This window comes from Hydractinia symbiolongicarpus, chromosome 6 (genome assembly GCF_029227915.1).
Source record: "Hydractinia symbiolongicarpus strain clone_291-10 chromosome 6, HSymV2.1, whole genome shotgun sequence".
In the NCBI taxonomy this organism is placed as follows: Eukaryota; Metazoa; Cnidaria; class Hydrozoa; order Anthoathecata; family Hydractiniidae; genus Hydractinia; species Hydractinia symbiolongicarpus.
The window spans coordinates 32,944,310-33,016,398 of record NC_079880.1 but is presented as its reverse complement, the minus strand read 5'-3'; the positions used below and the strand labels follow the sequence as shown (position 1 = coordinate 33,016,398).

The 72,089-nt window shown below is 37.5% G+C and overlaps 3 protein-coding genes across 3 annotated transcripts; 2 read left to right on the top strand and 1 right to left on the bottom strand.

Annotated features, from left to right (window-relative positions):
- Window positions 1–32,882: 32,882 nt before the first annotated feature.
- On the top strand, window positions 32,883–48,168 carry LOC130646923 (NEDD8-activating enzyme E1 regulatory subunit-like). The gene is made up of 2 exons (XM_057452589.1): window positions 32,883–32,898; window positions 46,362–48,168. The coding sequence occupies exon 2, from the start codon at window positions 46,376–46,378 to the stop codon at window positions 48,053–48,055; it is 1,680 nt and encodes a 559-aa protein (XP_057308572.1). The 5' UTR covers window positions 32,883–32,898; window positions 46,362–46,375; the 3' UTR covers window positions 48,056–48,168.
- Window positions 48,169–53,004: 4,836 nt separating this feature from the next.
- On the top strand, window positions 53,005–54,501 carry LOC130646921 (uncharacterized). Its single transcript, XM_057452588.1, has 2 exons — window positions 53,005–54,289; window positions 54,362–54,501. Exons 1-2 carry the CDS (start codon window positions 53,507–53,509, stop codon window positions 54,455–54,457), a joined length of 879 nt encoding a protein of 292 aa, XP_057308571.1. The 5' UTR covers window positions 53,005–53,506; the 3' UTR covers window positions 54,458–54,501.
- A 9,929-nt stretch (window positions 54,502–64,430) lies between these two features.
- On the bottom strand, window positions 64,431–68,426 carry LOC130646920 (metabotropic glutamate receptor 3-like). The gene is made up of 2 exons (XM_057452587.1): window positions 67,565–68,426; window positions 64,431–67,264 (listed from the first exon to the last, which is right to left on the bottom strand). The coding sequence occupies exons 1-2, from the start codon at window positions 67,674–67,676 to the stop codon at window positions 64,707–64,709; spliced, it is 2,670 nt and encodes an 889-aa protein (XP_057308570.1). The 5' UTR covers window positions 67,677–68,426; the 3' UTR covers window positions 64,431–64,706.
- Between the last annotated feature and the right edge of the window lie 3,663 nt (window positions 68,427–72,089).

The window sequence follows — 72,089 nt, the reverse complement described above, 5'->3', positions numbered from 1 at the left end:
ACGCCCTTCAAGCTCTTGGCAGGAGTGTCGATCTGGAGATTATAGCTGGTATCGGCTTTTTTCATCGTTATAACCTTGTTGCGGAGTACACGCTCATAGGGTAGGGTGAGACGGCTGTATTGAGACATCATAGCACTGCTAAACCCCTCGTTTTTCACTTCATCAAACTCGGCCGCAATATTGGTAATTATATAATCAGCATCAGCAGGCTTGGCTGCCGTGCTTCCAGAAACCGCCGTACCAGATCTTTGATGACTTGGTCGTGAGGTGCAAAATGTATGACAAACTGAAGCCTGTCATATAGCCCTGCTTGATAGAAGGGCAAGTCTCTAGTGAGTTCGAACATTTTACCGATAGAGATGGCAAAAGTATTTTCATATGCCGCCACGATCGCTTTTTCTTTATCATTTCCTACGTGATCGCTGGCTTTGACTTGTAGAGCTCTGATGGTACCATCATTGGGATTGATACTTTCTAGAATTAGGCTGTTCTCTTGGTCAAACTTTGGGATCCACAGATCCCGATACACCGCCAGGGTGTTGTAGTCCGGGATGTTTTGCACTTCGTGACCGTTCAAGCTTATGCGAAGGTTCTGCACCAGGGCCTTGCCGATGTTGCTTACGATGGTGCGTTTGGTGTTGGTACCAGTAAGCTCCCGGTCAAAGAGGAGTTTGAGAGAGCCTGAGAAAATTACATCATTCTGACCCATGTTTGGTACATCAACGTACAAGTCTTCGTTCTGGTTGATTGTTGAGGGGACACGCTGTTTCTTGCCTTTCATGGCAAGCATGATCTTAAGTTCCTTATGCGGATTTAGTTTGTTTCCGTAGATATTTATTAATAGGTTGAATAAATGCCGATTAATCCAATATACGAGGGAGATGACTTTACATCAGAGGAAAACATTCCAGACAAGCTAGAGTAGGGAGGTAATATAATCAGGTTTTGGGTTTTCGACGGTCAAACCCCTATTAAAAAACGCTGCTTTTAGACCCCTAAAAAATCTGTGACGTCACAGATTTCATCATGCCTCACACAAGTCACGTGACATCATGACGGCACTCGACAAAACGCTGACATCATCAAAAATGACGGCACTCGATAAAACTGCTGACAAACGCGCATGCGCAAATCTGTTTGAATAGGGAAATTCCCTACTCAAATTGCGACCGATGTTAGTTGGAATCTACTTATAATAAAGAGAAATGAATTACTTCAGAAATGCAATCAGTAAATTATATAGCGCTGTCTCAGCGCCAGTAGCAGCAACTCGCGACGCTCTTGCCGATCGCCTGAAGAGTGTACGAGACACTGTTACTTCTTATTATAACAGAGCAAGGGAACAAATTGCTGGAAGAACGACGCTGCACGATGAAGTCGAGATTGTTAAGCTGTGCAAAGAATCTGGCACGACAGATAATACAGCTAAAAATGACTTTGAGAAAGACATTTTTAAGCTAAGGAATAATAGCTTCTTTGGCAAGACCATAGAAAACGTTCGCAAGCACCGTGACATCAAACTGGTGACAACGGACTTTAATTTACCTCTACGAAATGCAGCTCTCAACGGTTACATAGATATTGTTAAAATGTGCAAAGAGTGGGGTGCGACAGACTTTAATTGGACCATGAAACTTGCAGCTCTCAACGGATACATAGATATTGTTAAGCTGTGCAAAGAGTGGGGTGCGACAGACTTTAATTGGGCGATGGTACGTGCAGCTGAAAAGGGTCACCTCGATATTGTTAAGCTGTGCAAAGAGTGGGGTGCGACAGAATTTGATTGGTCGATGGCACGTGCAGCTCTCAACAGTCACCTCGAGATTGTTAAGCTGTGCAAAGAGTGGGGTGCGACAGACTTTGAATGGGCTCTACGAAATGCAGCTCTCAACGGTTATATAGAGATTGTTAAAATGTGCAAAGAGTGGGGTGCGACAGAATTTGATTGGCCGATGGCACGTGCAGCTGAAAAGGGTCACCTCGATATTGTTAAGCTGTGCAAAGAGTGGGATGCGACAGACTTTAATAGGGCTCTACGAAATGCAGCTGAAGATGGTCACCTCGATATTGTTAAGCTGTGCAAAGAGTGGGGTGCGACAGAATTTGATTGGGCTCTAGAAATTGCAGCTGAAAATAGTCACCTCGATATTGTTGTATTGCTGCGTGGTTTTGATGTCATTCATGATGAATTGCTGCGACATCATCACAAGCGTAATTTTTATGCAAAAATATGGAATGAGGTAATGCCAGTGGCGTGGCATCCGGATCGATATTGGAATTGGTGTGTAGATGATGAAGAAAAGCGCAATATATCTAAATTATGGAAGTAATGTCCAGTATTTTGATCCTGGTTGGGGTTTAAAAAATCTATAATAAAGAGATGCCTTTCCTATCTGCAGAACAATTTGATGCCTTGAAATCAGAACACGAGAGTATTAAGAAGTGGCGTGATGTTCCCACTGGAATCATATTCAAAATTGAGTATGTTGAAGAGATCAAGACCCAAAAAGGTGATGCAACTGTCATCGCCCTGATCGATTGCGATGGTGAACGAATTCGAGCATGGGCAACGAGTGTACTGAGAGAAGCTTTGATAGGTCGAACAGGTCAGATGTTCATCAAATGACTGGGAAAGAAACAATCTACGAAGAATCCTGGTCAATTTTACTATGATTACGACCTTGTGGAAGTGGAAGACTAAAGAGACTAAAGAGACTAAAAAGTAATCTTTTGTGACTGGAGACAGTCACAAAAATAACGAAAAGCCTGGTTGTGCTCAGCTACATAAACAAATGGACAAACTGCGACAGGAAGCTAAGGCCTTAGGTCTCAAAGGGTACTCCACGTTGAAGCGAATAGACCTTGTTGAAGCCATATGCAACGTCAAGTATAAGGATGCGTCGACACAAACGAACGGACCGTACTGCGAGCCTTGTGTTAAAATTGCATGGGAGAAAAATCTTGAACAATATTTGAGGGATCTCGCCCAGCGACGTGTCGTACATGATGGCGACTTGCTCATAGATCAAGATACGGGAGAAGTAATCTAGTATGTTGACCAACATATTAGATCGCCTATCGGCTCAGCACTCTGTAGGCGGGTGGGGACTCTAAGTAGCGCTGGCATACTGCGCAGATTGCAGTTTTTTAAAAATTTCATCTTTAGCTTCTTGCCTGCCTTGTGCTAGCAACTCTGCGCGTTCATTATCGTTGATGGATTTCACAGCTTTTTTCGTTCGTTGTCGAATCTGCTCCTTGAGCACCATATAGCGCTGTTTTTCCTGCATGATCCATGTAAACTCATCGTCTGAAATTATACCATCTTGGATCGCTCTGGAAATCTTATTGCATACAGTATCTAGTTTTGATTCAACTAGGAGTTTGATGCACTCATGTTTGTGCACCTTGTGCACTAGTCGCTTCGAGGCATTCTTCAAACCTACTTGGCCTATACCCACTTCAAGAGCCGCGGCTTCAAGACCAATTGCTATAGGGGCTCCGAATCCGGTTGCAAGCGTGGCGATACCTGCTGCGGAGGTGATGATAGTAACAGCAATCATGCCATGATCAGCATAGCGAAGCCTCATCCCCCAAAGCTTGATCTTTTTGTAGAGTTTTTCTCTCTCTTTGATCTCAGACCGCAGGTACTGCTCGATTTCTTCGATCTTTTTTAGTCTGTAGACCTGACTTTCTTGCTCTTGCTGAGCCGCTAGGCGATCAGGCTCATGCTCAGGCGCACTTGGCGGTAAAGTTGGGTAAAGCTTCATTGTATCAGCCATTTATTCTATGAGTAAATGCATCGTAATTCCGACGAACGAAACATTTTTTTCATGATGATGCTCGTCCGTCAGCATGAACTCCAGTCTGTCTGTTAAGCCTTTCAAAGGAAGGTAGATTGGAGTGTCAAAGCTCCATGTAAGCATGTCTCCCCATGCGTTTAACTCTTTAATGGGAAGTAAAGCAAGAATTTTTGATTTCTTCCCATCCAGTAGGCAGTAATCCTCATCCAGCTGGGGGCAAACGAGTCTTAATCTTTGGTACACGTCAGTTTTGTAGTAGCTGTCATAGTGGCCTTTGGTAAAATACTTTTTTGCAGGGTCGTAGGGTAGCCCCATAAGCTCTTGCAGTTGTCGATGGATTACCACAGTATACCCGTCACTAACCCTAAGCCTGCAGAGTCCATTTTTCAGAACAAACAGCTTAATCTTGTCCTGTGCTTGACTGTTGACAGAATCGCACATTCCTGTGACCTTCTCGATGTTCACGAAATACCCGATAAAAGTCCCCACTAACCTGTTGAACGACCCAGTCAGTGTAAATTGGACCGGTCAAGCCCTTGGCTACTGGAATATACAAGTTAATTTCTCTTGTCATTGCGCTAGTACCGCCCTAGGTATATCCGCCAAACACTTGAATGGCTCCGTGCCTCTCATCAACAGTATCTTTAAATTCCACGTCTATTACCACATGCGGCGTATCCTAGCGAGAATGAAGGTACCCATGCCATACGATGACGGCTTTTCTCAATACGAGAACCCTTACTCTACATCTGGATATGCCCAGATTTGTCGTGAATATGGTGCCGACCCCAATGCCCAATACAAGTTTAAAGCTCTCATGTCCTCGCTGACAAATGGTAGATGGTGGCCGCAAGTAGATGGTAATTGGGCCAAGTTTATCATGCCTACGAGCCACGGCCTGACATCGGACTAGGAGATGGAAACCCTCACGAGGACACCAAGGCCACCTTGGTTACTGCGGGAGTAGGTCTCATCTTAGCATATCTATGGCTTAAAAAATAGGTGCTCATGCTGAGCTGCAAGGCGATCTAATATGTTTGTCAACATACTAGATCATCTACGATAGTTTGGAACTATGTTCCGCGCTGCCTCTCTTCCCAACATTTGCCACAACAAAAGCGACGGCAGCAGCGATCGCCATGTATAGATGCTTGGCTACATATTCGACAACTCTCGCAGCCACTCTGAAAAACAATGAGACAACCGTGCCAATAATCCCTGGTAGCGCCGCACCTGCCTTGCCTGCTAAGTATTTCAAAAATTTTCCAAGCCTTTCCAGCTGTTTTTGTATGAAACCCTTCCCTGCGGCACTTCCTCCTGCGCCTGTTGCGGAACCTCCACCTGTAACTGCGAGTACGATGGTGGAAACCAGTAGACCAACAGCCGCCACGATGCTAGCTATAGTAATCCCTTGCTCCCTGAATAAGATTCTAAGCTTTTCAGCCAGAGATTTATCACCTTCTGTGATTTTCATAAGCGTTTCCTTAATTGCTTTCAGTTGGCTCTGAGTGCCAGATGATAGTAAACCGTGTGCTTCTCGTACTGCTTCCTTTTGATCTTGGAGTCGTTCTAGATCTTCCCTGGCCTTTGCAGTGTCTTCGTTCCAGATAGCTAGCTGCTCCTCGGATGCCCCAGGCGTAGCTTTCTTCGTCTCAAGCCTTTTCACCTTGGCTTCTGCTTTAGCGATCTCGCTGTCATAGAAGATCATCTTGCTTTTCAAGTGCTTCAGGTTACCCCTTAGTGTTTGAAGCTCAAAGTTGAGCCCTCTTCTTTCACGCTCTGTGAAGGCTTTGCTGGTGCTAAAAGGAGTCTCTTAGATCAGGCTCTCCGTTTCATCAAGGACGTTCTCGAGCAGCGGCATCATTTCGATATCATCGGCCTTCTGTTGCTGGGCCGCTAGGCGATCAACATGAACAATCTCGTTAAGGATTTTCTGAGCCATTGCTTTACTGCCTTTGTTTGGTGTGGTATAGTCGGTAAACCCCATGGCTCGCAAGCGATTTAACCTCCTCTTTATCTCGGCAACGCTCCTTAATTCACCATGCCTTTTCGTGATCTCTATGCCATCGAAAAAAAGCTGGTTTCCCCGTGCCTCAAAATCGTTATAAAATCTTGCGATTGGCTGCCCTAGCTCCTCACCAAGGTGTTCGTAAAGATCGTCGACTTTTGATTTTAATAGCTCTTCCCTCTGTCTTGTGAGGTCGCCTCGTGCCGAGCCGGATTGTTCCTGATCTTGCAGAGTCGCCAGGCGATCGGGCGTTAAATTGGCATCAGGCCTACTGAAATCCTCGTCTAGTTCTGGCGTAAAGTCGTCTCCTTCGTATATTGGATTAATCGACATTTATTTGAAACGAAAATCAGCTAATAATAAAGCATGAGTAACATTTTGGAACTAAGCTCGATCCCTACGCGGAGATTAAAACAGTGCTGGCTATGCAAGGGAAGAAGCAGCATGTAAAAGTAAGTCATATCCCTAGTAAGATTAATCAGAACGAGGACTTGTATGTTGACATTCCCAACATGGGGCAGAACGATGTAATTTTTCCAGGCAGTATCAAACTACTTTTCGATCTGGAACTTACGGGAACAAACACAAGGCGCACTATCGTCAGCAATATAGGTAAATCCTTGGTGGAAAATCTTCGTATTAATTTGAAGGACAACGAGGTGCAAAATATTAGCGACTACAGGGTGCTCGCTACCTACAAGGATCTGCCGTTCTACCAGCCAGGGCTACGCGATAGGTTCCAGTTTGTGATCCATTTTGCATCATATGGTGATGTTATAAAGGATGCCGGTACCCTAGCTGTTGGAAGCACGGCAGCTAAACCACCGGATGCTGCCTACAAGATCACTAATATCGCGTTAGAGTTTGACAAGGTTAATAACGAGGCCTTCGCCCTCGCTATGATGTCAAGGTATAGGAGTTTAGCGCTACCCTATGAAAGGGTACTCCGTAGCAAAGTTGTCATGATAAAAAAGGCTGATACCAGCTACAATTTGCAAATTAATACTCCATCAAAAAGTTTAAAAGGCGTCTTATTATTGTTCGTAGACCCTGGAAAAGTGAAGGCTTACTCGGGTGCTAACGAGGTCTTCTACAACCCAAAGATCGAAAAAATCTCAATCACTGTCGAGGGTGAACCTAATGAGCTCTATACACACGCGATGTTGCCGAAAGATCACTTCGAGCAGATCGTAAACTTATTCGGTAGCCACGATTCAAAAGTGAAGATTGGGCAGTTCTTCACAGAGAGATACGCCCTGTTTGTTGATTTCCGAGCATCACCTGATCATAGCCTACACGGTTCCGGAAGGCCATTACAGAGCGTGTCAGAGGGTATAACCTTGCATATGACCAAGAAAGCAGACGGAACAACAGGGGATATTAAATGCTACGTTTTCCTACTTCAAGATGCTCAGCTGAACATCTTAGATGGGTGTTTTCACTCTCTCAAATATTAAACGAGAATCCTAAAATAAAGATGGCAAGCATATTAGTACTCGCGGGTGGGGCTATAATCAATGCCCTCGCGTTCTCGGGGAGCAACTATTTGTTCAGTAAGCTGTCAGGCCATGGTGAGGCCGAGCGTAAAAGGCACGACAAGGCGATTGAACAACTTCAGGCAGCTCAGCAACAGTGAGTAAGAGATCGGCAGGCAAAGATCGATTGGTATAACCATCAACGAGAGCTGAAAAGGCAAGCTGGAGAGAGCTTGAAGGAGCTCGATGAAGCTATAAGAGACTATTACATCGCAACGATCGAGAAGGCTCCTAAGTTATCCGACTTCTACACGCCCAGCAAGCAGCAACAAGACGGCGAACTGACGTTCATCGTAGGATCCTTAGCCCTCCTTGGTTTTGCAGTGTACAAGTTCGCCTAGACGGCGTAAAATGTTTTCGATATGTCGAATCCTAAAATAAACATGTCGAAACATATCATTACTCCAGAAGAAGCAAAAAAAAATGAGCAGTATTTACTATACCCCTGAATATCTCTAGACCGGTCGCAAGGCTGTTAAATTGCTCGCTTAGTACAGTGGACTACCTAAAAAGAAAGTCGTACACTGGCTGTCTCGTCAGTTGCTCTGGCTTAGACATATTCGAGGACCTAAAAGGATTGATTACCCGCATTTTACAATCACAAGACCTAATGAAATGCACCAATTTGATTTGCTCTACATGCCTCATGATCGCCTGTATGGCTCGAAATACAAATATATCCTCACAGGGATCGATGTAGCCTCGCGCTACAAGGTAGCTAGACCATTGAGGACGAAGAAAGCCAGCGAAGTCGCTGACATGATCAAGGACATTTACGCTGGAGGTAAAGCAGGACCTTTACGCTATCCGAAGATCTTCCAGTGCGACAACGGTAGTGAGTTCAAGTCAGATGTGACAAAACTGCTAGAGGGTAAAGGGGTCGAGATTAAGCGTGCAACTACCAAGTACCACCATACGTTCACAGCCTTTGTCGAGTCTTATAACAAGGTGCTCGCTGAGAGACTGTTCAAGTCCCAGGACGCGCAAGAGTTGGTCACTGATGAGACTAGTACCACATGGGTGAAACATCTGTACACTATCGTGAAAAGCATGAACAATACCAAAACTGCTATGATCGGCATGAAACCTTCAAAAGCGATCAAGATGGATGAGGTATCGCCTAGCGGCTCCGCAGGAGCACCACTTACGAAAGATCGCCCGGAGAAAGAAAAGCCGTTACCTGGGGACGGTCTTTACTTGTACCTGCTACAGCCTGGAGAAGAGCATGGTGATGCGAAAAGACGTACTACTGACGCCTGGTGGAGCAAAAGGACGTATAGACTTGATCGTATTGTGACTGGTACACGTCTTCTGTACCATTTGGCAGATGGGCCTGATCGAAGCTTTGTGGCAGAGGAGCTCATGCTAATCCCAGAGGATGTTGAAGTACCTTCAGAGTATGTTAAGGAGTGGTAAACTTTTCGAGTCAGATTTTCCTCTACAATTTAAGCAGGATTGCGGACCCCTTCAACAACCCAATGGTTTTGCCTTGGGTTTCTTACATTAAAGCAATAGAGACCGGTTTCTGTCAGTAACATCGTGTCTGGATGAAGGGGGTCGATATCGACCCCCTTGTCAACGAGTGGTAAATTTCTCGAGCCCGAACCATTTCACAGGTTCCCCTGCTACGGGGGAACCGCTCAGTTGATACCCATAAGCGTAGTTTTTGTAATCTATCAAGGTTACAAAAAAAATCCTAGATCTCGGCAAGCTCCATCAATCTCTGATGTTAAAAACGGGTTGGAAGGGATCTGAAAAGACGATTTATCTCAATATTTTTCATCTTGTAGTTTTGGAATAATTCGAAACAGGTTGCTTGGGACAGAACTCAAAAAATTGTCCAAGTCGTGGGGTGCTCCAGTCTTATGTACAAGCAAGCATGCTTGGACTTCTTGAGCTGAGCCTTGATGTTTTCCCAGTCGCTGATCATGTTTGTTTCCTCGTCGACGAGTTTCATGTCTGATCGTTCGTTGGAATACCACATGAACAACTGTTTCTTCTGTCGTCTGAGGTTCTTCGGTAAGGCGGTATACGACTGCGTTAGTAGCCAGAGACTGTGTTTGCGATGTCTACCACTGCTGGCAAGCTCAAGCAAGGGCTGTCGCTTTTTATCAAGGCTATCGTCGGCTATCATATCGTCAACGATAAACAACGTCTCTTCGCCCGCCAGCAATGACGATAGTTTTTGGATCCACTCGAACAGCTGCTCCTTAGGCTCCACCAGGAACACATAGTCATCCCTCCATAGCGAGGATCTCTCGAGATAGGTCTTGTTCCAGCGGATTGTAGGGCAGAGAATGACAATATTGTCAAAATGCTGCCTATACTCGTTCTCAAGCAAATCCAGGACACGCTGCGTCTTGCCACAGCTTGTCGGTCCAGTAAAGATTGTCGTATGCGGGTCTTTGATAATGTCTAGAGTCATATTTATTCTGAGTTAGACAGTTACTTCGGAGGCATCATGGAACGCTTATACCACCCTTGTTTTATCGCGTAATCGTCGAATAATATTGCTCCTGTCATATAGCCAGCGAGCTTCAAGCCGTCCTTCATGTCCATCTTGGCCCCCGGTCTAGAAACCCCCAGAGCCCTTTTCGCGCCTAGCGCCAAGACAATAGTATAGGATACTAGTCTGACAGATTCCCACAAAGAATCGACGACTTCTTTCTGATACTCTTTGCTGCTCATTTATTATAGGTTATCGCATATTGAAAATGTCAATATCAGGCTTTTGCTGCTGAGCCGCCAGGCGATCCGCTGACACGCGTACTCCTGCGGCGACGCTAGGCTTCTTACGTATATAATAGACTGCCACGCAAGCGGTAAGTACGGCAGCGAGACCTCCAGCGACATAACTGAACTTGTGAGGACTTGCGACAAGTTCCTGACCCTCTTGTGAAGTACTTTTGCCCAAGTTCTTCTGTAAGCCAGCCTTGTTCTTGCGATTCCATTCAGCAAGTCTCTTGCCAGCAGCAACACGACCCTCATTCTTCTTGGTTATGACTTGGATAGATTCGCTCATTTATTTAAACTTGCCCTTGGAAAAATAGTAGATGAAAAAGCCTTTATCTGAGGTTCTTCGATTGGGGTAGAGGTGACTGTCGATTCAACAAGGACCTACAACGAAGGAAAAGACATCGTTTTAAACGATCAAAGGCACGCCTGGGCTAAAAATTTTGTATAGAGTTATACAAAATTTCCTTGTGGTGACGAATCAGTGAATTTTCGACTTTTCTAGTAGGGCCAAGTTTTGCTCAAAATTATCCCATACCTTCACTAAAGACCTACAGACCATCGTGTAAAATAACGATGGTCTCTCTTCAAACCTTATAACAGCCTGAAGGTAATGGCGCCTGCCGCGTTTGTGGAACGAACTAAGTAAAACTGGAAAGAGGCTCAACCCACTCTCCACAAGTACGTGGGAAATAACGAGCCTACATAGTCTTCCGTTCCCATCTTTGAATGGATGGGTATTAATCAAGTCCATAAACAACCTCACCGCCTTCCATATCGGATCGTCAGTCTCTGTAGAGTAGTATCGATCCAGGGCGTCTATCACTAACCTTGGGATTGCAGAAACAGGGGCAAATTTGTGAAAAACAGCGAATGCCTTAGTCGTCCTGTATTTCCCTGTCAGCACGGGTTTGCCACCCTTGTGTTTTTCCCCGCACATCATGATTTCATGGATAGTTTGGATTTTGTCAGGCGTGAGACGTCCGCAGCACTGCATCCATTTTAGAGCGCGCGTAAAGTTTATCATCTGCCTTTTGAAACCTTTCGTCTTTTCGTCAAGGTGTGCGTCTTCAGGATCCTGCATCAGCTTCCACGCATCAGATGCTGAAAAGTTTGAGCCTACCTCCCCTTCGAATGTGTACGTTCCGTACGCGAACAGGGCTTCCCACCCTTTAGAAATTCCTCTACGTATGCGTGGTTTTTTCGCTTTCGCGAGAGTTCGGCTAGCCTTGCAGTTTTATTTAGAACATTTCGGTACTCGTCTTCGTCTACCATCCAATACTGCATTTTCAATTTTTTGTTAAATATCTGACTGCTCCCCATCTTCTTCTTGCTGTTCATCATCTCGCTTTTTATCGGTAATGGACACATGCTGGCAGGCATGGTTAAATGTATGAGCAGCAACCAATAGTGGCGCTAGAAATTTTCCAAAGGCAGAGTACACAAGGATCCCCAAATCTGCCATGGAGTCCTTGATAATCGGATCTTCCTCGATTTTATTTTTCAGACCCTCCGCACTGTCGATGTGAACAACATTACCTACGGCCTTGGCGTACATGCTAATCGCGTGTGAAGATAGTGCCTTGGCGGTCTTTTCTCCTTTCTTGTGAATTTCTCGTTGAACATAGTCGGCGTACGCTTTTTCGATCACCTCATCTGGTGCTTTGTCAGCAAAGCTTTCAGTACATTTTTTGGGCAAGAGATGCTGTTTGCCTTTGCGTATAGCTTCTTTCAAGGCTTGACGTTTGTCGATAGGTTTTTCTTTGGGTTGAAAGGCTTCCGTGTCTACAACATCAAATATAGCTGTAATCTCGCTCATCTTTATTAGAAGCCTTCTATAACGCAAAAAGCAGAGCACGATCAAGACGTACGGAAGAATTATTGCTACAGTGAGGCTTATGTCGTTCATCATTTTTATTTTTCAAAACAAAACCTTCACAAGGGAACCCTTAAACTCCCTTTTTTTGTTGCTTTTGTGAAGTGGTACTTCACAAAACTCTGGACGGGAAAACCTCACTATTCACAACATAAGAGGGGAGGTATGTACACCGTCAGCGTGCACCTTTCGTTTATCATATAAAGCCGAGAGGCCCAGCTTGTTTTGTTCGTACGTAACCATCTCCTGGTTGCGCACCCGGAAACCTACGTTTTTCGCAGTGTCAATATAGCCATTCAGCGCGTTCTTATACCTCTCCCATGTCATAGCGTTCTGCTTCTTCGACATGCCTTTACAAGACAATTTTGTGCCTTCCTCTTTCGACGAAATAGCACTTGGCTGTCGTGGCAATCATCCTAAACCCCATAAACTCAAGCTTAAACAGACCTCCTGTTCGACTCGAGTACTTATCAGTGACGAGCCAGTTTTTCACGTCTTTGTCGTACTCGTCAAACAGTTCAGGGCGAACAACATCACGTAACTCTTCTCCAGAGATGGCAAATAGGCACTGTCCGTATCCATGTAAATATATTCAAAGTCTCGACGATCCACGTACTTATCCAAAAAATCGTAGTAAAATTCCAACATACGAAGCTTGGCCAGCTGGTACACCGCAATACCGCACTGATACGCTCTGTCGATATGCACCTTTTTCTTTCCTTCTCGGATCTCGTAGGCATCACCTATCTCTTCAAGATCTTCAAGATACGGCGATCTCATCGCTGCATCGACCTTTTTTTCATCTCTGGTAAACGTAGTATTAGCGTGCCTCGCTTGGTCCTCGATCGTTTTCCCATGGAACGAGTTCCCTTTCTGTTTGGCTGTATCTCCCACAATACGCTTGTCTGGGTTCTTATCTGCTTGTCGTCGTGCATCGGCAATTTCTTCCGGAAACCATGCAAATGGCTTACCTCGTTCATACTCGATGAACTGGTAAAATGCTGTCACCTGCAGGCCGTGGTCGAGGTACCACTTTAGCACCGGAGTGTACAACAAGATCTTTTTAGCTTTCATCAACCCTAGAAGCTTACGCGTACCTCGAACACGCTTTCGCCCTGTTGCTTTTAGGTACTTGTGCATGTGCTCAGGGATTTGATCGTTGGGTATCTCTTTCACGACAAACAGTGGAGCCATCTCACTGAATTTGTCATACAGCTCCTTCGGCACTTCGATGTCGACCTGCGCAAAACTGAATAAGCTGTCGCTCTGCACCCCTTCTACCAACAGTCTGATCTCATGCTCAGCCGTGGGTGATTTGATCTTGATCAGCCTCTCCTTCCCACAAGGAAAGTAAAATATCAACGTACTTGGGTACAGCATGTTCGCGTCATATCCAAGAATGGTTTTGCACTTTTTAGCGTCCTCGTATACGTGAGATCTGATACCCGTCACGTCTCTCTCGTGATACCTACAGAACACGATGGCAGGCCCTCCCACCATGCTCGTTTGAAGCAGTTCATACGCCTCATTCTTCGTGCACTCAGTGCAAGCTTTTTGCACCTTTTTGCACGCCTTGCAAGACCGCTGGTAGCAGTCTACCTTACACTTGTGCTTGCATGGTTCTCCTGGTGCGTATAGCTCTAGCTTTGGATTCAATCGTAGAGACTTGTTCAAGACGTAGCGCATCGATACGCCTGGAATGCTTACCGCGTCTTTCAAAATGTCTATCTCGTCGTCGTAGTACTGCCGCCTTGTCTTGTCCACGGCTTCGATGAAAGGTTCCACGTCGGCTAAATTGTACTCACGCAACCAGTCCATCATGGTGACACAGCCTCGCTTGTAAAACTCTGCACGGAATGTTTCGTACTCATCAAGAGAGAGGGTGTTTTTACCAATAAGACTGCTATAAAAGTGTTCGTGCGCCACGGGTCCGACGTGGGTTAGCTTGTCATAGCTCGTCAGCCACTCGTATGGGAACACCAGCTTTTTGAGCTTGCAATCCAGAGACTTGCACCATCGGTCGTAGCTCAGACCAGGAGCTATAAAATTTTTGATATCGAGAAATTTGAACCTCGAGGTCGTGAGGAACATGTAGTCGTTGTCTTTCTTCGCCACGTTGATCTTTTCGCTATCGTCTCTGACAATTTGATCGAAAAAGTACCGCTTGATCATGTTCAGGTCATACTTGCCACTGTTGAAGCCGATCACGGCCACTTGGTTTACCCACTCGTTCCATGCCTTCTGAGTCTTGTCTGGAAGCATGTCAAAATCATCGGGTCTCGGGTACATTCTCTCCACATCTTTCACGATGATTGCGTGTCTCTTTTCGAACTGCTCCACAAATCGTTCAACCAAGATCTTGGGATCATCGTGCTCCAGGAACGTTGGATCCCAGTTCAGGCTATCGTGAAAGGTGACGCTGACCGGTACATGCTCCGAGATGTATGTCAGATCGGATGTTTGCCGCTGATTCAGAGGGAGCATGAGGGCCTCGAAATCAAACACGATGTAGTGAGGGTAGGGTCGAAATTTTTTCTTGAAGTACCTCTTGGCTTTGGGTGGGCTCTCACACTCCCACACTGTCACGAGATTGTAGCCAAGTTTTCGGATGCCTTCCTCCTTAGACTTGGATATCGATATTTATTCGTGTTTGTTCCTTGGCAGGGGCATCCGTGCCACTTGCAGCCGTGGTACTCATAGACTGTCCTGGTCTGAGGTTCATAGCCGTCTACAAGGTAGACCTCATTTTCTTTCTCCCCGTAGCGAATCACGCGTTCTCCTCCATGCCCACAGAGTGCGTGATGGATGTGTCTTCCAGTTTCCCTCGACATGTGATCGAGCCATTTACAGGCGTCATAGCTGAAGCCCTCACCGTAAAAGACCTTCTCTGACTTGCTAGGCATGCGCTTGACCTTCTCGCCCTTGCAGATGATAGTTGGCTTTTTTCCCTCGCACTCGTTTTTTTTGTGTCTTGTTAGGTTTTCAGCTCTGTTGAATCGCTGTTTGCAGGCTTCGCATTCCCAGTGTTGCGTTAAAACATCTATCTTTTTAATGTAGAAACAGTGCCCATCCAGCATGCCGAGGTTGATCGTGTCTAAATCTTTTTTGTTTTGATTCTGACCGTACACGAGTCTCCATGGCGCTTTCTCAGAGTTGGTCTTGGGTTCAAAGACCCTGATGTTAATCTTGAAACGTTTCGCTATCCCCTCAAAGTCAACGAGCTTCGTAGCACGTACTTCTTCCCTCTTTAGTTTGGGATTGTTGTAGTACTCGCGTGCTAGTGTGAGAGCCGGCCGAGTAATGTACTTTTCTTTTTGCTTCTTATCTTCACGTGAGTGTACGACCAGGCATCTCCAGATACACAAATTGTCGGTTCTTTCATCCTCCTTGTCAAAGCTGTAGATGCACCTTTTCCCCCGCAACCAGTCTGGTAAAGGTCCACAACCTAACAAGGGCTCCCTCGTAGAGATGATCTTGATCTACACATGCTGGAAGACTATTTTCCCTTCGTACGATCCCAGGGTCTCGATTGTTCTTTCTGGTGGTAAGTACGCCTTCCCCCAAAACTCATGATCTCCTAGATCTAATCGCTGCATTTCGCATTTTTCGATAAAGGCTTCGATGTCAGCTAGGCTCGTAAGCGATCCTTCGCTTCCCTTGCTCTTGTGATACGGAGCCGTGCCACCTCCTGCTTCGTAGATGGTGCGAGCAAAACTGTAGACTACCTTGACTCTCATGTCTATGTAGGGCGTAATTTTTCGCATGATGACCTCCGCCAGTGGCTGATTAAGGTTCTTGTTGAATCGCCATGTCTTGACGCGATTTCCGTCTTCCAACATCTGTGTGTCATTTTCATCAAAAATGTGCTGAATGTCTTCGACGCCTTCGGATCGGTTTTTCTCTTGTGGGAACATATGCTTGATGTCTTCGACTCCTCTGTATTCGTCTTGTATGTCTCCAGCATCGTAAAAGTCCTCTTGCGCTTCTCTCTCAACTTCATCGTGCAGCGTCGTTCTTCCAGCAATTTGTTCCCTTGCTCTGTTATAATAAGAAGTAACAGTGTCTCGTACACTCTTCAGGCGATCGGCAAGAGCGTCGCGAGTTGCTGCTACTGGCGCTGAGACAGCGCTATATAATTTACTGATTGCATTTCTGAAGTAATTCATTTCTCTTTATTATAAGTAGATTCCAACTAACATCGGTCGCAATTTGAGTAGGGAATTTCCCTATTCAAACAGATTTGCGCATGCGCGTTTGTCGGTAGTTTTATCGAGTGCCGTCATTTTTGATGATGTCAGCGTTTTGTCGAGTGCCGTCATGATGTCACGTGACTTGTTTGAGGCATGATGAAATCTGTGACGTCACAGATTTTTTAGGGGTCTAAAAGCAGCGTTTTTTAATAGGGGTTTGACCGTCGAAAACCCAAAACCTGATTATATTACCTCCCTACTCTAGCTAGACGAGCCTGAGGAGTTCAGTATCGAGAGTGAGATCCTTCAACCGGAGGATATTTCAAGGCCCAGCTCTGCGGGCATTGCTATCTCCACGTTAGAAGGCTCGGAACTAGACACTACGCTAACGTCAAGGGGGAACTACTGGGGTCGAAGGTTGATAGCCTTTACGAAGCTCTTAGTGGGGAGCTGGGAGAGCCGAGTGCAAAAATGTACGACAAATTTAAAGCACGAGGAAACCAGCTCCTTTTCGATGGTGTAGAGCTCACGAAAATGAATGGTGAATTGAGAGCAGTTGCTGAGATACAGAAGAGGTTGGGCGCGGGGCGATTGCGAGACATGGGCTTTACAGTTTATACCAAGCCAAAAAAGGGCTGGGTGAAGAGGCTCATTAACAGGTATGAGAAGGTTGAGAACGCTGAAAATATTTCGATGCAATCGTTGGGGAAGATCAGGAACGTCGTCGACGCCACGGAGAATCTTATGCATTAGTTTAATGGCTTCAGCGATCGCGAGAGAAGAGGGCTTGACTTTGAGCTTCAGACGATCCGGCGTAACCTGAAAATTTTGACAAGCAAGATGATTTCATACGAGAATGAGATCACGATAATAGAAGGGAATATCGAAGAGCTTGAGGAGAAGAAGGCTAACACACCTGGAGTATCCAACGAACAGCTAGCTATCTGGGACAGGGATATAGCTGAGGCTAAGAAAGAGCTAGAACAACTCCAAGGTCAAAAGGATGCCACAGTAGAAGCACATGGCATACTATCATCCAGCATCCACACTCAGCTCAGGAGCATCAAAGACACCCTGATCAAGATCGCAGGAGATGATAAAACTTTGGCTAAAAAACTCAGGATCCTGTTCAAAGAGCAGCATATTACTATAGCCAGTATCGTCTCCGCTGTTGGTCTCCTGATTTTAACCATCGTGCTCGCCGTTACGGGAGGTGGAGGTGCTGCCGGAGGAGCTGCAGCAGGAGAAAGTACAGGTGGGAAAGATTTTGTACGGAAATAGCTTAAAAGACTCGGACGATTTTTGAAGTACCTAGCAGGTAAGGCTGGCTCAGCCTTGCCGGGGATCATTGGCAGCGTGGTATCATTCTTTTTCAGAGTTGCGGCAAAGATTGTGGAATTTGCGGCAAAGCATTTGTATATGGCCTTGGTTGCTGCTGTTGGTATTGTTGTTGCGTATGTGGGTAAGAGAAGTGGCAAGAATCGATGAGGGTCTAGTTTGTTGATCAATACACTAGACATATTTCCTAAGCCATAGGTATGCGAGGATGAGCTCTACTCCCAGCGTAATCACAGTTAGGCAGTACTTGGTATTCTCATGGACATCCGCAGACCTGATCGAGGTGGGGGTGCCACCCGTTTCATGACTTGGTACTTGATGTTTCGTCGACTGCGAGATCCTGCCAAAGGGGTGTTTACTAACCACCCCCTTTCCAGCGTTAATGTGCGGGTTAACACCAATTGAGAAGTACTCCTTGCTGATGAGGATTTTGTTCGTAAAATTCACGACATTCCCTGTATGGAGGCTCATATCGGAAGGTATCATGTATACCCCATGAGCAACACTGAAATTGACCTTGAACCGCGCGTACTTGAGCACATTTTGGAATCGCCTTATTTCCTCACCCGTGCCACTGGGTCGGAGGATCAAATTCTCAGAATTCGTCAAGTAGAGGTGCTGCGCATTGATTGAACTACCTTGATTGCCGATAATTTTGGACCTCGCGTTAGCCTGGCTCTGAAGTATGAGATAAGCGTAAAATCTTACGCTTTGGGGAAGCTTCTCTATACCTATACGCGTGAGACCTTCGGATTTTTTTAGAGTCCATCGACTCCATGAATCTTCATCGAAAGAACTAGACCCGCTGCTGGGATAGTCTTTACGAATAGCTTACCAGATACTGAACAAGGTCTCGTTCCTCCACTCGCTCTCGCTGTCGCTTACCCCAAATTCAGAGGCTGAAAGTGTGGCTTTGCCAAGTATTCAACACCGCACCAGAGTGGAATTCGTAGTCAATGAAGATGTTGGGGAATCTTACCATGAATGAGGACCCCTTCGCGTCATTAACGATGTCCTGCGTTGAGAGATCTTCACCCCTGAGTCTCTCGAGATAGCGCCCATGTGTAGAGGCATACTTTGCCTTTGGGTTATACATGAGGCAATTGTATGTCACAGATATCGAAAGGTCTGTAATATTTGAGGACTACCTAGGGAAGGACACGAGGATCGCTCTGAAGTCGATCAGCATCCGCCCTACGTGGCTGAACCTCTTCCGTGACAACGAGTTTACCATCCGTAAGGTAGGGTCTGATCAAAGAGTTACTCGAATTGAGATCATGAACGGTTTATACAAGATAGAGGATTTAGCGAGTATTTTCAACAGTCAGGCAGAGGACAAGATTAAGTTGTTTGTCCTGAAAAATGGACTCTGCAGGCTCCGTGTCAATGACGGGTACACGGTGGTGATTCATCGACAACTGCAAGAGCTCTTGGGTCTACCCTACGATCCCAATAAAAAATACTATATGAAGGGTGACTACGATTCATTCTATAGGACTGACGTATACCATAGGTTACGACTTGTTTGCCCTCAATTAGACGAGGATGACTGACTGCTTAACGGAAAAAAATCCAAGATTCTTGCCATGCTTCCCACCAAAGAGCTAAGTGCCTGGGGAGACATGTTGCTTTGCAGTTTCGATAACCCTGTTTACCTTCCTTTGAAAGGTTCGACGGATCACCTTGAGTTCATGTTGACGGATGAACATCATCATGATAAGAACGTCTTATTCATGGGAATTACTATGCATTTGCTCATAGAATAAATGACAGATATTGCTAAGCTTTACCCGAGCCTACCTTCTGCACCTCCGGGGGGTACGGAGGACACTTCAGAAGCCTACAGGCTCGGCAAAATTGATGAAGTGGAACAATGCCTGCGCGCTGATATTAAAGACCGTGATAAGCTCGCTAAAAAGTTCAAAATGCATGGGACCTGGGTGCGCTTCTTCAACCACGGCTAGTTAAGCATCAGCATCATCACATCTGGTGTTGCAATTAGTGCATTGGCATCAGGGTTAGGAGCACCTCTTTGCATAGCTATGAGCGGTATTACTATCGCCGTAGGGTTAGGGCAAGCCGGTCTACGGAACGCTGGGAAGAGGCTGGATACTAAGAGTAAAAAGCATGGGGAGATAAAACTATTGGCAGAGACTAAGTTGAACTCTATCGTTGACTTGATCTCGAGAGCTGTGGAGAATGGAATCATCAGTGACTATGAATTTAGCTTGATTATGCAGGAGAAACAGAAGTATATGATGCTGAAGGAGCAGATCAGACAGCGTGTAAAGAAGATCGTGGACAGTATCAATGAGAAGGAACGTATGCAGCTGGTAGCACAGGGAAGACAGGAGGCCAGAGATGAGCTTTTGAAAAAACTACAATCTGTGCAACATGTAAGTGCTATGTAGAACAACCACCTGCCTACTCAGTGTAAGTTTTGTTGGAGGTAGCTTCTGCACAAGATTCCACAAAGCTCTACTAGGCTATGCCAACCACTTCACCTGTATCATCATCTATCGGCAAGTCACCATCGTGTATAATAGTTCGCTGCCTTTGAGCGAGATCTTTCAGAAGGTGCTCGAGATTTTTCTGCCAAGCGATCATAGCGCATGGTTCACATTATGGCCCATCAGTTTGTGTAGAAGCGTCCTTACCTTGCAGATGGCTTCGAGGAGTTCAGCTTTCTTCATAGTTAAGTAGTTACGGATCTTTAGTGCTTTTGCTTCCTTTTTCAGTGCCTTAACGTCGTTCATGTTTGTTTCTATGGCTGAATACCAACCATAGAAATCTTTGTATCCACTACAACTAAACCCGAAGGTTCGCCTGATTGACTGTCGTTTCTTACTCGAGGTCTACAAAGTCAGCGTTGTCAGCTTCATCTTCTGAACAATCTCCTTCATCCACATCGATCATCAGCGTCTGTTTTGGTATGTCGTGAGCCCCAGTGATGATCGCTTGCCAAATCTCGAGGCTCCTTTCTGGGATGAAGTTGGATGAAAGGTATACATCTCTATATGTTATAGCTGCCACCATGGAAAGCCTCTTCCCATCATAAATAGCTGGATCTACTTGCTGTCGGTGCCTGTTGAAGAATGGCGTGGTTATCTTCCTGACTGGCTTACCGTCTCCGTACTTTGTGCTCTGCTGGCAAAAGGTGGGAATTAATCTCTCCTTGATGGGTGAGTTATCCGAGATTTGCTTGATCATGGGGTGCCTGTAGTTCTTGGCGAGCTCACAGATCCGAGCGTCGATCTTTTGCATGCACTTGATATAATCGGTCTGCTTTGGGTTTTCAGGATCGATGATAAGCACACTTTCCACTTGGCGGTCTCGTTATATTTTTGAATACCATAGCTATTCTGATTGGAGGCCTGGATGCAGAGGGATGTGATCTTGTCATCCAACTCCTTGTATCCCACATAGATGCGCTTGAACTTGATCGTGTTGCTATGGACTGAAAAGTCGACCATCGATGAGATCACGACCTTGTTCACATCAACTTCGGAAGGTTACATGATTTTCGAGTCTACATTGAATAAGATGTTCGTGGTTGGTACTTCGATTCCAGAAAAGTTTAGTGTTTTGTTCATTTTGTCAGACATGTCTCTTTGTTTGTAGAAAAACAAAACCTCAACTAGCATCACATGGACAGCTACCACCATTATACGTGATGTACTCCTGCCAGCAGTGCCAGCAGAGCAGCTTAGCTTTTATGAAGAACCTTCGTCCACAGGAGCATCTGTCATAGGTGTCGAGTACTCGTTCACATTTATCGCATTGTTCCTTCATTGTTTATTTACTCCACAAGAGCTCGAGGTCCGCCTTTTCATCTTCCGAGAAGCACCAGCCTATAACTCTGTCGGGATGCCAGGCCAATGGAAGCAGCTCCCCCTTAATCCTTGCCTTCTCCGCTTTCCGCTGACGATAAGCATCGAGCAATCGAGGATCAGTGCTACTACACATGTCCCGGGTCACGAACCAGTCCGGAACATGTCTGAGCATCCCTGGATACTCCCCAACCGCCATAGTGCACATGCCCCGCATCTTGAACCTGTCGGGAATGTACTTGAATAGCGGGGGGTTCTTTTGAACAACCTTGTTGCACATTTCCTGGGTCTTGAATTGGTCCGGAACATACCTTACCACCAGGGGATTCTCTTCAACCAAATTTTTCCATCTTTCTTGTCTCCAACTCATCTTTTTTTATCCCGACCCCGGCAAGGGATCCTTGAGTAAGGGACTTTCCCCTACTCAATTGCGCAATCTCTATTTTTGTTGATGTCAGCATTATTCCCGTTAGTCGCTATTGCGCATGCGTTGGATTTTATCAGAATCGGAATTTATCGGATGACGTCGAATTTACCGGTTTTGGGAAGGTGGAGGTAGAGGTGGGGGTAGAGGTGGTGAAAGCGGGCAATGACTTCATTTAGCACCGGGCTAAGTGGTCCCGACACACGACGTACAACATAACTAGCACCCTTCATACTTTATCGATATTAAAAGTCCGACAGACGTTCAGTCATACTTCTCCAACCAAATGGACCCGACAAATGAAACCGCATTATCCGACATCCTCTCTATATAACAAATACATATTTTTTCTGTCGATGGTCATACCAACGTAATATCGCATAATACTGCATAATACCTTTATAATACTCTCTGTCGCTGCGTAACAAATACATATTTTTTCTGTTAATAATCCATAACCAACGTAATATCGCATAATACTGCATAATACTGCATAATACCTTCATAATCCATAAAAGATACATATCTCTTCTGTCGATGGCCATACCAACGTAATATCGCATAATACTGCATAATACTGCATAATACTTTCATAATTCATAAAAAGTACATAAATTTTTTGTCGATGGCCATACCAACGTAATATCGCATGACACTGCATAATGCCTTTATAATACTCTCTATCGTTCCATAAAAAATACATATTTTTTCTGTCAATAATCCATAACCAACGTAATATCGCATAATACTGCATAATACTGCATAAGACCTTCATAATTCATAAAAAGTACATAAATTTTCTGTCGATGGCCATACCAACGTAATATCGCATAATACTGCATAATACCTTCATAATACTCTGTCGCTTTATAAAAACTATATATTTTTTCTGTCGATGGCCATAACCAACGTAATATCGCATAATACTGCATAATACTGCATAATACCTTTATAATCCATAAAAGATACATAATTTTTCTGTTGATGGCCATGCCAACGTAATATCACATAATACAGCATAATACCTTCATAATACTCTCAATCGTTCCTTAACAAATTCATATTTTTCTGTCAATAATCCATAACCAACGTAATATCGCATAATATTGCATATTGCCCTTATAATACTCTCTATCGCTACATAACAAATGCATTTTTTTGTAGATAGGCTATAACTAACGTAATATGCCACATTATTCCGCAGTAGAAACAAGTATTCTCCCTGGAAATGACGTATCAAATTTTCTAAAGTAGACCAATTAATGCAAAGTGATCACATATTGAAAAAAACAACAATTGAGGTTGAGTATACATCCATTTACCAATAGAAATGATATTATGAGAAAATACTCTTCTGCGAAATGATACATCAAAAGTCCTACATTAAAAGTCCTCAAGCACGCCAATCAAGAGAAGACTTTATGCTTTAAACTAAACAAACACTGATGTTGGATACACGTCAGTACACAAAGAGACACTATATTTTGGACAAGTACCTTACCGCGATATAAAAAAATGAAAGTTCTAAAGTAGACTAATCAATGTGTAGACTTTACACTGTAATTGAACAAATATTGAGGTTGGATACACATCCATCCACCAATAGAAGTCATATTTGGGCTAAATACCCTCCAAGAAAATGACACATCAAAAGTCCCAAAGCAGACCAATTGAAGGAAAAACTATTCACTATAAACCAAACCAACACTGATGTTGGATAACAATCCATTCACAAATAGACACTATACTTTGGACGAATACCCTTCCGCAAAAAGATGAAGCACGCCAATCAAGAGAAGACTTTACGCCTTAAATTAAACATTCAGTGAGGTTGGGTGCACATCTATGCACCAATAGAAACAATATTCTGGACAAATACCCCCTCGCAAATGACACAGTAAAAGTCTTAAGCTGTTAGATTTGAGGAAAGATGTATAGTATGCACTAAAAAGGCGGTTTTGTTCTATACCTATGCGCATGCAATAGAGACGACAGTGATAGCTTGGATAAGACTATTTAAAAAATGACCTAATAGATCTATTCAAATAAAGCCTCCCTAAACCAGTAAGTAAATGGGATATTCCACAATACATGGTTAAAAAACAACCTGGATGAAAGTAAAGGTCGAAATCCTAGCAGAAAAATTAAAAGAAGTCTGTAAATGTGAGACACATCCATACGTCATTTGAGGTAACACTTTTAGAAGTTGAGGTATGTGCAAAATAAAATCTGAGATATTTAAAAGACCAATCAAAGAGAAAATTTTATACTTTACCCTGCACAAACACTTATACTGGAAATACATCCATACACAAATAGAAACAATTTTATGGAGAAATACCCTCCCTGGAAATGACGCATCAACAGTCCTAAAGCAGACCAATCAATGCGAAGGCTTTACAATATAAACCAATCTGAGGGAACACGTTGCACTATAGAGGTATTGAGGTAGGATACAAATCTATCCACTAATAGAACAGATATTTTGACAAAATACCAAAACTGCATTCTGGACAAATATCCTCTCGCGAAAAAACATATTAATCTGACGACAGACGTTATAGTATACACTGACAAGCAGTAGTGCTTTATACCCATTGATTCATCTATAGAAACAATCTCTTGCACAATTACACTTCTCTGAATAGCATGTTAGATGTCCTAAAGCAGTCCAATCAAAGAAAATGGTTGCAACCCCAACGGTTATTTTTATAGTATAAGACCACTGAGGTTGAATACATATCTATACACCAATAGAAAGATATGTTCCCGCAAAATAACATGCATTATGTTATTGTGGAGATTATAACACAGGTCAGTCTAAAAGCAGATGTTATAATGGATGCTAAACAGCAGTTAGTATTCTGTACCCATCGATACAACACCAAAAACAATATTATAGACAAATGCCATCTCGTGAAATGACATATTAAAAGTCTCAAAGCATGTCGATCTTAGGAAAGTCGTCAAACAATACATTGAACAGACAGCAGTGTGCTATACCCACTCATACTTCATTAGAAGCGATTCTATGTTCATTCGAACTGACATTATTAGATCTCCTAAAACATGACAATCTGAGGGAAGACGATATACTATACATTAAACAAGTGGTATTGTTCTATACTCATCCATACACCAAGAGATACGATGTTCTGGACAAATACCTTCTTGCGTAATGACACATCAAAGGTCCGAAACCAGACCAATCAAAGGCAAGGTTTTACACTACACAATATAGAATCTTAGATCCTTTAAAAGAGCAAATAAATTCAGAAGAAAACCATCTTCTGGGCAGTAATAAAGGAGCAATGCTGGACCCATTCATAAGTCAATGAAAAGGAAATTTTGCGAGAATTTTTAGCTCCATTGAAATATTAGATGCCCTAGCAGAACAAGACAAATAAAATATATGTACGATACAGTAGACAAGCAGAGGTGGAATATACCCTTGCATACAACACTAGAAAGATACTTTTAAGAAATATCGCGCGCAAAGAAGATAACGTTCTAGCAGACCATTTGAAGTAAATCTTTACTTTTGCAAAAAGGCAAATCGGATACCCATTCATAGCTACATCACTAAAGAGATATTCTGCGAAAGTAACCAAACGCGGAATAAAGTATTAAATGCTCAAGCACAATAATTTAGTGCCCTAACCTCATAACTTCCCTTGTGTTAGGTTACAAATTATAAAACTTGGTATGGATGATATCTGTCACATGACAATTTAAAATCATGATTCAAATGCTGACTTTGTCAGAATTTCTTTGCTGACGTCCTTCGTTGGTAAAAATCTGATTCTGCGGGGTTTTCCCAAAATTTTCTGATAAAAGCCGCGCACAACCATTTTGAATATACAGAATACGGCTATTATTAAAGAGAAGATGGACAACAGAAGTTTTGCTGTTTAGCTAGCTATTTTCTTGTCACTTGTAACGTTTATAATTATATATAATTTATTATTAGTATATAGATACAAGGCTTTAAAAAAGGGCGTGGATTAAGTTTTCTTTTTAAATTTTAAAATATTTAGATAAACCTTACACTAAATGTACATGATTCTGCATACATAACTTGTGTAATATTTATTATTATTGGTTTTTGTTATTGCGTTTTGATTTACAAAGCACCAACCTTAATAATTAAATATATGGTCTTGATTACTTTTGGATATCTCAACATAAGGAAATACTTTTGTGACGGTTTTTTCATGTGGTAGTTTAAATTAAAAAGATAAATGTTTACCATTCATTTATTTTTTATGTTAAAAAATACTTATTTGAGGAAACTTATTTTTTTTAGGAAATTCTTTGTAAAACATTCACATAACTATTTAAGTAATTTTGTTTAGATAAATGCTGTAATGCCAAAAGGAAAATACTGGGTTAGGCAGCCAATGGTAAGTTTTTATTAAATTTGATTTGAGATTTGAAATTTGATTTGAGGTTTGATTTGAAAAAAATATGAAAGTAATGTTGTGTAGTGGGTTGCACGTACTATTACTTTCAGTTAAAAAGTCCAAAAATTAACGTGACAGAAAATAATTAATTGGATATAACAATTTAATTGCTATGTTGTGCTTTTTTTATGGTTTATAAAGAACAGACAAAAGATATTGCCGACAGAAACGATGATGAAAGCATTAGAGAACAAAGAATCCTTACAACAAGTGAAGGTTAGTCCAAACATATTAACTGTTTTCATGTTAGAGAAATGCTCGAATGTTCGTTGTTATCAATCTCAAGAAACCCTTTCGTATTAACGAATAAGATTTGTTCCATTTTTATTTATTTTTTCTTTAGTGAAGAAACTCAAAGTCGCGATAACCTAGATTCACAGCAAGCATGACGAATTCACGGTGGTTCTGTTAAATTTAAAATATGAAATTATTGATAGATAGACAATTTGTCAACCAGACCTTAGCTTTTGCAATCTTAAAGTTAAAGTCCAATAGACAAGTAAAAATTAGGACCTAAAAAATATTTTTCCGTCGACTTCCTTTTGAATATTTTTCATTTTGTGTTGTAGTGTAAAACGTTTGTAATATTTTTTTGCATATTGGGAAAAGCTTCCAAGAGGAAACAAATCCATAGTTCAGCTTGTTTTGATTAACCACACAAAAAGCTTAGGGATGAATTTCCCGTATTTAAAAGCAATCCATACACATTGTTTCAGTAAATTTGGTCTTTGAAAAAAACACGTTTGGGGAGATAATTTACCCGCATTAAGAAGCAATCCATAGAAGCAATCCATGATATTCAGTTCTTTTAGTAAATTCGGTCTTTAGAAAAAACATTTAGGGAGATAATTTACCGGTATTAAGAAGCAATCCATACATATAAAATTCAGTTGTTTTAGTAAATTCGAATTTTGAAAACAGAATTGGGGACACAATTTACCCGTATTACGAAGCAATCTATACACATTAAAATCGGTTTTTTTAGGAAATTCGATCTTTGAAAAAAAACATTTAGGAGACAATTTACCCGTATTAGAAAGCAAACCATACATATAAGATTAGCCTGATATAACAACTTTGACCTTTTGCAAAGAAAACTTAAGAAAGAAATTAATCCATGCAGATGTGATTAGCTCAATTTTGAAAATTAAGCATTTACAAAACTAAGGAGAAAATTTCCAAATCAAGATCCATACACGCGACATTAGCCCGATTTTAGACAGAAGCAATCTATACACATGAAAGCAGCTTATATTTGTAAACTAGGCGATTGCAAAACAGAGAGAGAATTTCCAGATCAAGAAGCCATCCATGTACACCAGGTTAGCCCGCTTGAAATACGTTTTAGATCGATTTCTCTAATTGAACAAGTAATCTACGACACACCAGATTAGCTTTAATTTGTAAGTTGGGCATTTTCAAAAAACAGTACTCTAAGGGTTAAAAAGACATTTTCCACTCGTTTGCCTTGTTTCGTTGACTGAAAGCAAATATTTAGAAGAAAAAGTTCCGAATCGAATACTACACTGTGATATCATTCGTAATGCGCACTCTGTTTGTCTTGTTTCGTTGAATTTAGAGACTGAAAACAAATTTTTCGAAGAAAAAGATCCGAATCGAATACTAGACCATATTATCATTCGTAATGCGCACTTTGTTTAGACTAAAAATTTTTCGTTGATGTTTTTAACTTAAAATATAAGTTAGTTTATTTAGATTTTGACCTGAGCTGTGGCATACGGAAATTTAATACATACAGTTTATATTTTTACTCAATGGTGTTTTAATTAGAATTTAGGAAAAAATAATTTTTTGAGGAAACTAAATTTTTTCACTTCGTATTTAACCGAGGAAGGCGAGTAAAACAATGACAGAAGTTCGTAGAGAAGCGTATATTTTAAATTCTACGTAAAATTGCCAAATACTTGCCGTTGATTTAATCAGTTTTCGTTCCCCAGACACGCAATTCTGTGTCGTTTTCTGAAACTATATGCTTTCGATTTGTTCCATTGGTGAATGAAAAACTGCAGATAGAACAAGAAATGTGCTTGGCTCATCAATCTAACTGAACTTTTTGTCTAAAGGATGAAGCTATTCACAAATCGACGTAACCACGCTCGCGAAAAAAGGATGGAATTTAAGTAAAATGCAGTGGTAAACTTATGAGTGTACCCGTGAAAACATCATGAAAAAGCGCGTGTGTTGGTAGAATCTTGATTTTCTGTTCTTGACGTATTCGCTTAAAATGCACGCATGATCATAGAACATATCTAATGGGGCCTCTTCTAGATGTATATAAAAAGAAGCAGGTGCATCTTTTCGGCGTTCAATACTAGGTATGACGTGAAATCCACAGAAGTGGCCATGTATTGGGTAGAACCAAAAGAACACAAACTTCATGTCTTGCTTGCTCACTTGTAGAAATGACTTTTGACAAACTTCAATAGGGACGTCGTCGTATTTGCTTGAGTTGCCGGAGTCGGCAGAAACTTGCCGAATCCTAACTTGCCGAATTTGTTTGCCATAATTTGAAGAATAAAAAACAAAGGCCAAACTCAGCTGGATTGTAAGAACCTTCAAATAACTGCTCTGGTTGTATTTTAAAGGAATGAATTGTTTTCACAAAATATGCAGGGTACAAAGGTAAATTAATCACATCGTTGCGTGGAAGACAATTTAGAGAGTGCTCTGAAGACTTAATAATTACATCTGCAACCTTTTGATAGAATTGTTGCTGGTAACAAAATTCCAGTACAGACGAGCGAGTCCCCCTACCTACTTGACATGCAAATCCCTAATCTATAATAATGTTTACTGCACGGAATGGTATAAGAGTATCAACACAAGAATTGTTGGACAACTGTTTAAAAACGGACGCTATTGCTTTTTTTTTCATTTATGTTGGTATTATCAGATATCAAGCGGCAGTAAAGACCGACGGACATCGATGACAAATGTGTGTGTGATTGCTCCTAATGGAAACATAATGCATCGTCACCTATTCGATTTTTTTCTGAGATCTATTTTTAGTACGTACAATAAGCTACGAAGAGGACGATATAATTTCCTATTATTGTCAGTTTTTGATGTTATAAAGCAACTGCCAAGCCTTCTAAAACGAGAAGAAATAACTTCGTCTGCTTGCAGGATTTCTATTGGTTCTACAAATGCATTCTTGAACCACATTCCATTCTTCCTACCGTCACATGAAAGCACGTTAGGTTTCCCATCATATTCTACGCATGTTTTCCGGAAATCAATATCCATGTGAGACGCTCAACCCAACTACTATGCTATGAATAATGGAACTGACATGAATTTTTCATTTAGAACACGGCGACAATATCGAGCTTCCATTATTTTTATAACACCCCTGAAAGTAATTTTTTCCTTATTCACGGCCCCTGTAAACTCCCAACCTATTTTATAACCAGCGCAAATTTTAGAGGATCAATAATACCAACAGCATATTTAACTTAACATGTAAAAATATATAAAAAAAACAAAAAGCTTTCAGAAAACAAAGACAGACTTATCAACGTCAACGTTACGAAACTTTCAAAATGGCCGTAATAACATTGCTCTCTGCTTTACACATCCCTATGTCGTGGCTGCAAAATCTCGGATTGGTTTTTTAAAAAAATCAGGCGTTGCAATTGAATGCTACACGCGGGAGAATAAAACAAAGTCGGTAAATATATATCGCATTTGGTATTTTGTGCAGATATAAATATTTCGTGATTAATTAACAGGACGCGCTTTTCGCGGACAAACAGGCAAAATACCGCTATTATTAAAAAGACTAACGATATTATACGTCTATTGGTTTTTTGGTCAGTTGCTCATAAAGTTGATCTTGTTAACTCACCATATGATTTTTTAACAAAATGATCCTAACTTCAATGGAATATCAAATCTACGGAGACTCTTTAAATGAGACAATTTTTATACTTATGCCTTTTTGGAACATCCTTGTTCCATGTAAATATTAGTTTTGACTTTTAATTTGGAATTCTTCCATATCTGTTAAAAAAGTATTTTTTCTTTTTCCTAATGATACGTTATATTACTGACATGCCTTCTACAGAATTTCAGCCTAAGAGCCTTTGCCGATAAAAAGTTATGACCTGTAAACGGCTCTAATCTTTAATGTGATATAGCTTCTCTACGGCAGCAGCTTCTTCAGTCGGACAAAAATCATTGGAATATTGAAATTTTTATGCATCTAAGAGATTTATTTGGTTTAAGAACTAATCAAGCTATACTATTGGAATACTGCACCGAAAAAAAGAGATAGAATTTACACTTTTGCATGGTCTGAAATAAAAACACACGCAATGTCTTTGGATTGATTGGCCTGCTTTAGCGCTTTTGATGCGTCATTTTCAGGGAGGACACTTGTTTCTACTGCTGAACGGATAAGTACATAACAGCAAAGCCTGGTAAATTTATAGTATAATGCCTTGCCTCAGATTGGCATTTTTTAGGACTTGTGATATGTAATTTCGCGGGGGGTATTAGTCCAAAATATCTCTTCTATTGGTTATCGATGGGCATAGAACACTACCGCCTGTTCAATATATTGTACAAAAACGTCTCTTTGTTTAGCCTGCAATAGGGCCGTTAATATGTCTTTTTGCAAAAGGCTATTTGAGCGAAATATCACTTCTGTTTGTGTATGGATGTGTATCCAACCCCAAACTTTGTCTACTTCATAAAAACAGCTTTCCGTAAATGGCAGTTATGCGAAATATTGTGGAATATTACGTTGGTTATGGCCGATTGACAGAAAAAATATGTAGTTTTTATGAAGCGACAGAGATTATTATGAAGGTATTATGCAGTATTATGCGATATTACGTTGGTATGGCCATCGACAGAAAAATATGTATTTTTTATGTAACGACAGAGAGTATTATGAAGGTATTATGCAGTATTATGCGATATTACGTTGGTATGGCCATCAACAGAAAAATTATGTATCTTTTATGGATTATGAAGGTATTATGCAGTATTATGCAGTATTATGCGATATTACGTTGGTTATGGATTATTAACAGAAAAAATATGTATTTTTTACGTAGCGACAGAGATTATTATGAAGGTATTATGCAGTATTATGCGATATTACGTTGGTATGGCCATCAACAGAAAAATTATGTATCTTTTATGGATTATGAAGGTATTATGCAGTATTATGCAGTATTATGCGATATTACGTTGGTTATGGATTATTAACAGAAACAATATGTATTTGTTACGTAGCGACAGAGAGTATTATGAAGGTATTATGCAGTATTATGCGATATTACGTTGGTATGGCCATCGACAGAAAAAATATGTATTTTTTCTTCATAATACAGAGAGTATTATGAAGGTATTATGCAGTATTATGCGATATTACGTTGGTATGGCCATCGACAGAAAAAATATGTATTTTTTATGTAACGACAGAGAGTATTATGAAGGTATTATGCAGTATTATGCGATATTACGTTGGTTATAGATTATTAACAGCAGCGACAGAGAGTATTATGAAGGTATTATGCAGTATTATGCGGTATTACGTTGGTATGGCCATCAACAGAAAAATTATGTATTTTTTATGGATTATGAAGGTATTATGCAGTATTATGCGATATTACGTTGGTGTGGCCATCGACAGAAAATTTATGTATTTTTATGAATTATGAAGGTATTATGCAGTATTATGCAGTATTACGTTGGTTATGGATTATTGACAGAAAAAAAATTTATTTGTTAGGTAGCGACAGAGAGTATTATGAAGGTATTATGCAGTATTATGCGATATTACGTTGGTATGGCCATCGACAGAAAAAATATGTATTTGTTATATAGAGAAGATGTCGGATAATGCGGTTTCATTTGTCGGGTCCATTTGGTTGGAGAAGTATGACTGAACGTCTGTCGGTTTTTTATGTCGATAAAGTATGAAGGTTGTTAGTTATGTTGTACGTCGTGTGTCGGGACCACTTAGCCCGGTGCTAAATGAAGTCGTTGCCTGGAAGCGGGGTTTGACAGGGTAAAGGTGTCAAAGGAGCGAAAATGTACTTTAATTCACTCCCTACTACTACTCGCTAGGCAGTCCGTGAAACAGCCTTCTCCAAAGATGGGGTGTTGTTTTTATGCCACCCCGTCGTGGGTAAACTTGTTAATAAGAATTCGCCCAAGATAGTGTGTCATTTTTATGCCACCCCGTGATGGGCAAACCTGTTAAAAAGACTCCGCCCAAGATAGGACGTCTTTTTTTTGCTACCCCGTGAAGGGCAAGACTGTTAACAAGACTTCGCCCAAGATGGGGTGTGGTTTTTATGCCACCCCGTCGTGGGCAAACCTTAAAAATGTAGTGGGCAAGCCTGGCAAAAAGGTTACACCCAAGATGGGATTAAAATTGGGTATGGAATTTTGGTGGTGTATCGACTATTTCGTGTAGTATAAGTGCACACTTTCCAAAACTGTTGCAAATTCATGTCTTAAATTGTTTGAATTGCCCAATACGGGATACCTTGCGCATTTTGCCCACGATGGGGTGGATGCCCAAGATCGTTTGGAACATAACTTCCCCTGTGTGGTGAGGTGAACTTTGGCTCTCATCATGTTTTCACTTTTTAATCTTATTACATTTGTTATTGCTAAGTAATTGTGGTAAGGGCTACGACAGCTAACATTGCAAGTTTGAGGTATATCCCTATCAGATCCTTAATTTTAGCAGGCCAAAGCCTGTGTTGTTGCAGTTAATCTGGCTAGCTATATATCTATGTTTACATGTACACATCGTCCCTACTCTGTATTATTTAGCTGCCACCTTCATACCTCATTTTAAAATCTGTGTGCAGTTTTTAGGATCAATTTTATAAGCATGCTATATTTTATATTGGCATGCCACTTCTTAACCACCCTAGTAGCCATTATTGATTTTATATAAGTAAAGTAGAAATTTGGGCCTCATGTTTTCACTTTGCAATCTTGTATATATCAAATGTGTAATAACTAAGCAATTGCGCAGTAAGGCTTATGAATGCAAGTCGAGGTAGGGTATGATTCCCTATTCAATCCTTAATTTTTACTTGCATTCAATTTGGCTATATTTTAAGTTTACCTTTACACATCCTCCCCCTTTAAATTATTCAGCTGCCATTTCGTACCTCACTTTAAAAATTGAATTATTTTTGCAATCCATGCATAGTCCTTCGAATCAATTCATAAGCATTGCACGCATTGTTGTTCCATTTATATATATTAGGCATACGTCCGTGATGGCAAGAGGAGCATTTCTTCGAAAGGGAGGGACTGCATTATGAAACAATTGATTACTTTTTTTTCACACAAAATTGTTCTATCAGGTGGTTCTTTTGCTATTGCTATGTTCACTGAATGATAAAAATAATATATATTCTTTTTTTGCAATTGTCACATATTTCGCATAATTACGAAAATTATATTCACCTAAGTATTGACGTAGAGTAATAATAAATAAGTTAGTTGTGGAATGTGCCTCGCGAATAGAGGAGATGGGAACGTAATTCATGCATGAACAGATTGGGCCATGCCTTGGAAACCATTTACAATATATGATCCTTGAGGGCATGCCTTGTGAGGGGCAACCAAAACATGCATACTTTTAGGTGATTACCCTCTTTGCCTTGGGCAAACATTTTGGTGGTAGTACTTTGTTGCTTTGTCCTGCCTTACTTCAATTATTCTCCTTACCCGGCATCCTGGTCCATTCCCCAGGTTTGCAGTTGCGTTCCATGCGTTTGATATTGTGTGCTGAGAGTGTGTCCTAATACAATAGTCTCTATTGATAGGTATGCTTTTACTGAGTACCAAGACAATTAACGCTAGAGTAGTGATGCTACGGAAGGTATATTCACCTGTCAGACAGCATTTCAACAGAATGGCCTACTCGCATAGCAGAGTTAGGACTGACAATAATCGGGGACATTAAGTCTGTGCTTTAAGCTGAGTTTAACTTTATGGTATGTAGGTTATTACGATCCTCTAACATATACAAATTTTGAGTTTTAAACGCCTGTAAGGATACTGTAAACGTTGCACTATCCTTTGTATATTTTCCAATATGACAGCATTTTATTAGTTGCAGATATTTATTTACAATTACGTGTTGTGTTAGCAACACCTTGGCACCAATATTGCAGAATGACATAAAGACAGCATGTAACAACTTTCTGCTGATTGGAGGCTTTAGTATGTGCTGCACAATATTTTCAAGCTAATATTTCAGGATGATCAACAGAGGCATAAAAAGCGGCTTGTCCTTTTTTCGAGGTTCACATCAAGAATATCAGAAGTGTAGTTTCTATATGGTTAGTCCTAATAGTTCCACACAGGTGTATTGAGTTCTACAAGGTGTTTTGCTAGAGATGGACTGGTGTAGAAGTTGTCAGTGAACAAAATTCTTCCGCCATTTAGAAATAGTTGCATGAGATAAACAGGAATACGTTCTGTTGTAGGCATGACTTCGTTATTGTCATCCCTGTAAAACATTCCTTGACTGCAATAAACAATGAAATCTAAAGTAATACCATCTGCAGTTGCAAGTTCGTATAATTTTATGCAAAAATGAGCACGCTTGGTTCGAATTAATTGTTTAAAATGCAGTTTGCCCTTGAACAAAAGAAGAGATTCATCAACACTGACATTCTGACCGGGTATATATATACCTTTTTGCAGCGGTCACGGAGTAAATCGATAAATGGTCTCAGTTTATGTAATCGGTCACGATTTTTGTGAAGGAAGTTCAAAATCAATTGAAATCTACTTCGACTCATCACATTCGAAAATATCGGAGTTTGAAGCAACTCATCCGTAGACCAATAAAGAGGGATTGAAGGTTTGTAAACTATTCCCATAAGAAATATAAGACCAACAAAATTTCTCATTTCAATTTCATCTACATCTACCCATGTACCACTATGAGTGTAACCAGCTTCTTTTTCAGCATTTGCTTCTAGAAAATTATTTGCAAAGCGATTAGTTTCTGTCACTAATAACTGTACCGCATCATTGGTAAAGTAAAGTCAAATCAAATCAAGAGAAGTAGCTTTCTCTCCCATATATTTCACCTTCTTCATTTTTATAGTCAGTTTCAATCGGTTCCCATCTCCATCGTGCAGCAGCAACCACATTCCTAGCTCCGCGTCCATACCTTCCCCTTCTTCCACCAAGTCTACCATTCGGTTGCCGTCCTTTAGTGTTTCCTCTCCTTTCTTGTATGACAGGTGCTGGAGGGCCATCATTGTGATTTACTGCCTCCAATCTACCCACTCTATCACCACCACGCATTCTTGGTTGATCCTGACGTAGCAGCTGGCTATTGGCTCTTGTTCATGCACGTTTCGCCTGTAATAGGGTGTACGGATTTTGTCGTCGTAATCAAAAATAACTTCCTCTTCTTTGCCTTCACTACTAGGAACTTTCATTTAGAGTGTTTGAGGGGATCTCTACATTGCAATACACAATTGGAGGTAGTCCAACAGGTTCAATTAAGTCACCATCATCATCAGCAGGGTGGTCAGGAAAATCTACAGGCACAAGGATCATCAGGAAATGATTTAGGTCTAGTAGCTTCTGCTTCATAATCCCAGTCACTGTCAAAGTCAGATCAGAGGTGTGTTGCCCAAGGTCGATATCATCATCAGATGCTATAACATGAAGTCCACAATATCATTCATAGATCGAATCATGAACTTTCCTTTCCTGCTGCTGGAAGCCATTTTCTCTTGGTTCATATCTAATGAAAAATTGAGCTACGAAGCAAATTTTATCTATTTTCTATTTCTCAAAAGCACACAAACCCAGTACAACCTCTTTCGGGCCTAATCAGCTTTATTAGAACCGCCCGCTCTGTGCACCTCTGGAAAAAATGATGGGGTACTGCGCTGGGCGCACCACAGGGATTGAAAAGGTTATCATTTGTAACATTCTTACACATAATCAATAGACAATAGAAAAGCTGCCCATTAATTGCGAGGATTTTACCTGCACGCATACAAGCATTCAATATTACCTGTTTTTTAATTGTATTTTTAATGTGCAAAGGTGTCTTCTTTGTACGACCAAATTCTATAAATTGTGTGCTTTTTAAGATTTTTGACTATTAGAACGTTTGATTACTTCTTTTGGCTCGTTTTACCCTGAATTACAGTAAATGTCTTTATTTCATGTAAACAGAAGGCAAGGATGCATGAAATATAACGTTGCAAGACATATGTAGAATTTTCCTCAAGCTGCTACCAGCCCTCAAAATCTATGACAGCATTTAGCTTTTGACATCGTGAATGCCGCTGATGTTGACTTCACGACGGCAAAAAATTTTCTTAGTGTTTCTGACAGCACAAAACTCTTTCCAACTAAACTAATCTATTGTTAACTAATTTTTAAAAACAAAAATACAATATTATACGTATAACGGTAAATGTGAAAGTTAAAAATTATAAAATATAATAATAAAATATTTAGTTTTTCCATCATTAAAATCTCCCAAAACAGCAAAATTTTAGCTGTCACAATTTTTGTTTTGCCTTCAAAGCTGACCTTAGCCGTGGCAAAGTTTTTGCTGTAGAACATTTTTGCTAATTGTGAGGGCCCTTTAAGATTTATATATATACTTTAATAATTAATTTTTAATTACAAGATAGAATGTTCGTTCCACAAGACTTCACTGTTCCACCACGTTCTTGCCACAAAAAAATGTTTCCTGTTACCCATTGGTAAGATTTGCGTGAACGAAGCTCTATTCCCCTCAACAAAATTTAGTTCAAATATTTTAAAAACAGTTTGACGTGTGTTTAAAGTGTTTTTATGCTTGAATGGTTGTTATGTTCTTTCTATTTTAAAATGGCTCTTGATAGGAAGTTGTTAACTGTGCTTTTACTTCTTTAAACACTGCTTTGGTGACTTTTTTTTACCGTTTTTAAGTATTTTTATTTATTTATTTCCTTACATATTTAAAGTCAATATTACAGTAGTTAAAAAAACTAATTTAAATCGACTAAAAAACAAAACAAAAAAAAATCGCATAATAATGCTCAACAAAATCTTAGCACTGGGTTACATATTTTGCATGAGCAATGAGTGTTACCACAAGTATGTGGTATCACACTGAACGAAGATTAAATTCGTTGAGGGATGAAGTAATTTTATCACTTTTCCTTTAAACGATATTGATGCTCACAAAAGAGGTAATAACTTTAACAGTTCCCAAGAAGTTTTATTCATTCGTTTATTTGAAGTAAAATGTCTTGAAGTTGAAAAAGAATTTTCTTTTATATTTAGGCTACTCGAAAAGAAAAGAACAATCTGAGTAAAACTAGGGAGGACAGATCAATGATGGAAGGATATGTTCCCTTAAATGGATTTAAAAGAATGGAAGATAACTTCAGGATGTCTAACGATGATTTTTTACTAGTATTTTCATTAATTTGACCTTACCCCAAAGAAAGATCCTTCCACAGTTTCCAAGAATCCTATATCTTTGAAAAACAGAGTAGCCATACCTTGTAATTACCTAAAGGATCAGCGATGAGTAAAAATAATAGCAAATGCATATAGCATTGCCCGGTGTACAGTTCATCAGATAGTTGGGGATTATGCAAGCTCCTGGTTGAAATTCTTAATCCTTACATTATAAAGTTTCCTGGTTTACTCAAAATGGTCTGGAGTTATCGGTTGTGCACATAAAACCATATTTATAGGAAAAAAAGACCATTGTTGTATTTTTTTGTCGCGTTTTCAAAACTTGGGCCTATTCTCTCGAATGCATTAACTTTCAAAATGGCGTTAGTCCCTGCATGTGTGTAAGGGGAAATCAGATGTAAACAAGACTTTGGTTTATTTTTATTGGTGTTTATTCTTGGAAATTATTGATAAAATGCTTAGTAGTGATAATTCCTGGTGCTGTTCTGTTGTCCATCCAAGGCTGTTCAGACTCACGTCGACCAGAGTATAAGGGTATTTCATTGTTTAAAGTTACTTCTGGAAAAAATGAATTCGACACAAAATTGATCGCAGTTATCACCAGAGATCGCGTAATTGATTCTTCTCTTCGTTCTTAAATTGGTAAATGCAATTTACGTACTTGTCAACGCCATTTTAAAGAACAAGAATATTATCGTCATGATACAATGGCAAACTTAAATCCTGGAGTTATTTCAACCTTAAATCTGCCACATAAGAGCCACCCGTCATCATCCACTTTAACCAAACCTCAGGATGCTGCTAATGCTATTTCATCCAAAGAGATTTCTCCATTTATAAATCCTTTAAAGATTTTCAAAATAGAGTCAGAATTTTAAAAGTAAATGGATGGCAGTTATCATCACCATCAACAAGCCATATTTTTTTGCTAACATGACTAGATTCATTCAGTTCCCAAACTTGAAATATACGTTTCTTAAAGTTTGGATTTCACTATTCGCTGTTTGTTGTGGAACTGACCTCCAAAACATGAAATATATAAATTACATGAACATTCAGTAAAACATATCACCCTATTTAATTTGTGTTATTTGGTGAGTTCTTTAAAGTTGTGTCCTGGATTACAACCAAAATCCTCTGGTAGTTGCCTGGATCACATTATACCTAAAATTTTCACCGTACTATCCTCTTCATCTTCACCATTGTCAGAAACAAAGTATCATCGCCCAAACAATTGTTTTTGCTAATTCTAAATGAAAAAGAGAAATGTTTGGAATGTGTATAAGTAGAAATAAGGGAAGATTTGAGTTTTAAAAGAAAATTATCCAACATGAATATACCTCCAACACCGAAAGCGCTATTGTAGTGTTGGAGACTGCATATATACAGACTGTTCTATATTTGTATATATAAGGCACAAAGTGAAGTGTATATAGCCCCTTTTGTGTTTAACTATATTACGAGACACACGTGTTACTTGGTTGACACTTTAAAACAATTCCTGTCAGCACTTCTACTTACCATCTCTAGGAAATGTAATTCTACGACTTTTGTTAAGGCAGGTACTTAATGTTAGTCCCAAATCAAAGACAAAGGTTACAGGTATATTGAATCTCACCAACGATTGGATAGTTGTTGCCGACACTAGTCCAAACTTTGTTTTTCCGGGCCACATTGCTGTTTCACAACTAGGACCTGATATAGTTATATTTTCAAATAAGCTTAAACGAGTTATAATTATCGAACTCACTTGCCCTTGCGAGGAAAATGCAAACTATTGGCACTCCACCAAAGTCACTAAGTACTCCTGCTTGGTTAACGTAATTCTGTCCAGTGGTTGGCAAGTTGATTTCTTTGCTGTAGAAGTAGGGGCAAGAGCTTATTGCGCGAGAACAACCACGGCGTGTCTGAAAAGGCTGGGTTTTTCCAACAAAATGGCATATTCCACCGCAAAAAACCTTGGCAAAATCAGTATGACAGCTTCTTTTTGTGTATGGATTGCTCGGGGGTCAAGAGATTGGTCTCAAGACTCCTTAATTAAGGCACCCAGAACGAGTAAGACTCTTCCACCCAAGTCTGTTGCATCTCGTCAAAGTAATCCAGCTCCAGTAAAAGAAATGCCCAAGGGTCGTTTATCAGGTCCATGCACTCCGGTCTCTCTAAAAATCAACCATAACAAAACTAGTGCTAAAACAAAGACAATTTTTATAAATGCAGGTTTTGTCAACAAAGGCAGTACGTGCTATGCCAATGTGATATTGCAAGCACTAAGTACTATTCCATCCCTATGGTCCCAGAGTGCTTCGGATTCATCCCGTTTGTCACCAATTATGAGGGCGATTGCTCTTAACATGACCATGTAAAACCGTTCTTTGACCCCCGTTGATCCTTTCTCAAGGCCCTACAACGTAAGATACACTCTTCTGGAAATACAACTTTCCAATGCAATTCTCAGCAAGATGTGGCAGAGATGTTACTTCTTGTCTTGGATGAATTGAAAGGGTTCTCGGTAATTGCGTCTCAGAACATCTCGACAGAAGTATCGGTGTCAGTTTAGCTGTAACACCTGTCTCTGTTCTTCAGTTACTGTTGAAAATCAGGACATCCTAACACTTTCACCGTCTTCCAGCATACAATTGTCAGTTAGTATATTTTTAGCTTCTGAAAATCTGGAGAATGAAAATAAATGGTTTTGCCCACAATGTTCCCTGCACCAAGAGAGCACTAGGGAAACAAGGATTACCCATATCAAAGATCGCTCCACAAACTCTTGGTACCTCTGCAATGATAAGGCAATAAGCAAAGTTGATCCAAGAGCGCTCAACAGCACTACATCATATGTTTCTTTTATACCCGCTGCTATTTTTTTTTTTTGTTTGTTTTTTTTTTTTCCTCTTTATAAAATACCTTCGCTGTTGCTTTAAACCTGTACCAGACATAACACAATAAAACGTCAACATAGTTTCAATGCAGAATAAAACTGCATCGTGGTCAAATAATACAATGGCACAACACTAGAAGAAGTAGGATTATCAAAATGATTGCTTAATACATAGACATGGTCAATGATGCCACCTGATATTTGAGTTGTACAAGTTGAGTGTATCCTAAATGCTGAATCATATCTACCACATTAGGGACTGAGTCATCTAAATAATTGAGATCGAAATCACCAAGAATTATATGGGGTGATTTTAAACGAATCAAGTATGACAATAATTCAGTTTATTCATCTATGGAAGCTCAATGGCTTTTGTATATCAACAATATTGCTATTATATTAGAACAACATTCAATGCAAACAAACGATATCGCATCATAATGTTCATAATGAGTAAACTCTTGAACTTATCCTGATTGTTGTTGAAAAGCAGCTGATGAGCAGGAAATAGGGTAGCTAGAGTGTGTGTATGATGTTCAATAGGCAGTTGAGTTTCAGTGAGGCATAAAATACTTAAATGCATCAGGAGTGAGTGATTCAACAAGTCAGTAGCATGTTTTAAAACTGATCTAATGTTGATTAAAGCTATGAAAGGCAGGAAAAAATCATGACTTTGTTCCATTATAGTTGTCCTCAGTCTCTCGTATTCAGATGAAACATTTACGTTACACGTGATCCTTTCTGTAGTGACTTCTCCAGCAATGAAAAGATTAAAAGACTGCGCACCCTAATGCCACATATATCTGTCCATGATTGAACTAACGTTGTCGTTTAAGTTCAAAGGATACTACAGCATTTGGTATTGTTAGTCCTTGCACTTTGTGGACTGTACATGCCAAGCTAACATCAAAGGAAATTGAACCCGTACAATTGAGCTTGAGGAGGCACTTTTACTCAGAGGTATACTAGCTTCAATCATTTTGATAGGAACAACAAAATTATCGTATGTGTATTTATCAGTTCTTTGAGCTTTCATACCTACACTAGCATCTGAAATTTTAGTGTAAATAACTTGCGGTTGACAGTTTGAATTATATTTCACAACAAAAACAATACCTAGCTGTCCATTAATCAAACGATCCTCTATATCTACGTTGTTTGTTAACATGACCTTTGCATTTTTTTATAATTAAAGTCTTTGCAAGACCTTCTGTTTGACTCTGATTCAAATCTGTTATATTGTCCAACTTGCTTTGAGAGATACATTCGGAATTTCTGTCCAAGGCTTGAATCTCAATTTTTGGGTGCAAAAGTTGTTCGAGCTTCAAAGTATTCAATTCGTCTTTTGAGGCATTTTCTGCACCTAACCCTGAATCATTTACTGGGTTTTCAGATTCAGATTCACTCGAGTCTTCCTTTTCAACATCAATGACAATTTCCTCATCATGGTCAAGGTTCAATAGCTGCAATGGAACATTGTCTAGGTTGATGTTAATGTCTTTGTATAAGTTATTATTTATTTTCAAATATAACAATGCATTTTCAATATTCGCTGGGGAAACTGATTCGAAATAAACATGACCATTGAAAATCTTCTTTTTATTCAACTTTATGAGGACCAAACCAGAAGTGCCAGATGGACATGGTAAAGAATTGAATGTGTCGCTTACTGAAACAGGAATATCGCAAATTGCACCTTTGCGTTTAGGCATTTGACTTTTTGACATAATAACAACTTTTTTGAAAAGTAACCTTGAAATCAGGGCAGTTTCTAATTTATTTAATTAGATATCTCAATTGGAATATCAATAATACCCAACTTGTTGAACACTCCTTGGCAGGGATTTTATTTTTTGACACATTCGAAGAACATGTAAAACAAATATACTTATTGCCATCTGAACTAACTACATTTGTGTTGAGATAATCCATGTGGCTATTTTTGTGGTCCTTAAAAACCTTGACAGATCTCCGATATAAACACCTATTGCATATTATACAAATGTGGACGGGACCAAATTGTATTTTTTCTCGAAATTTATTTACACAATCAAGTGGTGATACTGCCTTTTTCCTACTAGAAGATACAGGACGGACACTTTTTGTGCAAGATACAGATTAAGCTTTTTTCTTTGTATTCTCTTTTCTATGTTGCAGGCGTTGAGCATTTTTTATTTTAGCATTAAAAACAAGTTTCCTTGAAATTTGACCTTCAGACCTGTGCTTTGCCACAATTTTACTTCTGTCACTAGCCGAACATACATCATCCTCCACTGTAATAAACTGGAGTTCGTACTGAATCGGACTTGATGAACTGGTAAAATAGGCTTCAAAAATGTAGCAAGTAAGCTGCACAACATCAGCAAATTTTACTATAATTGCAGAGCCTGTTCCAGAAGGCATGCCCGTCTGATCCCGACTATGAGAATCTTATCAAATAGTAATGGCGCTTGTTTGGAATGACTGCAAAAGTGTATAATAAATTCAGATTGTGAATTAGAGCCACCGTGGAGAAATTCAAAGAAATCTGCTGTGAAATCGAAGTTTATAGTTAAATGTTGTATTGTAATAGATTTTGGGAGTTCTGCAGCAGAGAGGAACTCAAGACTGTTTTGTTTTTTATACTGCCTATATTGCTCCAATAAATATTCTAAGTCATTGCACGTCCATCGACTTATCGCTTTGAAAGTTGAAAAGCATATACTGAGGCGAGATATGCAAGAGCATTGTCTTCCTCTAGTATTTCCAAACTTTTCGTGACCCTGGTGAAATGAAGCTTGAATACATTTATATGAGGACCTGGATTTAATTCTATGTTCCCAGAAGCAAACAGCAGAATTTTCAGCAAATTACGACAAAAAAAGAAAAGAAGAAAAGGCATGTTGTTTGTGGCTGAAGCCACATTGGTGAGACTGAAAAACGTATGGGAATGAGTGCCAAGCTAAATATGCTAGCTTAATATATTCTCAGGAACTAAAATAACAGGCAGTAAAACCAATAAAGCATTAAATAATTAAAAAATAAACTTACTTTCCTCACACTGCACAGCGCTGGAACTCAGAAAAATCAACATGGCTTGAAATGGAAACGGCGTGCAAAAAACGTGCGAACGAATCAACGCGACGAAGTTTCTATTTGTAAGCCAATCACAGTTCAGAGGATGGCAGAATCCGCTATCGCGCAACGGTGCTCAAAAAAGGTCTTTTACAACCGACCCGACTGCGTATGTTGCTATAGTCGTAATACTGAAAAGATCAGGAAAGTTGTCGCGACCAGGGTGACAAAATCTTTTGCGCCGCTCATTTTAGAAACTGTTCCACAGTTAATAACAACAAACAAAATGTTATAAAGTAGTATTTAGGAGTGGGTTGGACAGTCTCAATTAACCACAACAAACTTATTTTTTTTGCTTTAAATTGCGAAAATATCTTCTGTGAAATTTTCGTTCTATTAGAAATTCGTGAAAATATCTTCCACAAAATTATTTTTTACCATTTGTAAAAATATATTCCGCGAAAATTTCTTGTCGCGAGAAATTGTTCTCTGGAGGCATATTTTTAAGAAAAATATATTGAGAAGTTTTCATATATATTTAATAATATGTCTGTATTGATACTAAGGGTGTCTTCCAAAAAAGAATCGTAGGAAGAAAATTGAGTTTCTTCAGCGTCGGGGTATAGTAGATGCATATTTGATACCACTGTACTGAGGTCTTTGTACCTAAAAAATAAAATCGCACTTCTGAATGTCACCTGGAAGCGTTTGCGGCATCTTCTGTACGAAAATGCGATATTTTATTTGGAAAAAAAAGCGGCATTGTTTATCAAATTAGTCACAGTTAATTCCGCTACTGCATTGTTTTTAAACCAATCAGCTCGATTTCATGAGAATTTAACGCCCTTTTACCCCGTTGGGTATGTAAAATGTAAATAAAACAACGAAAAAGTTAATCTTGGCTCCTATTTAAAATGTCAAAACTTTGCAACTAGAATTAGCTAAACGCTAGAAATTAACTAAACAAAAATGTAGCAACCTGAATATTGCTCTTCTCGATCCAATGTATATCTTTATATTTCTTTCGTTGTTTCTCGCTTTGAAATATCTAACAACAAAATTCCGACTTACGATGTAAAAATACGATATAAAAATATTGCAAAATAATGTAAACAAACGTATACCATCAAGTTTAAAAGTTTACTACGACGATTAACAAGTTTAATTAAGATTACGCTACTCTTTAATAGAGGCAACAATAGTACCTGCATGTTATTCCTGGGTCGTTCTGCCGTACAGTTTGCATTTTATACCAGTTGCCTACACTGGAAAAATACACCAGAGAAATTCTTGCCCAGCTAGATGGACAGCCGATAGCGGAACTAGCGTAAATAGTGAAGCCGGCACCGACACGGACAATCAAATATTTTGCAGGACGAAAGAGCGGCAATTTGTATTTTCTGATAGAAACAAGACCATCGAACCCGGGCGCGGGGAGTGGGGACTCTGAACACCAAATTTACACGCCGAGGGCATGCGCACATAGGTTATCCTGCTTTGTTCAGACTGCGGGCGTAGAATTAAAAAAAAACAGACTCAAATTTTTAACTATAGCTAAATTCGCCCCTGTAACCATTCGGTCTGATTTTGAAAGAGGGTTGGAGAGTAATTAATATTTTAAATGATACAGATAGCTTCGCTACTGTATTCCTCCTATTGCATTGGTCAAAGCAGCAAACCCGTGTTCAATTGAACTACCAACATCAACATTTCTATATTTTTTCCAGTGCTTTACTAGGTTCTTTTTTAGCCTCTGTCTGTTTACCGTATTTTGCTTCAAGCGAAATTCAGCTATTGCCAGAATTAAATACACTTATCTTTTTCAGGGTTTCCACGTCTCCTCATAACTCCTAAAATCTCCCCAAATTCAAAAGGTCCTCAAATATCCTCGATTTTTTTAGAAATTTAGGTTTTCTTCTCAAATCTCCTCGAATAAATTTTGACATTTGGTTATCTTTTATATATGCTAGTTTTTATATTATTTATTTTGAATTACTACAATTTGTGGTTGCTGTGCCCTGCAAACATTACTTTTTTTGTTGTGTTTGTATTTAAAGCAAAGTTTTTAGTTATTTTTTGTAAGAAAATATTGAGATGCCAGTCTGTGTGTTCCTTCATTTTTACAAGTGCAAGTTTTTCTCCTCGAATCTCCTCAATTTTGTTAATAAAAGGTCCTTAAAAATCTCCTCAAAAATCCTCAAATCTTCTCAAATTTTGTTTTGAAAAAAGAGTGGGAACCCTGTTGAAGTTGCTCGTTTCAGCTCTGAGAGAAGATCTGCAGTTCCAGCTACTTGACAATGACAAACAACTACAACAGAAATTTAACAAAATAACGACAAACGACATTAATAAAAAAGAAACCCATGCCGTTTTCTTATTTCTAAAGTGTTTTTCTTATTTCTAAAGTGTAAATTATTTGTTTTCACAATAATCAGTTACAGTTTTGCACAAATTTAACATTGAAACAATGGGTCCGACGTTAATTCCACCCCAGGGTGAAATTTTCAAGTTCATACGCAGTTTACCCTGAGGTAAAATTCCCCTTTGGGGGGAAGCGAATGAAATCTCTCTGGGATTGTAACCTTTTACAAATGTCTTACCATAGGCGAGGTAAATTTCACCTGCGGGTGTTATTTCTTAGGGTTGAATTGTACTTGTATCAGGCCCCTTAGTATTTTTAAACTAATTTTTCTTCTACAGGATTGGATAAGACTGCCCTACTTTACTTGATTACCAGTGCTCTTTTCTTACTTGTGTTCGGCTATTTAGAATGTTTCTGTAAAATGAAAAGGAAAGAACCTGCTTCTCCGGACAAGATAACAGAAGAACCAAGCAACACCGATAAAATTATGAATCCACAAAAAACCAGCCGCACTGAGTCTGGTAAAAAAGAGGAAAAATACGACAGACAAATTCGATTGTGGGGACTGAACGGACAGAAAGATTTAGAAAATGCCAACATATGTTTAATCAACGTTACTGCCGCGGGCACGGAAGCCCTCAAATGTTTAATTTTACCTGGTGTTGGTCGCTATTCTATTGTTGACAATACCGTCATAACTGTAGAAGATGTTGGTAATAATTTCTTTTTTGACAGCTTTTCTCTCGGAAAATCGAAGGCTCAGATTGCATGTGAATTGGTGCAGGAATTGAATGAAGATAGCGTTGGTCATTTTTATCAGAAAGATCCAATTGAGCTGCTGAATAACGATCCAGAGTTTTTCAAGAAGTTTACTGTGGTAATATGTTCTCGTGTGTCGGAACACGGGCTTTTAAAACTGGGAAATTTTTTGTGGCATGCTCATGTGCCACTGGTAGTTTGCGATAATTTTGGTTATTTCGGTATATTGAGGATCGTCGTAAAGGAGCACATAGTCATTGAAGCTCACCCGGACAATGCTTTTGAGGATTTTAGGCTCGACTGTCCATTTCCAGAACTTGTTAGATACATGGATGCCATCAAGTTGGAAGAAATGAGTAAACTAGAGCATTCTCATACACCGTATTTAGTTTTGCTGTATAAATATTTGGAGAAATGGAGAAAAGCCAATAATTCACAATGGCCCAAATCTTATCAGGAAAAACGGGTAATAAAACAGATGTTGCAGGAAGGTGTATTGAAAAATGACGATGGGATAGAGTTTACCGAAGAAAACTTCGACGAGGCAATTAGAAATGTCAACATAGCTTATACTGCCACAGGAATACCAGATGATATCCGTAAGATTTTAAAGGATACCATGGCTAACCATCCGTTACAGTCTGAGGTGAATTCAAAATTTTGGATTTTAATTCGTTCTCTTAAAGAATTTGTAAATCAAAAAGGAATGCTGCCTTTGCGAGGTACTCTTCCGGACATGTTCTCCGATTCAAAGCGATATATCGAGTTACAGAATTTATACAAAACAAAAGCTGACGAAGACATAGCGTTGGTGGAAAGTTTCGTGCGTGAAGCATTGAGTGACTTGCAATTGCCGGCGTCGTTTGTTTCCTTTGACGACATCAAGTTATTATGCAAGAATGCTTTTTTCTTGAAAGTTCAAAGAGGACTTTCCGTACATGATGAGCTAAAACAAGACCCGTGCGCACATAAAATAAACGGCAGTCTCCAATCAATGCCTCCTTTTGCAGTTGATATTTATCTTCTCTTCCGCGCTATTATGCGATTATTTGACGACAAAGTTGGCGACCGGTACAACCTATCAAGTATGAAAGGTTTCGAAAAGTTAAAGAAACTATTGAGCGATGTGATACAAGATATTCGATGTGATGTAGCAGTTCCACAGATGTATTTGGAAGAAATACTTAGGTGCAACGTAAGTGAATTTCACACAACCGCCTCCATATTAGGCGGAGTCTGCTCGCAAGAAGTGATCAAAATTATCACAAAACAATTTGTGCCTATCGACGATATTTTTGTTTACGACGGGATATCGCAACAGACAGCATCGATGAAGTTGTAAACATTCCGCAATAGTTTATTTCATAATTCGTTATCAGAAATGTTGTGATCTAAAGATTGAAAAAATAGATGTATCCAACCTTTTTTAATAAAAATATACTCTCTTTCATAGAATATACTGCACTATCTCTTTTGGAATCTATTTAATAAACAATATTTTTTGTGTTCTAAAGAGTTGCGCCGAGCTTTGTTTCGAAAAATCCACGCAAAACCTTATTTTTACCGGCTATGTCTATTTTACCGCTGGCGCGTAGTTGGCCAATAACGAGGCCTGATCTTTGCTAAAAACCAATCCAAGTTCTTTGCTGCCTGAACATGCCGACGGAGCAAACATGCCATAATCGGGCTACCTTGAAGAACCACATTTTGTGTTGGAAGTGATGTTTGTTGGCCTCCTTTCGACCTTTTCTTCTTTTAAATACTTTGGATCTATAGGAATATTTATTTTCTGTATGTTTTCACTTGTTATATAAATATACTAGTCGATAAGGCTTAGATAGAAAAACAATAGAAAAGATCTGTCTGACATCAGCAAATATGGCAATATATTGAATACAGCCCTTTGCCAAAAAAAGAAATGCAAAAAAAAAAACGTTTGCATGGAGCTATTAATTAAACTACACGTTTTTTCGTTGAGGGTGAAGTATTCTTATGATTTGGCAAAATATGAGGGTGAAGTATACTTAATGTATTCTTATTTTTCAGAGTAAAGTTTCTGTCACATGTATGCACAAAAACAACTATTTCGCGACAGCTGAATATGTTTCTTTTGAATGAGATGTTCACACATATTTTTTAGTATACTGTTACGTATTTACAGCATGTTTATGTTTTTCTCCCCAGAGATATTAATCAAGCCAAATATAACAGGTGGTTTATTATCAAACTTCTTTCGAGTAAAGAATGTGGGCTAACCCTGGAAATATTCTTAAGATATTCTTACAATTTAGGCAATTTTCACCCTGATATTCTTATAGAAGTTATTCTTATAAAAAAAAACGTGTATTGGTACAAAACTTGTGAATTATTGTAAACTATCAATTAAAACTATTAGTACAACACTGCTAAAATATTGTGTAATTTTCTTGGTCCTTTTTAGTTTAGGAAGTTGCTAAACTAAGCTAGCTCTAGCTACGACACTGGGCAACAGCGTTTTTTAATATTTATAAGATCCCTGGATAGCCATAGCTGTATTACTTTATATCCAAGATAATTAATCTAATAGTTATTGCTGTGTTGCTGTTACTTTTGCTAATTTTAGCTAGCGATGTTGAAGTAAATTCTGGACCAGGCCCTTAGTTTCACCAAAAAGTTGTCCTAGGCTCTTTTCACCAAAGCGATCCTAGATTTAGTGGAAGTAGTGGTATGCAATGTGCTTGCAATGCACTCTATTTAATATATTTTTCTTGATTGAAAAGGTTTCAGTTTGTAAATCATTTGATTTAGATTATATATACATTAGAGAAAGGAGATAAATTGTTTATAAGATTAGGAAAATTCCGTCCACTATTTATAGATGAATTGCCTTCTAGTGTACCAATTGATTAATTAATCATGACACAATGATATTGGAAATGGTCTAATATTTAGGGCTAATGAAATTAGTTTCTCATTGATTTGGGCTTTTTTTTTGTTTAATTATTACAGTCAGGATAAAGATAGCTCATTAGTTGCAATGCCAACCTCGTTCCCAGGGCATTTTGTCTTGTTGATGAAGTTGGTAATAACGGCTCAGGGGCCAGAAGACCCTGGGGACGAGGTTGTGCTGATGCAAGTTCGATTCTTCTATTTTTGTTAAATCACTTACTGATGTGCAGAAGCAACAGTCTCATAATACAATAGGGAATACAAATATGTAGGCTATTTTAAATTTCGTATAATAAATTTATTCCTATTGAAAGTAACTAAGTGCGTTTGTTAAGGAGTCCTTTGGGTTCAACACGGATAAAGCACACTTTTTCAGAGTGACAAAGGTCGCATCTTCTCGTTCCACATCTGTACGGGAATGCCCTTGTAGCGATGGTCCATGCCAGGTCAAAAGGAGTAGAAGTGTCCTTTAAATGCCATATAAACTTTCAAAACTCGGTTTCATTCTGGTATTTCTTGTGTTTGAAGGATTTTACATGGTTCCTGTAACGCGTTTTGAACTCGCCCTCACTGGCACCAAAATAGACAGATTGCTCGTGTTCGTTTTTACTTCGGCCTTATACACAATACATTGTGTAAGGTACTTGCCGTTAAGCGGGCACGTCGGCTTAGATCAACAGTTGCATAAGCGATGTTCTTGACCAACTTTACTGTTCAGCAGTGTCGAGTTGTGTTGCGTAATGATGTTCTGCATGTTAGGAGTGCATGAATAAATGAATCTTAAGGTGTTGGTGTTAAAAATCTTGTGAAGTTGGTGGTTTTTTGGAAAATGTCTCTGTACAAGGTGTAAAACTTCTTGCCCACCCCTTCTTCCCATGTTATACGGAGGGTTGTACCATATAATTTTTTCTGCCACATATATATATATATATATATATATATATATATATATATATATATATATATATATATATATATATATATATATATATATATATATATATATATATATATATATATATATATATATATATATATATATATATATATATATATATATATATATATATATATATATATATATATATATATATGTGGCAGAAAAAATTATATGGTACAACCCTCCGTATAACATGGGAAGAAGGGGTGGGCAAGAAGTTTTACACCTTGTACAGAGACATTTTCCAAAAAACCACCAACTTCACAAGATTTTTTTTATATATATATATATATATATATATATATATATATATATATATATATATATATATATATATATATATATATATATATATATATATATATATATATATATATATATATATATATATATATATATATATATATATATATATATATATATATATATATATATATATATATATATATATATATATATATATATATATATATATATATATATATATATATATATATATATATATATATATATATGAACAAAGTTTTTGAACAAAGTGAGAACTATTTTGAACTTTTTAAATATGACTGAAATATTCTCTATCTAGCATGCTTTGAAGTCCTGCAGTTAGTTTATTGATATTTTATTTTCTAACGGAATCATTGATCTTCAAAAATTTGGAGTATATATTTGTTGAGCGTGGTAAATGAAGTTTAAGGTGACATTTGATTTTTTTAAATAAATAGAAAATTTCAATGAATTTTGAAAATGTCTTATATATTCTATGTAAGTTCAGTGTTTGATGTGACACCGATATACCTGCTTTAACTTGGTATTCATTTAAATCAATTTACATTTTATATATTAATTTTCAAAGTGATAAAGCTAGAATTCCTTCATTATTTGACTTGGAATATATCATTTACCGGTATATCGATATAACTGATATAAAAAACAGGATCTGACATTCAGATCATTTTTTAAAATTTTTGTCCCTTTTTTATGCATATTTTACATATAAATCGTGTCCCTTAATTGTGAAAAGCATTCATATAACACAAATATATCCATAAATTAAAATGCCAGAAAATTGATTATTTATAGTGGCATTAAGGTAAAAAATAACTTCACACATACAAAAGAGCACTACAGAAGTGTTATATAATTAAGTCAGTCAACGGACCAAGAAATGACAATAATGCTGAAAACAACAACTGGAAGGATTGTCATAATGTAGGTGTTTTAAAAATTTTAGACGAAGATTGTAGGTAGTTAACTAGTTACGTGCAATTCTTATATTCATAGATTTCAAATACTGGTAAAAGACGTTGGTAACGACTTAGCGTCAATTTCTCATATTCATAGATTTCAAATACTAGAAAAAGATGTTGGTAACGACTTACCGTCAAATCCTGACGTTAAAAACACATTCGTGAAGCCATAAAGGACACAGGTCGCAAAGAGAAAAATGCGTCGTGACTATGTGCAGTCACATTCGAGGTTGGGATTTCTGGTAAATGTCGGCGCATGTGAAACAAAATTTAAATAGTTTTCTTTACACTAGCCGCATATAATTTTTTTTAAATAGATGTTTTAGCAACTCTAACCATAAAGAATATACAGATTATTGCACGGGGTTGCGCATGGTGTTTGTAGCTAACGATGTTGATTTTAAAGTGCAAACAAAAATGACTGTTTTTACTGAAACCACCTGTCATTTGTCAACTTTTAGTGAGGGCCACTATGTAATTTCGTGTGCACATGTGTGTTAAAAGTGATTTTTTGATTTAAAGTTGTTCCTTAGGTCCCAAATTACCAAAAAAATATGGGTGGCAAAATTTTTTGTCCCATCGGACCAAATTAGATGACGTCATCACTTTTACAGTCAGCAAAAAAATAATTTCACATTTATATGTCATATTATATATCGTTGGAAAGAGGAGATCGAGTGGATCAAAAAAAATGTAAGAACCATGTCTTCAAAACGTAACGTTCGAAAGATATTACTATTCAAACTTTGTACAAATTACAGACTGGTAATTTACTGACCCAGCACGAAAATGACTATAACCTGCTCAATAGCGAAGTTTTTTTGTTGAATTTTAGTATGGTATTGGGTCACCCTAATGTCTTTCTGTTTGATCAAAATATATTGTTCAAATCACTTCAAGGGATAATTTACAGACCAGTAATTTACAGACCAAAGCATGTGTTTAGTTGTTTACTTTAGTTTTGAAAAGCAAGTAGCGAATTTCACTTAGACATTTTGTATGTATTAGTATCAGTATAATAACAAGTTTTGTTTTATAATTGTTCGATTTCATAGACATAGACATAGAATTCGAATGTTCTATTTCTAGAAAACATTCTATTGTTCAATTTCATAGCTAGACTGTTTAATTTCGATGTGTTAGTGAAGTGTAATGTGAAGTTTATAGTATAGACATACATGCATAATAATAAAATGAATAGACCGAATTAAAATGGATGTTAACTGTGTAAAAACAATAAATGTGCTGGATTTTGGGAAAGGTATAGTGTGTCAGAAAGATACATCAAAAAAGGTACCGCCTTACTTAAACATTTTTTCCCATTCCTGTTCTGAGTTCTGAGAGTTTTGAGAGAAAGATTTTTGTTTGATACTTTGACCAAGATGTCGTATTTTTCTGTTTTTGCGAAATTTCATGAAAATGTATGAATCACTTCTGCTTTTCGTTAGTGCTATGCGACAAGGACTTTGGGAATTACATCTTGTCTCTTTGAGTGGTTTAGTGAAATATTTTTTCGCCCACAATCAAATTAATTACGCCCGATTAACACTTTTGTATCTGGCAGACATGAAGAATTTAGAAGAAACAGACATGAAGACCTGGTCCTACTTAAAAGAGAATTTCGCAATTGCCAAAACCAATTTTACCACTCACTGCCATTGGGTCCGATCACGCAATGGAGCAGGAGAATAAGGTAATGAAGGTCACTGGAGGCATTAAAGGACTGTTACAACAACCATCTACATTGAACAGATTTTGCCTTGTTTCTCCTATACTTGCATCATTATCGAAAGAGTTTTGTGATATACAAAATGTCAATGTTGATCAAAGAAAGCAACACTACCAATTGAGTGGCTCAACATGTAGCAGGATAGCTTCTAACGTCAATAAATTGCTTTGTACCATGGATGACTTCGATGTCAACTTCCGACAATCCGATTGTGTATTTAATGTTGTTTCAAAAGCTGTTCTTCACAATTCACAAATACTTCAACATGCTGATATTGGCTCAAAATGTTATGAAGAATTTGTCACGGAGAGGATAAAAGGAACAAAATCGATATGGGTACCGTTAAAAAAAGTGAAAATAGTAACTTTTAAAGATCTTGGAAAATCTATCAAAAAGAGAGTAGGGGATAAAGTTATACAACTCAAAGAGGAAAAAACGCTACTATCAAGATTTTTAATCACTGCACGGAAACGTCCCGAGTTGGATTTGGAGCACTGTATTGGCAACTTTGAGTTTTCTGTTGTACCAAAGGCCTTGTTCAGTGCTGATGGAATTCCATTGGCTTGTTTAGACAAATCAAAATTGATTCACGGTATAGAGGAATTAGCCAGCAAAGGACAAACGACCAATGGTTTATCTGGAGAAGTCGAAACAAACAAAGTAATCATTATAGATGGAATGGCTGTTGTGAATCAAACTCCAAAAACACCGGCAGTTAAAACATGCAAGGTATGTATTCAATTTATCACTATCTTACGTAATTTTCTGACGCACTTGTGAAATACTCTGTTAATTTTTTAGGATTTCGCATCAGCTTTCACAGAACGTGTACTACAAATTTCAAGAGGATGTGATGAAATACGATTGGTATTTGATCGCTATATAGAAACTCCTTGAAAGCACGGACAAGAAAGCATCGTACATCTGGTAATGAAGTTCGATACAAAGTATCAGACAACACCAATATTTCATCCATTAGTCTCAAGCAATTTCTTTCCCACATTGATACAAAGCAAGCTTTAACCATCTACCTGGCAAAGAAAGTGATGGAGGCTCTTTCATCATTGCATATTCGGTATATAGTGACTTATGATACTAAAATGGAATCAAATTTTGTTGATTGCAGAATACACGACCACGAAGAAGCTGACACAGCACTTATATATAATGCTATGGATGTTGCACAACAATCTCCTTTCACCAGTTGTATTGTTTACTCTCCGGATACTGACGTGTTTCTACTGCTAATTTACTACTATGAGATGTTACCAATAAATACCATTTTTAGAACAGGGCGAGGTTCTACTCTACGTGATATTGATATTCGTAATTGCTTTGAAGCCCTTGGTGCAGTACACGCGAAAGCTATTCTTGGTTTTCATATGTTCACAGGGTGTGACCAAACTAGGCGTTTCAACAAGAAATCGAAGTCTGCTTGGCTGAAGAATTTTTTACCTGGCATTATCGACACTTGGAAGTACTGTCGAACTTCCTAATCTGGAAACACTGGAAAGCTTAGAACGTTTCGTGGTTTCAATGTATAAGGGGAATAAATGTCCTGCAGGCGTGGTATCACTATCTCAATTGCGTTGGCATTTATTCTCCAAATTCCAGTGTGATGCTGATATGTTGCCACCAACATTAGCTGCATTGAAGTACAAAATATTCAGGTGTCACTTCATTTTAATGGTTTTACGAAGTTCGCATATCCTCATTCAACAACTTCCGAATGCAGTCAATTATGGTTGGGATACAGATGAAGTCGGTAACTTATCCCCCATAATGACTGATGAACTTCCTGCACCGTTGGCACTCATCGAGTTAAGTTCTTGTAATTGCAAAACAAGTTGCATATCCAACCGATGTAAATGCCGTAAAAATGGTTTTTTGTGCACTGACATGTGTATATGTACGATGTGTCAAAACAGTGGTGGCGCAAGCGATGAATCCGAGTCTGATGAATATAGTTCTAGTGATGATGAGTGAATGAAACATTGTACAAGCATTGCTGAAGTTGTTTTTTGTCATTATTTTCAGCAATTTTTTTAACTTTGTGAAATTGTCAGAAAGAAAGTAAACATCTAAACACGTGCTTTGGTCTGTAAATTACTGGTCTGTAAATTATCCCTTGAAGTGATTTGAACAATATATTTTGATCAAACAGAAAGACATTAGGGTGACCCAATACCATACTAAAATTCAACAAAAAAACTTCGCTATTGAGCAGGTTATAGTCATTTTTGTGCTGGGTCAGTAAATTACCGATCTGTAATTTGTACAAAGTTTGAATAGTAATATCTTTCGAACGTTACGTTTTGAAGACATGGTTATTACATTTTTTTTGATCCACTCGATCTCCTCTTTCCAACGATATATAATATGACATATAAATGTGAAATTTTTTTTTGCTGACTGTAAAAGTGATGACGTCATCTAATTTGGTCCGATGGGACAAAAAATTTTGCCACCCATATTTTTTTGGTAATTTGGGACCTAAGGAACAACTTTAAATCAAAAAATCACTTTTAACACACATGTGCACACGAAGCTTTATATCAGAACATAGCAGCCCTCACTATTTGTTATGGCTCGCTCAAGACTCACTATTTACACAAAAAGTACTCTAGGTAATATACTGCAATTTTAAGATTTATTATAATAGCATTGATGCAACTGTAAGCGAAATCAATAGTAACACCAAAAACACGAAACACCTGTTCAAACGAGACAGAAAAAAGTTAGTTTTAGTGCCATGGAGGACAAGTTTATACAAGCTGGGCTACAAAAATATGGCAATGCAAAATGGACTTCCATTCTCGCAGATCCTAACTACTCCTTTCCTTGTAGCCGTAAAGCTAGTACATTGGCGGTTAGAGCGAAGACAAAAAAATTTATATAAGTTTAAATTGTATTTATAATAAAAATAAGTTTGTAAATTTACAAAGATTTTTGAAAACCAGAATATTCAAATAGTCTTTTAACTTTGTTACAGTCAAAACCGGCGTACACATAAAGGCTTTTTTTCCTCTTACGATTTGGCCAATAATCTGGTGTATTAAGTACCCTCGTGTGTGAAGGCGGTTCGCAAAAACTTGGTTCTCCTTTCAAAGCCGCTATCGGTATAGTTAGGAAAACATCTTATAGGCAAACAATATTTTTTTCAACGGAAATTGCCAGATTAAACAGGAATGTAAGAACAATAAAACCTCCTTAAATTCTGAGCAATCGTTATCCGAAACGTTTACCACAACTGCCTCTTGATTCACCATTTTAACGTACACATAAGCGTCCACACAATTTAAGTGAAACCTACACGCTGTAAGCCTTTAAGTTTGCAAATAATGGCGCAAATGTGACATTCATTAAACGCACACTCGTCCCCATTCCTACTTAAAATGGCTAGAGTGATTCTTGTAACGCCTTGTAACGCTTGGACTTGCTGATTGTAACGCCTTGCAACACGTTGTAACGCTTTGTAACTTATTTCCATGAAGAAATGACTTTGAAATTTTTGTAAATGGCTAGAGTGATTCTTGTAATGCCTTGTAACACATGGACATGCTGATTGTAACGCCTTGCAACACGTTGTAACGCTTTGTAACCTATTTCCATGAAGAAATGACTTTGAAATTTTTGTAAATGGCTAGAGTGATTCTTGTAACGCCTTGTAACGCATGGACATGCTGATTGTAACGCCTTGCAACACGTTGTAACGCTTTGTAACCTATTTCTGCAGAGAAAACCGCTTTTCGCATGTCACTTTAGAAAAGAAGTATGTGGTGGGATATGAGGGAAGGAAAAGGCAAAAAAGTTTATTTTTAATTGTCTTCTTTGTCCGAACTAATGCAGATAACATCACAATCGAGCGAAGTCGTTGAATTATCTGCGGAAAATAGCTCTAATTTTACTGAAGAAATTTCAGGAACACATTCATCATCTGACACGAGGTTGATAAGTGGGCATTGATATTAAAGTCACCCACAATAATCCAAAGAGTTGATTAACACTAAATGATCTCTTAAACAATTGAAGTTGAAGATGAGAAACTACTGATATCTCGATTTGTTACACAAAGCAATGTAACTTATCATGATGATGCTCTTTATATTTTTGCAGAAAATAAACCATGTGAAGAACATAATTGTCAAATGTTGAGATTAAATGAAAATCTTTTGTATTCAATAATGTTAATTGATGATTTCCCTAAAAGTGTTGCTAGAAAAGTTAATGACAAAGCACTTAATCGCAATCAAAGTCAAACGGGTGGTTTGGTAGGCAAACTAGAAGTCACGGTTGATGCAAGAGTAATGTTAACTATTAATATTGACATTGCAGATCGTTTAATTAATGGAAAACTTGGGAAAAATAAACATATATTATTTAATGCTGATGGTTTTGTTAATAATGTTTATATAAAATTTGATGATGATCAAGCTGGTCTAAAAAGAAAGGAATTTGGCAAGGCAACACAGACGGATACCTATTGTAAAAGCAGAGGCAAATATAAGCGAACACTATTTACCTTGATGTTAGCTTGCGCATGCACGGTCCATAAAGTTTAAGTCTTGATCAGGTAATTTTTCATTGCTAAACAAAAACGTTTTAACAATGATCAGATGTATGTAGCCTTACGTTAAATGACTTCCTTGAATGGACTATTTTAAACAGGTGAATTCAAACCATCTGCTCTTAAAGCTGACACTAAAGCAACATGTGAATATGATCGCATGAGAAGAAGAGAAGCTACATTCCAACCATTGCAACAAGATTATAATTCAGAAACTAAATTGACAATTACACACATAAGTACAAGGTCCCTTAACAGACATGCTGTAGATATTTTTCATGATCAATTTTTGAGAAGCTCTGATGTAACGTGTCTCACTGAAACTCAACTTTAACCAAAAAAACGTACAGATGGTATTTCAGATATTTTTAGATAATTTTCATATGTTATATAACAAATCCATTGATAAGTTTCAAAGTCTTTCATTTTATTATAATCTTAATGTTGAAATAGTTAACTCTTATCAAAGCACTGTCATTTCTATTATGGAATTTAAAAAACCTTCTTTCTCACTAAATCCGTTCAAATTAGTGTTATTATACATCTTGTTTGTTTGAATTCTATGAAACATTGTCCGATATTGTTCAGTTATCATCAGTTCAAATTATTGTGGGTGACTTTAATATCAATGATCACACACGTTCAAATGTGTTGTCACCGATATTGCAGAATTTTCACTATATAGTACAAGAACCAACTCATCATGGTGGAGCAACACTTGACCATATATATGTAAAGAAAGAATTGTTCAAGGATTTTAAACTTGATCATGTAAAATGTTTATACTTTTAGGTTCGAAGTAATATAGTTATGTATTTGATTTTTATAAGTTTAAGTTTAGTTTTGTTTTTTATGGTCCTCACAAATGCAATGTAGGCAATGGGAACAGTAACAGATTTAGGGTATGTCAAGCTAGTCGGGTAGACGTACTTAATTTTCGTCTAAAGCCTTGTTGTTGCGATTTCAAAAAAGTATTCCGCTTAAGCACAAAAATCTTCCAGGGTGGCTTTCGTAATATGCTCTGGGTTGTATTTCTATAGAATTTCTACACATAATACACACATGCATGTATTATATAGTTGAGCGCATATTCATCAATGATATGGCGTAATACGTAAGAAGCTGCTAATTATCCTACGAGTAACTTCGCATGTTGTTTTTTTAGAGGCCACAAAATTGAGTTATTTGCTTTAATTCATTGTAAAAATTGTAGCGTATAGCCCCTAATTTAATCTCGCTGTACTTCGACTTACTTGTTGTATTAGGGGGTGAAAAATATAAATAATGGTAACATATGACCGTAAGAACCATAAACCAACACCCGTAATTTTAACATAAGTAAGTCAAATAAGGCGAGAATATTCTTTAAGGGGTAGTGACTTGTGAAATACCGTTAAAAACCGTTAAAAACAAAAACAAATGATGCTTTACTTCGTCGCACAATAGTTTTTCGCAACAAAAATAAAATAGTAAACAACATATTTACCTTTGAAAATTTGTTATCAAGGTCATAAAACAGCAAAGAAATAAGAACTTGACAAAAATTGTACAACTACCCCCTGATAAATTTATTGAGACTGACTTGTGAAGAGATCCATGCTGAACTGAATATAAAACTTTGAAACCGTAGCATGTGTGCTGTTCGTACAAAGTTTTCTTGTCAGCTGGAGAAAGAAAACGCATGATGCTTTTGTATTAATAAAGCTTTGCTCTTAGTTAAGTTGGATAAAAAAAGTTGTTGTGCATGGCACTACGAATTTTCGAATTAAAAGCAGATGTGAAGTGGAATAAGCTGCTCTTTTTAAATCAACGATTTTAGCTTAAAATAGAATGGTTTACTTTACAAGACCTCGAAAAATACTATTTTCTGGTGAACTTTGTTTATCGATGGATGGTGTTTAGGTAGAAGTAGATTTTGTAATGTTGTTTCTAATGTGTTCTGAGCTAGTTAGAATGGAGATAAATTGTGCAGAAAAACTTTCATACTATACGATAAAAAATCACTGAGCTGTAAGATTTTTGTTATTTATATAAAAATGGAAAATGCCTTATTTGCATAAAAAATGTAATTTATATTTTATTCTGCTTTTTTTCTCACACAGTACTGTTACCAGTTTGATTGAGGTGTGCCAAAACATACAAATATATATCTCTATACAGTAGTGTTCCTAAAACATTCATTTAAACAACGCGGAACGATATAGGTATATAAGACAATCATCGTACTGCTGATCGTACTGCTGTTGTTGTAGATTTGTGGAAATTTTCGTGGACTGTTTCCGTAAGAATATATTTTGAACTCCAATCCTAAAACATTGCTAAATTTAGCAACTAGAAAAAGTGGACATCCCATAGCTTTCAGAAACGAGAGAATAATACCTCGTTACCTCTCTAAAAAGTAGCTACAAGCAAACAAGTGACCCCAGATGCCATGAATTATTGCAAAAAAAATGACTGATGGCTAGATAGTTAGCTACAGCTGTCTAATTAATTAACATCGCAAATACTGACATTTTAACAAATAACCTTAGTTAATGTTGCCAGTTTTGACAACTTTTTTGCTCTCATTTTTTGCTAAAATAAAAAAATAAGTGAGATACTTTAAAAGTTAATGTGATAAGCTGCATATGCCCTAAAAAGTGCACCCTACAGGTACTTTTAAGTCATAGAAATACAGAATTTATGTCAATATTACTTCGTTTATCAACAAATATGCCTCTTTAGTTAAAGAAGTGTTAATTAACTGCACAACATTGAGCCTGGTACCTCAAAAGTCCTGCACATAACTTTAACAAAAAAAAACATTATAATGGAAGAAAAAACTGTGAACGATGGCACGAACAAACTTTGTTAAAAGTTTGTTTGCATAGAGTTCTTAAAGAGGCTTATATTTATACCATTTATGCACTCTCAGGGTTGTCTGTTTTTAAAGGAATTCCTGCATTAAAAATGATATTTTTTTATGTTGTAGAGAATAAAAAGTTGTTTATCAATTCCTTTGACATTTTATAAAAATCTTTATATAAATTTTAAGTATTCAAAATCCGGGATCCTATGATGTCATAAGAAAGTTTTGAAAAATGCTGACATTATATTTATACCTGTAATTAAAGATAAGATAATTTTTAAACTACAAAACTTTACACATGTCAAGATATCATCTAGAGCATAAATCTACACCGCTTAAAAGTTTTGATATTATGTAAGTTCGCAGGATATATCAAGTATTAATCTGTGCTTCTTACCTTATTACATCATAAATGATGATCTCATAAGGTCAGCTGGAAATCATTTAAGCTCAATATCTTAAGAACGAAAAAATATATTTTAAAAATTTCAAAAAATTGATAAACAACTTTTTATCTTCTATAACATACAAAAATATCATTTTTAATGCAAGAATGCCTTTAAGGGCCAGTCATTGTAAATAAAAGTGCTGTTTTGTGGGAATAATTCGGGTGAGCGGCGACTTTGGGAAGTTTAAGAATAATTTGGGAGAAGTTCTGGAGAAAATGGTAAATTTTATTCAAAACATTTTTGAACTTGCCCTTATATATGCAGTCGTTTGCAGCTTATTGGCACTCCCTCATGCATTAGATTTGTTTTGACAGCCACCTTGATTGACGTGCGCCCGGTCAGGATTTTTTTGAGGCCACATTGATACTGTGAAAAAGATCTGAGAGTTAGTGAAAAAGTGAAATTGAGATACAATTCATACAACAAATTCTTTCGGAATGTGGAACAAACAAAATGTTATGTCACACTCAACACGTGTAAGTTGACATGTACCTTCCCAAGTGAACAGTGCAAAAAAGTTTGTTATCGTGCAAAATTTCGCACATAAATTATGGGCAAAAAATTTTGTGCAAAAATGAATAAGTACGAAAAAATACTTCTTGTTATAAACAAAACGTTTTTAAGGCATCTATATTTTGTCTAAAACTCTGAATTTTACTAGTTTATTTCCTGTTTTGGGGGTGAATGCTAGCACTAAAATTATTACGCACAAAATGTTTATATTTCAACTAGTGTGCAACCATTATGCAAATGGCCACCAACAAAATATGACCACATAGGCTAACATGATAAACAATGGAATTTCCCAAATAATTGTAGCTATAAGGCAAGAAACTGTGATATCTTGTGCATGTCAGTGCAATCAAAGTGCCATTTACCTAAATTCTAAAAAAGTTGTCCTAAAATGACACTGCGAAACAAAGAAACTGTATATTGCTAGTTCTCGTAACCTATACAGAGAATTGTATATGATATATATTGGAATTAATTGTCTTTAACTACATGTTGCTATTTCCTGTTTTGTATGGTGTCATTGTAAGGGACCGCCAACAAATAGTGTTATATATCGAAAGAGGACGTCCTTACCAAACTTGCCACGCTTATTGGCTAATGTCGCAAGTATGCATGTATGTATGTTAACCTTGAGGATAAGACGTGGCAGTTTTACATATATAAAACTTCAAATAAAGGAATTTCAAATTATAGTATGTATGTCTAAAATCTTAAATGCGAGAAGTGTGGCAAGTTTGGCAAAGACCCCTTAAGCATCTCGTTTTTATTTTGTGTCTGAATAGTTTTTTTCTTTTTCCTGAAAGCGAAAAAATCAGTTTGATAAAAAGATTGTATCGATTTGTCTCTTGTCGATAACAATTAAAGCATTGCCTTTAAAGAGGCAGTAATTGAATAGTAACCTGGTGTTAATTCAGTTGGTAATGAAATTTTGATTTTGTTCCTCGTATTCCAAATGTTCTCTTTTTCAGATCAGCCATTATCAAAACATCTATCATCAACACTTTAAAAAAATTTTGAGCAAGATAATATACGTTTTGAACGCCTAAATACTGAAACATTCAAATGCTAATTACTGAATAAATGAAATATTGAACTATTTATATTCGGTCAATCGTATATAACAAATTTTCCAGAATTTTCTAGAGTAATTTCAAAAAGATTTTACTTCTTTTAGAAATTATTACTATGTGTAAAATCTGTAATTTTAGTATTTCATTTGTTCAGTTGTATTGTATATATATACACTATTTTTATAAGAACCAGAAATATTGCGTGTTCTTAAAATTTTTTACTTGTTGAGCCTAGAATTGTACAGTATATTACAAATTTTGGAAGCCAGAAACTTGATAACAGAGAAGTATATACCTCGTTTGCATCTCAAATATATACCTAAAGCAGGCTGTTATAATCTGAAGGTATCTACGCATATCTGGAAATTATTCTGCCCTTCTTTTCACTCCCTTGTTTTTTTCCATAGGATTTAGAACGCCACAAAAATAAAAACTTTTCCATAAACTGGATTTGAAATCTAAACAAACTTCATCAAACAAAATTTTTATTTAGGAAATACTTGATAGCTAGCTAACTGAACTAAAATAGAGTATTATGAAACTTGCACATAAAACAGCACAACTTCTTTTTTAACCTTTAAAGATGTTTATTGCAGTTTCCAAGATAATTTTTCCTGTATTTTTTACTCGTGATACAATACCATTTTTAAATTAACTCATTCCTCATGACGCGCGTTCGCATATTCTGGCCATGTATTGGACAAAAATCACTTAACGATACCAGGGTATTTTTCGTCGTCTTCTCTTATATTAAGAAGACAAAAAACCCTGGGGACGTGGGTGGGAAAGGTGTATTAATTTATTGATTTCCCTCCAGCCAAAATTTCTTTCCTTTATAATTAGCTAAAATAAAAAAAGTCAAGATTTATCAAGCAAAGAGATGATCGTTAAATAAATATAAATAATTGCTATAGAAATCTGAACGCACATCACGTGTAGTGTGTGTTGCTTCGTTTTATTTTCACTCAAGGTGAATTTCCACTCAAGAGCAAACAGATCGAAACAAATAAAAAAATAGCTAAATTTGATTGCCTATCTGCTAATTGTTCTTTTATTTTATTTCAGTTGCATCGGAACTAATCGAAACAGAAAATTTTATTAACTAATCAGATTCCAAAAATCACAAAGTTCTTAAGTGGAAACCCACTGACATTGTAAATTTCCAATATGTAAAATCATTCATCTACGAAACTCTGTAATGACGGGTAGTTTTTAAACTTTTCCATTTTCAACGCAGCATCAAGGCGCAAACAGTATTTTTAAATTTGCGCAGGCTTAACCCCTATAAGCCTTTAATCGCGCAAAGGGGTTTATATACAGTGTTTAAGAGCCAATTGATTGAAGATTCCTGTGTCAAAATCGATTAGGTGTGAAAACATCGTTTCTAATGTGGTGGTGGGTGGGGATGTAGGAAGTCTCACTCTTACCGTTTTTTATGAACGTTTCGGAACTAGACTGTACAGACGAAAAGATCTTATTTTAAATTATTTTAAATAAGATAGTTCTTATATTTCACACAAATGTTCTCTATTGCTTCATATGTTGAGTGTATAGTTTGCCACAGTCTGTTTACGTACTGTTTGTAGTTTATTTTATTTTCTCAATCAAAAACTCAAGATAAATGAATGTTTGAGGTTTGAAATTCGAAGTAACAGATCTCTGGGTTTTGATGGCGTATCTGAGTTTGGTACATGACATACTATGAGTTTGCGATTTTCAGTTGACCCGTGTTCCCGTTTGTCATAATCGTTGTTGATTTTCTCAACGGAGGAGTCAACATATTTTCGTCAATTTTATAATCTTGTGCAGAACTGATTTCTCTTTCTATGTGTAAATGTTTTGAATAACTTAAGGATAGCATTTGAGGCTTCGTGTTCAATTCAGGTAACGTCGGAGAAAATAAAATCTTGATCTTTTGACCAAAAAGTCCGACCAGCGTTACATACCCGTTGACGATACATACTCCGCACATTAAATATTCTTTTATGAAGGCTTCTTCTTGTCCTGTTGCTAGGAAGTACGTTGGCAGAAATATAGACCATGTTACGCAAGTTATATACAAAGTTATGCCGATAAATTTCGCCTCGTTGTAATTCTTTGGAAAATGTCTTGTTTTAAAAGCCAGTATGGTGCATGCTATCATAAATATGACACTAAGTGCAAGATTAAGTAGTAGTAATATTGAACTAGTATCTCCTTTGCAATGAAGTGTAATAAGCGATTTATCAGAAACAACTTGACTCGGTGCCGGCATTTTTGACGCGAACCACACTCCTGCCAGTAACAATTGTATGAAAACAATTCCAAGTAAGAGGAAAAGCTGTGATTGTGGACTTATTAAAGATGGTCGGGATATTGAAGTTTTGGCATTCCGAAAAATCCGATAAATCCGATTGGTTTTTAAAAACAACGGAGCATAACATTTTAGAAAGGCTAAACCAGGTAAAGTCCCTCTAAAGGTGCAAGAAGCAACAGTAGGTTTTGTTAAATATGTCAACGGGCATGCAAAAGTCAACCCAATGCCTAACAATATCATATAACAGAGATCTCGTCCCGAGGATCGGATAACATAATGGTTATTAAATCTGACAAACAAAACAACGATTACAACTGTCAAACATAAGCCAGCTGTTGTTAGTAATAAAAACAGTAATGAAAGCGGACTCTTTGCGTTAATGAAATGTTCTGGCAGTAAAATGCACTTTTTTCTTGTATGATCAGCCATTTCCGTTTTTTGACAAGATTTGCACGTGTCATTTAAGGATATACTATTTACGGGACATATTTTGCACGTCCAGCAACATCTTGCTTTTAGTGGGTTTGCATCTTTGACCCGTATATGCGTAATAGGACACGGAACACTGCATATCGCCAATGGCTGAGTTTCTGTCCCGTTTCTTACAGACACTGCCTTATCGAACATGGTAAAGTTGGCCATTCTCTTCCTTAATACATCTTGGGCGTATTCAAGCATAGTATTTCTTTTGATTTTCCATGTTCCAATTAAAATGTTTTTATATGCACCATTTACATAGTTGAAGCTATGTACATCATATTGCACGTATTGAGACTTTTTTGTGTTTATAGTGCCATCTATATAAGCCATTTGTTTTAAGATAGTAAACACTGTGTAGGAGTATATATCTCGTTTGGTAGCATTAATGTTGCACCAGGTTTTGTTTTCCACGCTTCTTTTATTTTCCTGCCGACAAAACAACTGTAACAAACTTCTCACAGCTTTACCTACTGAATTGACAGCATCTATGACAGTGTGAACAGGGGTAATGGGATAATAACCATGGCCAACTCCCAATTTACTACTTCTGCTGCAAAAGCGTTTGCGACTTTTAATTTTATTATTTAAAGTGCAATTGAAAAGATTCTCCCAAAATAATTTAAAGTACCGCTGAGGATTGTTCCATGGGTTTTGAGATAGGAAATATTTTTTAAACTCAACATTCTCTGGGTGGTGTAGGTCAATGCTTAGGGTACCCAGGGCTGTCTCTTCGTAACCTTTCACGACTTCGATATAATTTGTGCAACCGTAAGCACACAGCAGATAAAACCTGCCACCTAATTTCAACTTTAGAATTGTTTCAAGTAAAAATCGAGAATCATCGATCGTCGTGAACAATACAACCGCTTTTAATCGCTGATCCAAATTCAGGCTCAAGATTGCGTCCATATAATGTTTTAGTTTTGGTTCACTTGGTAAATCTATTAGTTCAGCTAAACAAACATTAATTGTTGATAATTTCGAAATAAAATTGCGCGCTTCTCTTTCGCCGTCGTAACCATAAGAATTAATAAGAGCTATATAATTCCATTTCAAGGAGCCAATCACATCAAGGACAACTTGTATTCTGAATCTATCAGAAGGCACTGTTCGTACCATGTGACCATATGCTGTACCGGTTTTATCGAAGTCGCTATATGTGGCGCCATAGCTCACCACAACTTGGCGGAAAGTGCCAGTAAGTATGCTTGTTATATATGATGTTTCGGACGTATGCGGGCCAATTAGGAATGGAATGTGTCCCATAAACGTCGACAAAACAGACATTCGTATTTTGCGTCTCATGCCCATATCTATGACTCTGTAAATACCTAGTTTGTAACCAGATAAAAAGTCGGTTTCGTTATTAATTTTTTCCACTGCATATCTCATTGCTTCTGCCATCATAATTCCAGACTGATAATTAATTCTCTTGCCGTATTTGATTGGAAATATCCCATTGAGACGGAACGTACCACTTCCTAAAAAATTAAAAATGTAGGAAATATGTATTCCCCATATGTAGCTCCACATAAAATATTCATTTAGAGATACCGTTCAGTATATTACCATGCCATATTCAAGCATGAGTTAAACATGAGAGATTTTTGCATATAGATCTTCACATAAGAGATTGTGGCATACACATCTTTACATAACAGATAGTCGTATACAAATCTTTACACGAGAGTTTGTTGCATACACATCTTCACATAACAGATTGTTGCATACACATCTTCACATGTGTATACAAAAATGTTAATGAAGGTAATTTAACTTACCTCTAAGTATCTCACATGCCACCTTTAAAGGTACGTGTGAGAAAAAGAAAAGTGTCAACAAATGTCGATACATTATTCTTACTCTAAAAAGAAGAAATAATAATCGTTGCATCCCTTCTCTAACAAGAATTTATATTTGCTACTTAGAAACTTCTGGCTTGTCCTCTTTTTTCCATCAAGTTTTGAGAAGAAACAACTGGAAAATGAACAATAAAAGTGTCGTCAGGTTATTTCATACTGGTTACGTTTACTTGTTGACTATTGCTTTTCCAAAGGGCGTAATATAATATCCAAGGATATTTGTACCTTGAAGTTGGGACTGAGAAAGCCGAAGCAATTATATTTGAAGTAGACTTTCTACAGTTTGATTTAAAAAGTTTATATAGTGTCAACATGAAAACGCCCAAAATTGCTATTTTCCGGCTATCTTCCCAATTTTCATCAAAGGTGAATATACAGAAATTAAATTCGTCAATATAAAAAGCAATTACGTCATTAAAAAGCTGTCAAAAGAGTAAATACTTCGGGACAATATCAAAATTACGATAGATAGATAATGGCACATTTATGGTGCAAAAAGTCGAAAAAATCTAATAATAAGTCAAAATTCTGGCATTGTCTTTAGTGAACTCTATTCAATTTCAAACGAAATATCAGAAGAAATAAGTCACAGTTTAGTTAATTTTAAATTAGTAAAGGCCCGAATTGACGAAACAATTTTGCATATCAATTCTCAAAATAAAATATTGAACTAAATTTGATCTAAAATTGTTGTGTATATATCATTAAAAAGTAATAGAACGATAATACTAAAATGACGTAAGAACACAAATCAATATTCAAAAATTGACCTAATAAAATCAAAATGGTTTGTTTTTATTTGACCGATTTTTCGTCAGAACAATAATATTTCAAAGGAAATCACAAGCTGCTCACTTTTTTTCGAAACTTACACTCAGCATTTTCATTCATTTCAAATGTCTTTATGCACGTAAAAAAGAGTAAATAGCCTAAGTCACACGACCGAATTAATTAATAAGTCTGATTAATTAATAATCTAAATCAGATTATTCTGGGAAATTACGGTAAATTCACAACACATGTATAATGAATCTGAAAATGATTAATCTGTGTGACTTCAGCGAACTATTTCTTTATTCAATTTAATAGAAAATTCAGATTAGTTACTTCATGTAATGAATCTTGTTCATTCATTACATGGGTTCATCAGATGAAAATTAATTATTTAAAAACTCCCGTGATCACACTACAGATTAATTTATTGAACACATTAATTGTACTAGATTAATTAATTAATTACGTGTGACTTAAGCTAATAGTAGTGAAGGTGAAATTGGATATCGCAACATTGTTCGCTGTTTTTGAATCTTGGGCCTAACGATGTCAATGAGTTTCTAAAATACTGTCACAGTGATATACCCTTGATATGCAAAATTACCTGAAAATATCCGTGTTCATTCTTAAATAGCTTCGGTAGTTCTCAAAATCCGTCAATTTTAATTCGTTCAGAACTGTATTATACGCTCCCCTTCTGTGATGGAGCCAATCTTTCACCCATACAGTTCTTTTTTTCTAACTTTTCTTTTATGAACAGAAGGAAACTGCTTGAAAAGATTAAAGAGCACAAAATTGTTTTCCCGATGTTATGATAAATTAAATTCAGATTGTTTTTTGTATAGTGTATGTATACAAAAATATTATATAAATTTAAAAATTGAATAATTATTGACCAAAAATTTTTTGCGTGTATTTTTTTAACAATATTTCGTCAAATAATATTTTCGAAATTTGATCTACAAAACTGTTTCGTCTATTCGGCCCTATAATTTTTATTAATTTTTTTTAGTTTTAATGGTTTTTAAACTCAGTACAAAACTTCGAAAATTAAGCAGTGTTGGAACACCCCACCAATAAAATCTTGTTCTTAACGGTAATATTGCATTTACTCTTGAATTTTTGTTCACATTCCACTCTTCGCAAAAACCATACGTTTCAGGTCCCGAATAAACGAAACCTTTCTTCAAAAGATTCCTAATGCATTTCCATTCATTTATGTTTTGATTTATCTTTCTTTTCTTTCTTGTCTTGATCTTGTCTTAATCTTGTTTTTTTTCTTTTTCTTTTTGTTCCTCTTGTTCTTGTTGTTCTTGTTGATCTTCTTCTTGTTCTTGTTGATCTTCTTGTTCTTCTTGTTCTTCTTGTTCTTCTTGTTCTTCTTGTTCTTCTTGTTCTTCTTGTTCTTCTTGTTCTTCTTGTTCTTCTTGTTCTTGTTGATCTTCTTGTTCTTCTTGTTCTTCTTGTTCTTCTTGTTCTTCTTGTTCTTCTTGTTCTTCTTGTTCTTCTTGTTCTTCTTGTTCTTGTTGATCTTCTTGTTCTTCTTGTTCTTCTTGTTCTTCTTGTTCTTCTTGTTCTTCTTGTTCTTCTTGTTCTTCTTGTTCTTCTTGTTCTTCTTGTTCTTCTTGTTCTCCTTGTTCTTCTTGTTCTTTTTGTTCTTCTTGTTCTTCTTGCTCTTCTTGTTCTTTTTGTTCTTTTTGTTCTTCTTGCTTTCCTTGTTCTTCTTGTTCTTTTTCTTTCTCTTGTTCTTCTTGTTCTTCTTCTTTTCATTCTACTTTGTTGACACACAATGTATAAAATTAGAGAAGCAAACAAACAAAACTTTGGGAAAAAAATAATAACGAAATGGTGTCAACCAATGATATTGTTTTTTGTTTCATTTATTTTTATTGTTCTATTCATGCGAATTTTATTTCATGAGTTAGTGTTGAAAATATTGTTCTTTTGAAAATAAGCACAACGCAAAAAAAGATGTATTCCCATCACATGTAAGTGAAAACAAAAATTAAAACAGAAATATATACAAAAAAGTGAAGAGAAAAACTTTACAAGGAGACGTAAAACAAAAAAATAATCAATAAATAAATGAATACATAAATAAATACGGCTTTTTAAGGGCAGATTTAACGTTAAAACATTTATGATGAGGGGGCGAAGCAATTTTCGCAAATACGTGAACACAAACCCGATCAAACAGGTTGGAAAATATTGATAACGAAACTTCAACTTCGAGGAAATTATTTTTCATGCGCAATATTTTCCAGCATTGAGAAATGCGAAGCAACCGGTTTCATCTCCTTGAAGGAAATTTAATTTATGTAAACAATTACAGTTGAGGCTCGTTATCTCGACCTTCCACGGAATTGGTGAAAAAGATCGAGATAACGAAAGATCGAGATAGTGGATAGTCGAGATAGGGAGCGTCGATCGTGAAATAGGTCGATATGCGGGTAGTCGAGATAACGAGCGGCGACGGTATTAAGAGAAGGAAATTTAAGGAAGACATAATCATTAAAAATATAATAGGCTATTATTGAATAAAGAAGACAAGATAAAATTACAATCTTTCATTTGGAAGAACATTATATAATAATTTTATAATTTTTTAAGTATCTATAGAGAATGAAATAATTATTTACAATTTTTTAACATTTTTTTTTCTATTTAAGTGTAGCGTATTTGTCTTATTAGTTTTCTGATCTGGTGATGATGTGACATTAGTCAAATTCATACGGCGCGGTCAAGTTCGTCTGAATTCACTTGTAGGGAAAAAAATCATAATGGCAGCGATTGTTTTGGTGTACTTGGCTAGATAAATAACAATAAATCGAAGAATAACGTTGTATATTGCAATAGTATATATAGTTTGTTTATGATATCAATTAATTAAGTTTATAAACATGGACAATACAAAGGATGTTAGCAATTACAGCCGTGAAGAATGTTCACAATGGCTAAAAAATATAGGTCAGTGTGCCGCAGGTAATGTTCAAGAACTCCAGATAAAATTAGAAAGTTTATGCGATATCCTCGTTTAGTAAAACGTCTAGAAGACAAAGCAAATAAAAATTACAAGTTTAGTTGTAGCTTAGATCCCACAGATATTCCTGCAACTACAACTAAGTGGTGTAAAAAAGATGAGAATCTACCACTTATCAATGAAGATATATTTAAGAACTACTGCAAAATGAAAACATATGGTAGTTTAGGCCAGCAAGAAAAAGCTATTAGAATGTTACAGAGTAGAAAGATAGTAACTTTAGTTGATAATTTGTGTACATATGTAAAAGCAATGGTAAAAAAGTCATATATATGGTACTGAAGCAAGGCCAGCAGTGCTTTTTTTTAAAAGGGGTACCCTCAAAAAGCTCATTCCAGTTGTCCAGTTGGTGCAAGTGGCTTATGTTGTCACGTTCTTGTAGTTTTGTTATTTTTAAAACATTTCCACGACACTGGCAATCAAATTTTGGAACTGACTGTGACACAACAGTTACAAAAATAGCATCGGCGGTCTAAAAAATGCTCTATTCCAATGGTTCCGTTAAAGGCTATAAAAGTTAAGTCAGGAAATGTAAAAAAGAAAAATGGAAAAGTTGTTCTTAATGCTGCAGATCCAAGTGAATCTTATTTTAAAAGGGATGTCACTTCAATTATGAAAACTTTAAAGGAA

What these genes read in the sequence shown, in the direction of transcription:
- LOC130646921 (XM_057452588.1), top strand. Translation starts at nt 53,507, where the DNA reads ATGGAGCAGGAGAATAAGGTAATGAAGGTCACTGGAGGCATTAAAGGA. An exon ending in CGGCAGTTAAAACATGCAAG is followed by an intron (nt 54,290 to 54,361) that starts GTATGTATTCAA and finishes TTAATTTTTTAG; the next exon opens with GATTTCGCATCAGCTTTCAC.
- LOC130646923 (XM_057452589.1), top strand. Translation starts at nt 46,376, where the DNA reads ATGAAAAGGAAAGAACCTGCTTCTCCGGACAAGATAACAGAAGAACCA.
- LOC130646920 (XM_057452587.1), bottom strand. Translation starts at nt 67,676, where the DNA reads ATGCAACGATTATTATTTCTTCTTTTTAGAGTAAGAATAATGTATCGA. An exon ending in GGCATGTGAGATACTTAGAG is followed by an intron (nt 67,265 to 67,564) that starts GTAAGTTAAATT and finishes TTAATTTTTTAG; the next exon opens with GAAGTGGTACGTTCCGTCTC.